The 72089-nt window shown below is 39.8% G+C and overlaps 3 protein-coding genes and 2 pseudogenes across 3 annotated transcripts; 4 read left to right on the top strand and 1 right to left on the bottom strand.

The window, feature by feature from the left end:
* Window positions 1–32321: 32321 nt before the first annotated feature.
* Window positions 32322–33055, bottom strand: LOC103941886 (egg cell-secreted protein 1.2-like). Its single transcript, XM_009352086.2, has one exon. The coding sequence runs from the start codon at window positions 32797–32799 to the stop codon at window positions 32347–32349; it is 453 nt and encodes a 150-aa protein (XP_009350361.2). The 5' UTR covers window positions 32800–33055; the 3' UTR covers window positions 32322–32346.
* Window positions 33056–34384: 1329 nt separating this feature from the next.
* Window positions 34385–37785, top strand: LOC125473973 (WD repeat domain-containing protein 83). The gene is made up of 6 exons (XM_048577399.1): window positions 34385–34645; window positions 34744–35064; window positions 35232–35339; window positions 35425–35470; window positions 35669–35800; window positions 37517–37785. Exons 1-6 carry the CDS (start codon window positions 34437–34439, stop codon window positions 37598–37600), a joined length of 900 nt encoding a protein of 299 aa, XP_048433356.1. The 5' UTR covers window positions 34385–34436; the 3' UTR covers window positions 37601–37785.
* A 5227-nt stretch (window positions 37786–43012) lies between these two features.
* LOC125473972 (extradiol ring-cleavage dioxygenase-like) lies at window positions 43013–44136 on the top strand. The gene has a single exon (XM_048577398.1). The coding sequence runs from the start codon at window positions 43166–43168 to the stop codon at window positions 43964–43966; it is 801 nt and encodes a 266-aa protein (XP_048433355.1). The 5' UTR covers window positions 43013–43165; the 3' UTR covers window positions 43967–44136.
* A 9998-nt stretch (window positions 44137–54134) lies between these two features.
* Window positions 54135–58095, top strand: LOC103938559 (annotated as a pseudogene).
* Window positions 58096–69150: 11055 nt separating this feature from the next.
* Window positions 69151–72089, top strand: part of LOC103938560 — a 14577-nt pseudogene continuing 11638 nt past the window's right edge.

The following is a 72089-nucleotide window of genomic DNA, read 5'->3' as shown; positions in this document are numbered from 1 at the left end:
CATTTCTTCTTGCCAACACATCTTTAGTTTGGATAAACAGCACTGTGAAGGCAACCGACAACATCTTCATTTTGGATAGACAGCACTAGAGCCGTAGAATCAGCCGATTGAGGAGCACCTTCAGTTTGGATAGACAACATAGCTTCGAGGTTGACTGGTTATTTATCCAAGTCTCGGTCGAGAAGGATTTTCGAATCCTTGTTGGCAAAGGTCATCTTATTAGCCTTCTCGGTGAAGTGATGTGTTATAGATTACTAGGCTTGGCACATTGAACGTCGAGTTGTTTTACGATTGGATACTTGCAAGTAAGTTTCAAAGTTCGGCATTCCGACAACCGAACCATATTTACCATCAAGACATACATCACTTTTGAGTATTTGTGTCCGTCTAGTCTAGTGCCAGTTCGACGTGCTTATACTTTCACGAATATAATCACCATGACCAAACCCTACGCTGACAATTTGTCAACTTCGCAGAACTAGCAGCCTTGTCTTCAGGCTTTAGAACCCAAAGGCCAACACGTGTTCCTTCCTCGGCCGCAATCACAAGACGTAGAAGTCAGCAGCGCACCCAACGCGACATCAACACATTTTACTCCCTGGCCAAGTGTGGCCGACGAGTTGGCATGCCTCGCACATAACTGAAGGATGTAGTTAGCTTATTAGTTACTCAGCCTATGCGCCACGTAGGCTTGGTAATTTTTAAGGTCAACAGTTTGGCATGCCCAGTGGGACATAATGCTAAAACTACGAAGTCCATGACCATTGAGACACAGTCGGTAAAGAAGAAAATAGTCATGGGAAAGTCAACAACTAGTCTTCCAGTCTAAAATCTAGGACAAGATGGCTCGTTACAGGCATATAATCCTCCTGCTGCTGTGACACCTGAAGCCATAAGTGCGACACGCCGAGAAAATGAAGTTAATCTCGGCGGCCAGCCCCGTGATGCAGAGATCGCTATCAAAACAACAAAGGGCTTTTTTGTTGAAAGATTAGTGGAAGATTGTGATGAAAACGACGGTGAGGCATTTGATCCACCATCTTGGTCGTTTCTTCGACGACGATTTGAAGAGCAATCTCGGCAATTCGAACAAATGTTTAGCCGAGAGATAAAAAGCATACTCGAAGAGACGCGCGATAATAATGCTATACATACCAAGTTGCTTAAACTACTGGTTAATAAAGCCCATGAAGGTGGACCCGTCGATTGTTCCTGATAGCCTACGTTTAAGAATAATCCATTGCCAGCAATACAAGCCGAGATAGGATCTGCTCAGGTCAAAATGATTAACTTGGAGAAAAATGGAGGATCAACCAGCAGATCGAACGAATTTGAGCAATGAACAGAAACGACATCTATTGATATGGTCAAGGTTCAGACAATGATTGATTCGGCCCTAAAAAAGGGGCCGAAGTTTCTGAAATTCATTCACCCATATCCAACATTCGTAGAAAAGTTCGAGTACCCCAAGGGATTCAAAATTCCAGACTTCAGCCTTTTCACTAGAGAGTTATCCCTATCGTCGTTAGAACACGTGGCTCGATTCACTGCCCAATGTGGGGATGTTAATAGTGATTTCCATAAGCTTCGACTGTTCAATTTCTCGTTAATCGGCTCAGCATTCGCGTGGTATATAAACCTTCCACCCAACTCTATCCAAAGTTGGGAGGAACTAGTCAAGAAATTTCATGAAGAATTCTATCAACCAGGGATGGACGTGTTAGTATCTTCTCTGGCCAGGATGGTTCAAGCTTCTGACGAGTCGCCGATGGAATACTTTATGAGGTTTAAGTGGCCAGAAATTGGTGCCGAGTACCTCTCCCAGAAGTCGAGTTTGTTAGGCTTGCCTTGAACGACCAGGATGTTGAATACTAAAAGAAATTCTTGGGGGAAAACTTTCGAGACATGTACGAATTGGCTCAACATGTCGAGCAATATGATTATTTGCTCCGAGGAGAAAAGATCTCAAAGTCCCCATCTCGAGGAACGATCTATAAGAACACCACAGTCAGTTATGCATCGACCGAAAACGAAGAATCCCAAATGCCAGTATTGACATTGCTAAGATAGTGATCAACAAACCATACATATGCAAAACATTGGCTCATCCTAACTCCAAGGATGCCAAAACCAGCTCGGCCTCTGAAGAAGCTACCATCAAAACATCGAAAGTTTATACTTTTGACATCTTCGAACAATTGTTGCTTGCGGAAATTGTCAAGCTTCGGCCAGGGCATAACATTCCTAAGGCTGATGATTTAAAAGGAAAGACATATTGCAAATACCACAATTCAAATAAGCATATGACAAATAATTGTGTCGTATTTTGTGATGCCATTGAAAGCTGGATTGACAAATAATTCGAAGAAGCAAATAGGCGTTAATACCAATCATTTCCCTACGGTAACAGTAAACATGGTAGATGCTCATCTACCTAGGGATAAAGGAAAAGGAAAGGCTGAGTTTGTTCCAATGCAATTCGTCCCAAAGTAGAACTTTTAGCCACGATTGAAGATTGATTTATTTTCAAACAAGCCACCCGAAGATTTGACGGGACTAGCTATTGTTGAATCAATGTCAGATTCAGTGCAGAGGAAACTAATGAGCTGATGGTTTTATATAGTTGATGCAAAGCAAGTGTCGCCTTAGCTCAGCCAAAGAAAAAGCCATGTCGGGTCGAAATACTTCACCCAGTGCCCATAGCTGCGGTAACATCCCAAAAGATGCTCGGTACAGGCCAACACCATAAAGTTTTTGATAGGCTTGGCCTTCAAGTACAAGATAACAAGCTATCTTCAGCCAGACGACGTCTTGATTTCGACGCATCGTTTTACAACGAAGATTATTATGTGCGCAACTTTGGCGATAATGCGCAAACCAGCGCACCTTCAAACCTCCTGAGCCATGTGATCAGCGTTAGAATACCTACAACTCCCCTACCGGTATATATACTGCATTGTCTAAATCACATAAACATCAGCGCCAAAGAATCGACTGAAATAAAAGCTCACCTCAAGCACTTCTAGAAGCAAGTTGAGAGCAAACTTCCCCTGTTACCTACACATGAACCATTGATCAAAGTTATATGGAATCTCCACCCACCACTCCTTAGTAAAGCTTTGGAATACATCCGAGAGTTTCACAAGAAGCATTCGACAAATGATTTAAACGGCTTGCTAAAAGCGTGCCAAGATACTCTTGATCTCATTCGAAGTTGCCCTGATGCAGAACATATCATCTAAAAGACCTCGGATCCAGGGATGAAAGCTAGGTTCCAGTATATACGAGAAGCTCGAGTTCTCGGCTTTGAGGTAGATCAATATACTAATATTGACACTGCTTAACTTCCCTTTTCTTTTGAGGACCTCCAATATTTACGATACCATTTTGAAGTCTTTTTAGCTATCTTTCTCTTCAGCCTTACGGTCGATGAAAAAGAACAAGTAACACGATTAGATGCTTACCTTGACATGATAGACGCTCGCATCACATATCATGAGCAAACTCGTATGTCATCACAAGACTAAAACCCAGTTCCAATGCCGAGCGAACCCGAGGTTGACATGTAGAACGAGAAGACTCTAGTAGACGTACCGCATGAACATACCCTGGCACCAGTTGAAGAAGATCGAGTAGATATTGCCCATTCACCAAATACATTGCCCGAAGGTCCAGAGGAAAAAGATCGCGACCCAATAGGTCATTCGATCATCTACAACATGGAAATCAGCATGGTCTATATATTACCCGTCGAGTTCCAACCAACCACATCCCAACCAAATTTCCTGGACGGCAACGTGGTTGCCAAGGAAGCCATACAAGTCGATTTTGTGGCCGCCAAAGAGGTTGAGCTGGCAATAAAAGAAGATAAACTCAAAGCAGCTCTTGATGAATTGTTTCCTCACTCTTCATCAATTAATCTCCATCATTTGAAGTCGTTATATGTTACGGCTCATATTGAAGGACATCCGGTTTTTAAAATTTTCGTCGAGTGTGGAACAAAGATCAGCATCATGCCCGTCGCTGTCATGAAGGCATTACATCATTCCAACAACGAACTTATTCCATCAGGGGTCACCATAAGCAATTTTGTCGATGACAAATCCCAGACCAAGGGAGTGCTTCCATTGGAGGTAAATATTACAGGTCGTAATCACATGACCACATTTTTCATAGTCGATTCAAAGATCGAGTATAATGCATTGCTGGTTATGATTGGATCCATTAAACGAGCTGCATCCCCTCGTTATTATATTAGGTCCTTATCTTCTGGGACGGCAAATCGATCGTGGTTCATCCGACCGACAATCAGCCGTTCAAAGCTAATATGATTCAGACTCGCTATTATGACGATCACCTTGACTACATCACCTTACAAGGTTTTAACGAGGAAGGACGGCCGACTCGGATCTCAGTTCAGAAAGCCATTGAGATAGGCACCTAGACTGTTCACCAGGATTCGGTGAGACTTCGGTTGGCTGACCTGATTGTTGATCCTGATGTCTGATACCAAACAAGACAGGTGCTGGGTTATGGTTTTATCCACCATGGAACGACTGTTGGTCTATTGGTATGCTATTTCCAAGCAACTGAATTTGGGCGTGAACTTGGTAAAGTTTCTTGCCAAAAGAGACATCGGTCCAGTTTTATCACTTAACAAGGTGCAACCTACCCAGACCGAGCTCAAAGACAGTTGGCCCCAAGTCAAGGACCCTTTAGAGGAAATAAATGTTAGAACGGCTGAAGACTCGCGACCTTTATTTATTAGTGCTTTGTTACCCCAGCTTGTGAAAACCGAGCTTTGTAATTTACTCAAGGAATTTAAGGATTGTTTTGCTTGGAGTCACCTGAAATGCCTGGTTTAGACCGAACGCTTGTTGAGCGCGAATTATGCATCAAACCTGGTGCTCTACGTATTTGTATCGATTTTTGAAATTTGAATTTGGCAACCCCTAAAGATGAATATACAATGCCAATTTCAGATTTGTTAATTAATGTAGCAACAAACCACGAGATGTTATCCTTCATGGATGGCTATGCCAGTTATAACTAGATTTTCATTGCTGAGACCGATGTCCACAAAACTGCTTTTCGTTGCCCATGGGCACTTGGGACTTACGAATGGGTCATCATGCCGTTCGGCCTTAAAAACGCCGATGCCACATACCAACGCGTTATGAATACTATTTTTCATGATTTAATTGGCACCATCATTGAGGTATGTATTAATGATGTTGTGGTCAAATCAAAACATTGTTGAACACACTTAGATGATATTTGGCAAGCTTTCCTTCGTATGCGCCAACATAACCTTAAAATGAACCCTGCTAAGTGCACATTTGGTGTGTCGATAGGCAACTTATTGGGTTTCCTTGTCAATCATCGTGGTATCGAGGTGGACACAAATAAAGCTCGAATGATCATTGATGCTCCACCCCCGACAACCAAGAAGCAATTACAATCATTACTCGGTAAAATCAATTTCCTCCGTCGTTTCATTTCTAATTCAGTAGGGAAAATGAAAGCTTTCTCCATGCACTTGAAACTTAAGGATTTTGACAAATTCAAATGGCATGAGGAGCACCAAGATGCCTTCACACAAATTAAGGTCTCCCTCACTACCCCACTTGTCCTTGTGCCACCTTTGCACGATAAACCATTCAAGTTGTATATATCGACCATCGAGGAATCAGTTGGTTGTCTTCTTGCACAAGACAATGACATGAGACAGAAGCCTGCCATTTTTTATCTTAGCCAGAATCTTAAGTCGACCAAGATAAATTATTCACCTATCGAGAAACTTTGTTTGGTTTTGTTCTTCGCTGCGTCCAAGCTACAACATTACATGCTCCATTATATTATGCAGGTCATTGCTCAGACAAACGTTACTTGCTATATGCTTACTCGGCCGATAGTGAAAGGCCGAATTGGAAAATAGACAATGGCACTGTCTGAGTTTTGTTTGCAATACATGCCCCATAAAGCTGTAAAAGGATAAGTGATGGCTGATTTCTTAGCCCAACATCCCTCCTCATACTGTTTTGGGGGCAACGACGTCAAAATTGGTATGGTGGAAACACATGATAATTATTAGACAATGTATTTTGACGGCTTTAGTACTTCGACCTCGGCTGATGTTGGGATTGTCATCCAATCTCTGGATTACTACCGATGGTATTTTGCTCTCAAACTGGATTTCGATTGTATGAATAATTAGGTTGAATACGAAGCCCTTATCATCGACCTTAGCGTCCTTCATGACTTGAGGGCAGCCTGCGTACACGTCCTTGGCAATTCAGAGCTTATGATTAACTAACCTAGTGGAACTTTTCGTTGCATGAGTTGTAGTCTGGCGCCCTATCACATGGTTGTCAGCTATTTGGCCGAATCGTTTGAAGGCATCACATTTAAGCACATATCATAAGTTTGAAACGTTGACGCAGACGAATTGGCTCAAATAACCTTCGGAGCACAACTCCTAAGGGGTAAGCTAGATCGGGTCATACCAGTAGTGCGACGACCACACCTGGCCTTGGTTAATCAACAAGTTCTTCAGCACGACCATGTGATCCGTACACGAGTTATGTCCCTACCTTTATTGTTGGAACGAGAAGATCCTGTAGATGTTTGCATGGTCGAGACATTACCTGACGACTGGAGAAGGTTACAAATTAAGTAATGTACAAGAATGAGTTGTACCAAAAGGGTGAAGACGGTCTGTTGTTATTATGTCTTGGCCCGGAAGAGGTAGCCCAAACAACATAGAGGTACATGAAGGAATATGTGTGGCGCGTCAATCTGGACGCAAAACGTGTTGGTTGCTCCACTGACATGAATATTTCTAGCCAAGTATGTTAAAAGATTGCATTGAATACGCGGAAAGGTGTGTACAATGTCAAATCCATGGGCCTATACAAATGGTCCCAGCCGAATTACTTCCGGTCACCAAACCATAGTCGTTTAGAGGATAGGGCATGGATGTAATCGGCAAGGTCACGCCGTCTTCCAGATCAGCAAAGCATGCATGGATACTCGTAGCAACTGACTACTTCACCAAGTAGGTCGAGGCGAAATTTTATGCTGAATTAACGTCTAAAGAAGTTTGTAAGTTTGTGGAAGAAAACATTGTAACCAGATTCAGTGTACGAGAAACGATTATAATAGACAACGACATGATTTTCACAGCCGATAGGTTTAGAGAATATGTGGCGAGTTTGACAACTCGGCTTGATCAGTCCACGCTATATTACCCACAGGCAAATGGACAGGCTAAAACAAGTAATAAAGTTTTAATTGGTATCCTCAAAAAAATAATAAAAGAAAAGCCTGGGATGTGGCATTTGAAGTTAAACGAGGCATTATAGGCAGATCGAACTTCACTTCGATCAGCAACAAGGACGACCCCATATGCACTGACTTATGGGCATCTTGATGCTACCAGTCGAGCTAAGCATAAACTCGTTACGAGATATCAAACAAAGTAGTTTGGTTAGTGCCGAGTACAGTTAGGCCATAAGGCAAGAGTTAGAGGACTTGGAGGAAGCTCAACTCGATGCCTATAATTTACTAGTGGCGCAGAAGAAGATCGCCGAGCGAGCTTATAATCGACGAGTTAGGCAAAAGACGTTCGGCGAAGGTGACTTAGTGTGGCAAACTGTGTAACCAGTAGGGATTAAAGATCACATATTCGGAAAATGGTCATCAAATTGAGAAGGACCTTTTTTTGTCCATAAAGTTCTTGGCAAAGGGGTATACCACCTCAGAGATCGAACGGGTTTGGTCCATAAATTACCTATCAATGGAAAATTCTTAAAGAAATATTATCCAATCATTTGGGAAATGCAGGAATAATGAATTTTTTTTATTGATTTTCAAAGTACGTACAAGCAAGATTACAAAAATCAACCAGCCTATAGCTAAAAAAAAGAAGTCCTAAGGGGTCGAAGGAATGAATGCTTCAAGAGCGGGTTTAAGTCCTAACCACCTTACTTCGCCTATCGTGACTTCGGCCTGCCTTGTCAATTTATCAAGTTGTGGTTACTATATCCGCTTCGCGCCAGTTCCACATTTTCCTAGTCAAGGCTTATTTGACTCGAAATCCTTTTCAAGCTCCAAAGCAACGACTAACCTTTGACGTTGGAGTTCAGCAATTTGACGATTGAGGTCGGCCAGTCATTCCTTCTTTGCCTTTATTGCCTCGAGCTCTAGTCGAATAGCTTCATGTGTGACCATTGCAGCCTTGAGTTCATCCTCTGCCAAGAGAGCCCTCTCAAAAATAGTAAAATATTGTTAGGTTCGCTCTAATACATCAAATAGGTGAACAACACTCTCGTTGCTCAGCAAGCCGCTGGTTGCAAGGTCATTTAGGCATTCCTCCATAGAGTCGAGGCATTTGCATTGGAGAATTTGTGAGGTTGAAAAGGACAAAAGCTCCTGCAGCTTGATGAAGGCATCACACTAGGTCGCAATCCCAGAAGGCTTGGTCATGGAGGTAGAAGAACTAGGCATCCAAAAAGTGCTGGAGAGGAGGGCGTCGAGCTTAACTTCCCATGAAGGCTATACATATATATAAAAATTTGTTAGAAAAGAGAAATTTAAAGAACGGCAGATAAGGAGGTTGTGTTAGACCTACCGAGAAAAGAATACGGCCATGTCTGCTGGTTCATTGCTTGAACCCAGAGAGCTTAATGGTTGAACCCAATGTTTAAGGTAGCCTTTTAATTCATACAGCGGATGAAGGTCATCTACATTTGATGGCCACTAGGGTGGCCAAGAAATACAAATAACGCCCTCCGGCGCATAAAATTTTCAGTGAAAGGAACGATTGGGCACCTAGCATTTAATGTTTTTCTTGGTTTAGAGTTCTTTTGAGGTTTGGAAATTGATATAAGAGAACAAGGACAAGACTTACAAAGGCCGAGGTGACCTCTTGAGAAGGGATGCTAAGATTTTGGTTTTGGGGATGAAAGATGTCGTTTCTGGCTCGATTGAAGGTGCTGTTTCTTGTCCCGGACTCGCTTCAGCCACAAGAAGGTCGACCTAGTCAGCCGCCTCAACTGTCGATTAGGGATTGGTAGTTAGAAGTTCGGCCGATCGAGGGCGCCTCACCAGCCAGGGTACTTCACTTTCGTCCTTCTGGTCATAAGAAAATTGTTCGCTAGTTTGGAGACCAAGTTAAAGAACATCACTTTTAAGAAAATAAGAAAGGGCCTACCTCTTCTTCCAAGATGATCATTGGATTCATTTTTGGATTTGAGGGAAGGGTTTTCTCGGTCTTGGTGGCCGCCTTCTCCAAGGTAATAGTTGCTAGGCCGACTTCCGGAGCAATGGCCGGCCTTGGAGTTGCAAGACCCTTGACCTATGGGGCAACAACTGGTTCAACCATGGCTTGCATGGTAGGACGAACTTCAGTCGTCTGGTCTGATAGAGGGTTTTGCGGTACTCCTTTCAAGGCTTGGATAATAGGAGAAGAGAGAGGGAAACTAGAAGTAATTGTTTCTGTGGTTCGACTTGAGATAACGTGAATTTCCCGTTCTCCCTTCTTTGCCTTTTTCTTGATGCGCTTCTGGGGTCGAGCAATGTTGCCAGTCATCTCGACCTATAGGCAAGGTCGTTTGCTCGGCATGGCTGGTGCAGCAGGGGTCATCATTGGAGTTAGTTCGGCTGAAGGAAGAGAGATGGTTGCAAACTGATAGGAGCATATTCATGCGACTTAATTAGCTTGTTCTCGTGCATTTATGTTGTGTTTACTTATCTATTTCAGTGTTTAAGGCCACTTTTGTGTATTTTCAGATTATAAGGCCAAAGTGTGCAAGAAGATGCAAAGTGGAGCTTTTTGGAGCGAAAGAGGAATGAATGAGTTGAAGACTTGAAGAAACGACGAATTCCTACTCCAACGATGAATTCTTACCAAAACGAGGAATCCTACTCAAACAAGGTTTCCTATTTTAGGAAAGTTAACCCTAAGTTTCCCGTTTTGGTAACCTTTCCTAAATCTTAAACGTCCGTATTTTCTAGCCACTTTGAAGTCCTTGTAGGCGCTTTAGGACACAAAACGAATGCCCTAGCCCAAATTCCAACCAATGCCGTGGGCTTTAGCCCAAGTTCCTTCCCTTGCCATGCAAGGGGGGGCATTTTAGGCCCAAATCCATGCATTAAGCCCTTCACCCTAATTGGCCCAAATCCATGCATTAAGCCCTTCACCCTAATTCTTCCTCCTAATTAGTGCATCCCACCATTCCATTCCATAATTTCCATTAGTGCATCCCACCATTCCATTCACACTTAAATGCCCATTATCCCATTTTTTTTAGCTTTTAATTCCACACCATCCCATTATCCTTTACATCCACTAAACCATGCATCCACATTCACCTAAATAAACCCTAAATTACATCCACTAAACCATCCATCCACCATAATTCCCACCATCCACACCTTTTCCCATCCACCAAATACCTTAAACAAACATCCATTAACACCCATTCTCTTCCTATAAATACCCATTCATTCCATTCACCAAATCATCTCATTTTCCATTGTAATACACAAACACTTCCCCTTCTCCATTTTCCATTGCATTTCCACTCCATTCCACACTTCCATCCCCCCAACCAACCTATCCTTAAACCTTGTGCTACAACAACGAGGAAGAGAAGAGTGCCTAAACGTTCATACAATTCAAGTTTGAGTTGTTGGAATGTTTAGGTGTTTCTTTGATTTCAAAGTTATGAGGAACTAAACCCCCTTTAGCTAGGGGGTGATTCGAAACTATGTTTATATTTGTAATATGATTTGATTACTTTTAATTACGTTTCATAAGTTATGAATTCAATTTGTTTAACTGTTTGATTGATAACCTATTTATGTATGTTTATTAAGAATGAACGCTTAATTTTCATGCATGAATTTGACGCTAGAATATAAGTGAGTTTCACGTAATAGTTATGAACTTATATTCACAAGTAGTGGAGGTTGCTTATAAACAATCGCGTTAAACATATTCTTGGCATAAGTTTCATGCAATCATAGTAACGAATGCCTCGTCAACACTTATAGTTTTCATGATGCTTAATGATTCTTGCTTGTATCTCTATTATGCAATTCATGTAGGGAACTTGTGAGGAATGCTTTGGATTGTCGTATGCAATCATCCAATTCATTAACTTAAGGAAAACTTGACGGTTAATTTAAGCGGACCTAATTAACCCGGGGCGTTGAGAATTCATGGTTTATTGAAATGCAATTAGAAATCGGTTTGTATGCAAGTATAACATGTGTGGAGATGAACCCCTTAGCTAGCTTTCCCATCCATTCATTTCCGTCAATTTCGTATTTACAATTTGTTTTCTTTGCAATCTATCCACTTTAGTTTAATCTCGTCCAAACCTAAATCCCCCCCATATTTTGTTTTAAGTTTTAGTCTTAATCTTTCTTTCATGGTTTATTTTGTTTTAAGTTTTAGTATAGTGTTTTAAACTTGTTTTTACGTTTTTGAAGTCAAATCCAAGTGGTTAACAATCCCTCCTAATCCCCGGTCCAGAACGATCCCTACTTATACTTATACTACAATTGACAAAAAGAGGGTTTAATTTGTATGCGTATAATTCTCGCATCAAATTTTGGCGCCGTTGCCGGGGATTAGCAACTTTGCTAATCCCTTGGTTCTTTTATTTTTGTTTAGTTTGTTTTCGTTTTAGTTTCTAACTTAGTTTTATTTTCTTTGTTTGATGTTACTTTTGATATTTGCTTTAGTTCTTTTTCTTTGATTTTAGGTGCTTGAGAAGTAAGACATGGATTTTGCTAGCATTCAAGCTCAATTGGCAAATCTTACTTCTCAATTGTCGCAGATTGCTGAAAGGACCACAATACAAAATGTCCCTACATTTAGTGCATCTTATAGGCAAGGATACCAAGCCAATCAATATCCACAAAGCGATTGGAGTGATCATTCAAACTCTATGTGGTGGGAAGCTCAACAAGTTCAACATGAAGCATATTGGCAGCCATATGAGGAGTTCTGTTCAAGACCTATGCAGCCGCCACAACCTTATATGCAATATGCTCAATCAAACTCAGGTTCGTCAATAGATTATAATCAAATTCTTAATGAATTAAACTCTTTGGTGCAGGGTTCACAAAATCAAGCTAAGGAGACTCACCAAGAAACATATTGGCAACCATATGAGGATTCATATGCACCACCACAGCCTTCCCCTCAATCTTCACATCCAAATTCAGGTATATCAAATTGTTATAAGGAAGTTATTCAACAACTGAATTCTGTGGAGCAGGGCAGGGAAGCTCAACCATTTCAACAAGACGCATTTTGGCGACCAATTGAGGATTTCTATCAAGCAAAAGAGTTGGCTGAGTGGAACAGTCAATTTAGGCAGAATGCAGAATGCATGGAACAAATTCAAGAACAAATGGTTGAAGATGAGCCCATGGATGAATTGCTACTGCTCGAAGAGGAGGAGGATGCACAAGGCACGGCAAGGGAAGAACAACCCTTGCCGCAACCTCCCAATATTCCTACACCACCCCATTCAAGTAAGGTTGTTCCAAATTTAATTATTTCTAACTTTGTTCCCCCAAATGCACCCTTCCCTGGCAGGTTCATGCAATCCATGAAAGATGAGGGGAAGAAAGACATCTTGGACACCTTTCCAACAATTCACGAGGAAAAAGTGGTTGAGGAGCATCTTGAATTCATCAAGGAGGAAATTGGAGTGGATCACACAGCCACAACCTTCAAAATGTCCAATCTGAATGAAAACATCCCTTGTGCATTTGTTGAATGTGCTGCGACTTTAGAGCCAATATTGCAGCCCATAGGTAAGCCGCCTCCCCGAATTTCAATTTTCTTTTATACTAATATGTGGTTAATGATCCAGGCACCCACTTTAGAATTTGAACCATTACCGGATCATCTCAAGTATCACCCCCCATTCAAAGATAAATTCCATGCTGGGGGTCCTAAGTGAGAAAAGAAGTTCTTCGTCCGGCTGCAAGACGTAAAAGAAAGCGCTACTTGGGAGGCAACCCAATACAGTAAATAAAACTTTTGCTTGATCATTGATTTTTTTCGATAAATTACAATTGTATCTAAACATGGCAGAAAGATGGAGCCTTTACAAAGGTTGTGTACGTGAGGCCCCACTACGTGGCAACACTCTCGGAGCAAGAGGTATCGGAGCAGGAGGCATCGGAACAGGAGGTCTCGGAGCAATAGGTATTGGAGCAGGAGGCATCGGAACAGGAGGTCTCGGAGCAAGAGGTATTGGAGCAAGAGGCATCGGAGCGGAAGGCATAGGAGCGGGAGGCACCGAAGATAGATCATTCAAGGCCCCAAACCTTGGTGGAACGCTGGATGATCCAGGAAAGAGGTGCCTCTGGAAGAAAGCTGCAAGCCTTTGACGGTCATCAAGCTCATCAAGCTTCCTTTTCATGCCTGACGAATAATTGTTGGCAAGAGCGTGCAAACTTCGGTTCTCGTACTTAAGCTGTTTGATCTCCTGCTTAAGACTCTCCATCTCCGCCATCAACGATTCAACCTGACGGGAGCGAGCAAGAAGGCGTTGGCCCATGTTGGACACAGAGCCAGCGCACTGAACACTCAGAGCCAGGGATTCTTGAACGGCCAACTCATCGGACCGTCCTGAAAGCAGCTGACTGTCTTTGGGAGTGAGGAGGTTCCGAGCCACTATCGTAGCCGTTGTGGGATCCGTCATCACAGAGTCCTCATCTGTAAGAGGGCCATGGGAAGATAAGAAAGACGGGCACCATACCTTACCCTGACGAGGCGCGACCGGGTCACTGCTTAGACTCAAATCTAAGCAAATGTTCGATGGGTTGGATGAGCTAGCCATTGTTCAAGAAGTTAAAAGAAAAGGGTTGGATGGAGGAAAATCTCGACGGGCCGAAGATGATTTTTGGGAAGTCTTCAAAGTGTGCAGATAGAGGTGATCGATCACCTCTATTAAAGGAGAGGCGTTCACCGATTCAGAAATGAAGAGACACCACTCTTCAAAAACCGGATTTCCCGGCGTAAAGATGGCCAGCTCTTCAGACGCAATCCAGGCTTTTTAGAAAGCGTGTGCAAATTTGTCAAAAGCTCCCAGCTTTTCAGAAGACGCGTGGAAGGCGAGAAATCAGCTGCACACTTTAGCCGACAAATGTGGGTGACAAAGCCGAAAGCTCCCGGCTTTCCATAAAGCGAGTGCAAATTTGTCAAAAGCTCCCGGCTTTTTCAGAACGCGCGTGCCACTTTGTCGAAAGCTCCCGGCTTTTCAGAAGACGCGTGGAGGAGATTGCCGCATCCGCACTGCCATTTGCCATTACAATTCCTATATACATCAACCTTCATGGCAAGGCATACACCCACAAATGCATAATTTTCCTTCTCGGCCGAAAAATGTAAGCTGCAACCAACCCTCTCAAACATGCTCAGATTTCTCCTTCTCTTGAGAACACACTTTCAAACATGGATGTATCCCCCAAAGAAGATACCACATGCCTGCAGTACGAATGAGGAAGAAGGAAACAGTGGATCGAAACATGTGGATTCATTCGCTGCCTCTTCGAAAGCAAAGGTATCTCATATCATCAAGGGCGAAAGCAAAGGTATCTCATATCATGCTCTTTCCCTGTCTTTTCCTTTGTCCTTGATAGTACTTGCATGGCAAAGTGAAAGAAACAATCAGCCGGCACTTGGAGTCTATCTGGACTCTATTCCCTGGTTGCTTACCTAGCTTTGCTGAGCTATCCTCTAACCCTCTTCAATACGAATTGGAGAGATTGAACAAAGAAACAGATAAGAGGAGGAAGCTCAGACCTTCGGGGGAGACCAAAGGAAGCCTGCGGCCCAAGAGTAGCACAAAGGAAAATCAACGATGGGAGCAGCGCATTTCAAGAGTAAGCCTGTGGAATCACTCAAGATGAAGCCTCACTGCAATCACCAAGGAGAAGATGGAATTTACACTCCATAACCAGATTTGCATCTCTAAAACTCTTCTCTTTGTTAGATACATTATGCCATGTTTAGTATGTTTAGTTGCTGTTTTATTTGTTTTCTTTTGTTTGGTGTGTTTTAAGCTTAAAACATTGAGGACAATGTTTGATTTAAGTGTGGGGGGGTAACTAAGTATGTTGATGCAAATTTGTTGGATTTTATCACCCATAACTTCAAGTGTTGTTCCTTGCTGTTTTAAAATGTTTTTAAACTGTTTTAGTGTGTGTTGACTTAAAAATCCGAAAATACCATAAAAATTTGAAAAATTGTTTTGAAAAACCCAAAAAGAGTTGTTTTTGTGTGTTTGTGTCGTAGGTCACCTTCCAACACAATGATGAGGATTTGGTTTTTAATTGCATGATGGTTAAAGAAAGTTACAAACATGGATGGACGTTTGATATACTCTTTGGTTTATGCTTGGTTGTCGTTATAGTTTACGAATTCACATGTAATCACAAATGATAAAAATTAGTTTTTGTAACATGCTTGAAGGAAGGAACTTAAACAAACGATACATCCCTGTGAGACTTGAGCCTAAACGTTATTTGGAGAGTAATAATCTGTGCGTCATTGTTTTCTAAAGTCGTTGCATGATCTCATTATTCTTTGCTTGGTTACTACTTAGAAGGCGTTTCATCACTTAGTTCCAAATGCTAGAACTCATGCCCATTTCATTCAAAGCATGTCATTGATTTGCATACCACATATTCAAGATGAAGTTGTGTAGTGACTACTATCAAAGCCAAACAGCCATGTGCCCTTCACTCATTTTGTGTTTAAGTTTAACCCCATTGAGCCGTGTTAGCCCATATTCTTTGTTAACCCGCATTATCCTCACCTAGCCTAGATTAGGACCATCCTTACCCTTGTTCTTGAAGCATAGTAAGCAAGGAATTCCTTTTGATTAATGTGTTGCAGAAAATAAGTGTGGGGGAAGGATTATGGATGTGAGTTTATGTGCCATAGGCACGGTTGAAAAAAAAAAAAAAAAAAAAAAAAAAAAAAAAATTGAAAGAAAAAATTGAAAAGTATTGGTTGTTGAAGTAAGGACCCAAAACAATGAATTAGGCCCTAAGAGTTGTTTGTGTTTCCCCTATTTGTCTAAAAGTTGATTTTTGCATTCTAAGGGAATTCTAGGTCTTAATTTCATTGCTTTACTTGCTATTGCTTAAAGAACTTTTGTTTATCCCTACCTTTCGTTGTTAGCCAATACCCCAGGCCCCGTTACAACCCTTGACTTCTATCTTGAGTGTTGTGCATTTCAATTGTGGAGTTTGAATTTGGTATGAGCATATGGTGTCACTGGTTCTCGCATCTAAGTAGTAGCATTCCATTCATGAGATCATATCTAAACACGTTTAATTACTCCAGAAATGGTGGTTCTTTGTTATAACATATGTGAGTACTAGTCTTTCATGTTTACATCAATCTTCTCACATATAACTAGTGTAGGGTGTGTAGTCAGAAAATTTGAGTGAAAATTGAGTGCATAACGAGTGAGGAATTGAGGGAATTCTCTAAGGCATGTTACTACATTCAAAATATGTTTTTAAATGCGAACTAGTGAATGGTGACTATGAGTAAGTACGTGCTTGAGGGGAAAGAAGACTAAAAGCTATGTGTGTAATGATCTTAGACATGTCATGTTTCATTGGAAATCCCTGAGGCAAACGTTGGAAGGTTTAGGTTATGTTTTGTTTGTTTTGTTGCGTTTTGTTTACTGTAGTTGTTTTGTTTTGCTCGAGGACTAGCAAAAGTTAAGTGTGGGGGAATTTGATAGGAGCATATTCATGCGACTTAATTAGCTTGTTCTCGTGCATTTATGTTGTGTTTACTTATCTATTTCAGTGTTTAAGGCCACTTTTGTGTATTTTCAGATTATAAGGCCAAAGTGTGCAAGAAGATGCAAAGTGGAGCTTTTTGGAGCGAAAGAGGAATGAATGAGTTGAAGACTTGAAGAAACGACGAATTCCTACTCCAACGATGAATTCTTACCAAAACGAGGAATCCTACTCAAACAAGGTTTCCTATTTTAGGAAAGTTAACCCTAAGTTTCCCGTTTTGGTAACCTTTCCTAAATCTTAAACGTCCGTATTTTCTAGCCACTTTGAAGTCCTTGTAGGCGCTTTAGGACACAAAACGAATGCCCTAGCCCAAATTCCAACCAATGCCGTGGGCTTTAGCCCAAGTTCCTTCCCTTGCCATGCAAGGGGGGGCATTTTAGGCCCAAATCCATGCATTAAGCCCTTCACCCTAATTCTTCCTCCTAATTAGTGCATCCCACCATTCCATTCCATAATTTCCATTAGTGCATCCCACCATTCCATTCACACTTAAATGCCCATTATCCCATTTTTTTTAGCTTTTAATTCCACACCATCCCATTATCCTTTACATCCACTAAACCATGCATCCACATTCACCTAAATAAACCCTAAATTACATCCACTAAACCATCCATCCACCATAATTCCCACCATCCACACCTTTTCCCATCCACCAAATACCTTAAACAAACATCCATTAACACCCATTCTCTTCCTATAAATACCCATTCATTCCATTCACCAAATCATCTCATTTTCCATTGTAATACACAAACACTTCCCCTTCTCCATTTTCCATTGCATTTCCACTCCATTCCACACTTCCATCCCCCCAACCAACCTATCCTTAAACCTTGTGCTACAACAACGAGGAAGAGAAGAGTGCCTAAACGTTCATACAATTCAAGTTTGAGTTGTTGGAATGTTTAGGTGTTTCTTTGATTTCAAAGTTATGAGGAACTAAACCCCCTTTAGCTAGGGGGTGATTCGAAACTATGTTTATATTTGTAATATGATTTGATTACTTTTAATTACGTTTCATAAGTTATGAATTCAATTTGTTTAACTGTTTGATTGATAACCTATTTATGTATGTTTATTAAGAATGAACGCTTAATTTTCATGCATGAATTTGACGCTAGAATATAAGTGAGTTTCACGTAATAGTTATGAACTTATATTCACAAGTAGTGGAGGTTGCTTATAAACAATCGCGTTAAACATATTCTTGGCATAAGTTTCATGCAATCATAGTAACGAATGCCTCGTCAACACTTATAGTTTTCATGATGCTTAATGATTCTTGCTTGTATCTCTATTATGCAATTCATGTAGGGAACTTGTGAGGAATGCTTTGGATTGTCGTATGCAATCATCCAATTCATTAACTTAAGGAAAACTTGACGGTTAATTTAAGCGGACCTAATTAACCCGGGGCGTTGAGAATTCATGGTTTATTGAAATGCAATTAGAAATCGGTTTGTATGCAAGTATAACATGTGTGGAGATGAACCCCTTAGCTAGCTTTCCCATCCATTCATTTCCGTCAATTTCGTATTTACAATTTGTTTTCTTTGCAATCTATCCACTTTAGTTTAATCTCGTCCAAACCTAAATCCCCCCCATATTTTGTTTTAAGTTTTAGTCTTAATCTTTCTTTCATGGTTTATTTTGTTTTAAGTTTTAGTATAGTGTTTTAAACTTGTTTTTACGTTTTTGAAGTCAAATCCAAGTGGTTAACAATCCCTCCTAATCCCCGGTCCAGAACGATCCCTACTTATACTTATACTACAATTGACAAAAAGAGGGTTTAATTTGTATGCGTATAATTCTCGCATCAAATTTTGGCGCCGTTGCCGGGGATTAGCAACTTTGCTAATCCCTTGGTTCTTTTATTTTTGTTTAGTTTGTTTTCGTTTTAGTTTCTAACTTAGTTTTATTTTCTTTGTTTGATGTTACTTTTGATATTTGCTTTAGTTCTTTTTCTTTGATTTTAGGTGCTTGAGAAGTAAGACATGGATTTTGCTAGCATTCAAGCTCAATTGGCAAATCTTACTTCTCAATTGTCGCAGATTGCTGAAAGGACCACAATACAAAATGTCCCTACATTTAGTGCATCTTATAGGCAAGGATACCAAGCCAATCAATATCCACAAAGCGATTGGAGTGATCATTCAAACTCTATGTGGTGGGAAGCTCAACAAGTTCAACATGAAGCATATTGGCAGCCATATGAGGAGTTCTGTTCAAGACCTATGCAGCCGCCACAACCTTATATGCAATATGCTCAATCAAACTCAGGTTCGTCAATAGATTATAATCAAATTCTTAATGAATTAAACTCTTTGGTGCAGGGTTCACAAAATCAAGCTAAGGAGACTCACCAAGAAACATATTGGCAACCATATGAGGATTCATATGCACCACCACAGCCTTCCCCTCAATCTTCACATCCAAATTCAGGTATATCAAATTGTTATAAGGAAGTTATTCAACAACTGAATTCTGTGGAGCAGGGCAGGGAAGCTCAACCATTTCAACAAGACGCATTTTGGCGACCAATTGAGGATTTCTATCAAGCAAAAGAGTTGGCTGAGTGGAACAGTCAATTTAGGCAGAATGCAGAATGCATGGAACAAATTCAAGAACAAATGGTTGAAGATGAGCCCATGGATGAATTGCTACTGCTCGAAGAGGAGGAGGATGCACAAGGCACGGCAAGGGAAGAACAACCCTTGCCGCAACCTCCCAATATTCCTACACCACCCCATTCAAGTAAGGTTGTTCCAAATTTAATTATTTCTAACTTTGTTCCCCCAAATGCACCCTTCCCTGGCAGGTTCATGCAATCCATGAAAGATGAGGGGAAGAAAGACATCTTGGACACCTTTCCAACAATTCACGAGGAAAAAGTGGTTGAGGAGCATCTTGAATTCATCAAGGAGGAAATTGGAGTGGATCACACAGCCACAACCTTCAAAATGTCCAATCTGAATGAAAACATCCCTTGTGCATTTGTTGAATGTGCTGCGACTTTAGAGCCAATATTGCAGCCCATAGGTAAGCCGCCTCCCCGAATTTCAATTTTCTTTTATACTAATATGTGGTTAATGATCCAGGCACCCACTTTAGAATTTGAACCATTACCGGATCATCTCAAGTATCACCCCCCATTCAAAGATAAATTCCATGCTGGGGGTCCTAAGTGAGAAAAGAAGTTCTTCGTCCGGCTGCAAGACGTAAAAGAAAGCGCTACTTGGGAGGCAACCCAATACAGTAAATAAAACTTTTGCTTGATCATTGATTTTTTTCGATAAATTACAATTGTATCTAAACATGGCAGAAAGATGGAGCCTTTACAAAGGTTGTGTACGTGAGGCCCCACTACGTGGCAACACTCTCGGAGCAAGAGGTATCGGAGCAGGAGGCATCGGAACAGGAGGTCTCGGAGCAATAGGTATTGGAGCAGGAGGCATCGGAACAGGAGGTCTCGGAGCAAGAGGTATTGGAGCAAGAGGCATCGGAGCGGAAGGCATAGGAGCGGGAGGCACCGAAGATAGATCATTCAAGGCCCCAAACCTTGGTGGAACGCTGGATGATCCAGGAAAGAGGTGCCTCTGGAAGAAAGCTGCAAGCCTTTGACGGTCATCAAGCTCATCAAGCTTCCTTTTCATGCCTGACGAATAATTGTTGGCAAGAGCGTGCAAACTTCGGTTCTCGTACTTAAGCTGTTTGATCTCCTGCTTAAGACTCTCCATCTCCGCCATCAACGATTCAACCTGACGGGAGCGAGCAAGAAGGCGTTGGCCCATGTTGGACACAGAGCCAGCGCACTGAACACTCAGAGCCAGGGATTCTTGAACGGCCAACTCATCGGACCGTCCTGAAAGCAGCTGACTGTCTTTGGGAGTGAGGAGGTTCCGAGCCACTATCGTAGCCGTTGTGGGATCCGTCATCACAGAGTCCTCATCTGTAAGAGGGCCATGGGAAGATAAGAAAGACGGGCACCATACCTTACCCTGACGAGGCGCGACCGGGTCACTGCTTAGACTCAAATCTAAGCAAATGTTCGATGGGTTGGATGAGCTAGCCATTGTTCAAGAAGTTAAAAGAAAAGGGTTGGATGGAGGAAAATCTCGACGGGCCGAAGATGATTTTTGGGAAGTCTTCAAAGTGTGCAGATAGAGGTGATCGATCACCTCTATTAAAGGAGAGGCGTTCACCGATTCAGAAATGAAGAGACACCACTCTTCAAAAACCGGATTTCCCGGCGTAAAGATGGCCAGCTCTTCAGACGCAATCCAGGCTTTTTAGAAAGCGTGTGCAAATTTGTCAAAAGCTCCCAGCTTTTCAGAAGACGCGTGGAAGGCGAGAAATCAGCTGCACACTTTAGCCGACAAATGTGGGTGACAAAGCCGAAAGCTCCCGGCTTTCCATAAAGCGAGTGCAAATTTGTCAAAAGCTCCCGGCTTTTTCAGAACGCGCGTGCCACTTTGTCGAAAGCTCCCGGCTTTTCAGAAGACGCGTGGAGGAGATTGCCGCATCCGCACTGCCATTTGCCATTACAATTCCTATATACATCAACCTTCATGGCAAGGCATACACCCACAAATGCATAATTTTCCTTCTCGGCCGAAAAATGTAAGCTGCAACCAACCCTCTCAAACATGCTCAGATTTCTCCTTCTCTTGAGAACACACTTTCAAACATGGATGTATCCCCCAAAGAAGATACCACATGCCTGCAGTACGAATGAGGAAGAAGGAAACAGTGGATCGAAACATGTGGATTCATTCGCTGCCTCTTCGAAAGCAAAGGTATCTCATATCATCAAGGGCGAAAGCAAAGGTATCTCATATCATGCTCTTTCCCTGTCTTTTCCTTTGTCCTTGATAGTACTTGCATGGCAAAGTGAAAGAAACAATCAGCCGGCACTTGGAGTCTATCTGGACTCTATTCCCTGGTTGCTTACCTAGCTTTGCTGAGCTATCCTCTAACCCTCTTCAATACGAATTGGAGAGATTGAACAAAGAAACAGATAAGAGGAGGAAGCTCAGACCTTCGGGGGAGACCAAAGGAAGCCTGCGGCCCAAGAGTAGCACAAAGGAAAATCAACGATGGGAGCAGCGCATTTCAAGAGTAAGCCTGTGGAATCACTCAAGATGAAGCCTCACTGCAATCACCAAGGAGAAGATGGAATTTACACTCCATAACCAGATTTGCATCTCTAAAACTCTTCTCTTTGTTAGATACATTATGCCATGTTTAGTATGTTTAGTTGCTGTTTTATTTGTTTTCTTTTGTTTGGTGTGTTTTAAGCTTAAAACATTGAGGACAATGTTTGATTTAAGTGTGGGGGGGTAACTAAGTATGTTGATGCAAATTTGTTGGATTTTATCACCCATAACTTCAAGTGTTGTTCCTTGCTGTTTTAAAATGTTTTTAAACTGTTTTAGTGTGTGTTGACTTAAAAATCCGAAAATACCATAAAAATTTGAAAAATTGTTTTGAAAAACCCAAAAAGAGTTGTTTTTGTGTGTTTGTGTCGTAGGTCACCTTCCAACACAATGATGAGGATTTGGTTTTTAATTGCATGATGGTTAAAGAAAGTTACAAACATGGATGGACGTTTGATATACTCTTTGGTTTATGCTTGGTTGTCGTTATAGTTTACGAATTCACATGTAATCACAAATGATAAAAATTAGTTTTTGTAACATGCTTGAAGGAAGGAACTTAAACAAACGATACATCCCTGTGAGACTTGAGCCTAAACGTTATTTGGAGAGTAATAATCTGTGCGTCATTGTTTTCTAAAGTCGTTGCATGATCTCATTATTCTTTGCTTGGTTACTACTTAGAAGGCGTTTCATCACTTAGTTCCAAATGCTAGAACTCATGCCCATTTCATTCAAAGCATGTCATTGATTTGCATACCACATATTCAAGATGAAGTTGTGTAGTGACTACTATCAAAGCCAAACAGCCATGTGCCCTTCACTCATTTTGTGTTTAAGTTTAACCCCATTGAGCCGTGTTAGCCCATATTCTTTGTTAACCCGCATTATCCTCACCTAGCCTAGATTAGGACCATCCTTACCCTTGTTCTTGAAGCATAGTAAGCAAGGAATTCCTTTTGATTAATGTGTTGCAGAAAATAAGTGTGGGGGAAGGATTATGGATGTGAGTTTATGTGCCATAGGCACGGTTGAAAAAAAAAAAAAAAAAAAAAAAAAAAAAAAAATTGAAAGAAAAAATTGAAAAGTATTGGTTGTTGAAGTAAGGACCCAAAACAATGAATTAGGCCCTAAGAGTTGTTTGTGTTTCCCCTATTTGTCTAAAAGTTGATTTTTGCATTCTAAGGGAATTCTAGGTCTTAATTTCATTGCTTTACTTGCTATTGCTTAAAGAACTTTTGTTTATCCCTACCTTTCGTTGTTAGCCAATACCCCAGGCCCCGTTACAACCCTTGACTTCTATCTTGAGTGTTGTGCATTTCAATTGTGGAGTTTGAATTTGGTATGAGCATATGGTGTCACTGGTTCTCGCATCTAAGTAGTAGCATTCCATTCATGAGATCATATCTAAACACGTTTAATTACTCCAGAATGGTGGTTCTTTGTTATAACATATGTGAGTACTAGTCTTTCATGTTTACATCAATCTTCTCACATATAACTAGTGTAGGGTGTGTAGTCAGAAAATTTGAGTGAAAATTGAGTGCATAACGAGTGAGGAATTGAGGGAATTCTCTAAGGCATGTTACTACATTCAAAATATGTTTTTAAATGCGAACTAGTGAATGGTGACTATGAGTAAGTACGTGCTTGAGGGGAAAGAAGACTAAAAGCTATGTGTGTAATGATCTTAGACATGTCATGTTTCATTGGAAATCCCTGAGGCAAACGTTGGAAGGTTTAGGTTATGTTTTGTTTGTTTTGTTGCGTTTTGTTTACTGTAGTTGTTTTGTTTTGCTCGAGGACTAGCAAAAGTTAAGTGTGGGGGAATTTGATAGGAGCATATTCATGCGACTTAATTAGCTTGTTCTCGTGCATTTATGTTGTGTTTACTTATCTATTTCAGTGTTTAAGGCCACTTTTGTGTATTTTCAGATTATAAGGCCAAAGTGTGCAAGAAGATGCAAAGTGGAGCTTTTTGGAGCGAAAGAGGAATGAATGAGTTGAAGACTTGAAGAAACGACGAATTCCTACTCCAACGATGAATTCTTACCAAAACGAGGAATCCTACTCAAACAAGGTTTCCTATTTTAGGAAAGTTAACCCTAAGTTTCCCGTTTTGGTAACCTTTCCTAAATCTTAAACGTCCGTATTTTCTAGCCACTTTGAAGTCCTTGTAGGCGCTTTAGGACACAAAACGAATGCCCTAGCCCAAATTCCAACCAATGCCGTGGGCTTTAGCCCAAGTTCCTTCCCTTGCCATGCAAGGGGGGGCATTTTAGGCCCAAATCCATGCATTAAGCCCTTCACCCTAATTCTTCCTCCTAATTAGTGCATCCCACCATTCCATTCCATAATTTCCATTAGTGCATCCCACCATTCCATTCACACTTAAATGCCCATTATCCCATTTTTTTTAGCTTTTAATTCCACACCATCCCATTATCCTTTACATCCACTAAACCATGCATCCACATTCACCTAAATAAACCCTAAATTACATCCACTAAACCATCCATCCACCATAATTCCCACCATCCACACCTTTTCCCATCCACCAAATACCTTAAACAAACATCCATTAACACCCATTCTCTTCCTATAAATACCCATTCATTCCATTCACCAAATCATCTCATTTTCCATTGTAATACACAAACACTTCCCCTTCTCCATTTTCCATTGCATTTCCACTCCATTCCACACTTCCATCCCCCCAACCAACCTATCCTTAAACCTTGTGCTACAACAACGAGGAAGAGAAGAGTGCCTAAACGTTCATACAATTCAAGTTTGAGTTGTTGGAATGTTTAGGTGTTTCTTTGATTTCAAAGTTATGAGGAACTAAACCCCCTTTAGCTAGGGGGTGATTCGAAACTATGTTTATATTTGTAATATGATTTGATTACTTTTAATTACGTTTCATAAGTTATGAATTCAATTTGTTTAACTGTTTGATTGATAACCTATTTATGTATGTTTATTAAGAATGAACGCTTAATTTTCATGCATGAATTTGACGCTAGAATATAAGTGAGTTTCACGTAATAGTTATGAACTTATATTCACAAGTAGTGGAGGTTGCTTATAAACAATCGCGTTAAACATATTCTTGGCATAAGTTTCATGCAATCATAGTAACGAATGCCTCGTCAACACTTATAGTTTTCATGATGCTTAATGATTCTTGCTTGTATCTCTATTATGCAATTCATGTAGGGAACTTGTGAGGAATGCTTTGGATTGTCGTATGCAATCATCCAATTCATTAACTTAAGGAAAACTTGACGGTTAATTTAAGCGGACCTAATTAACCCGGGGCGTTGAGAATTCATGGTTTATTGAAATGCAATTAGAAATCGGTTTGTATGCAAGTATAACATGTGTGGAGATGAACCCCTTAGCTAGCTTTCCCATCCATTCATTTCCGTCAATTTCGTATTTACAATTTGTTTTCTTTGCAATCTATCCACTTTAGTTTAATCTCGTCCAAACCTAAATCCCCCCCATATTTTGTTTTAAGTTTTAGTCTTAATCTTTCTTTCATGGTTTATTTTGTTTTAAGTTTTAGTATAGTGTTTTAAACTTGTTTTTACGTTTTTGAAGTCAAATCCAAGTGGTTAACAATCCCTCCTAATCCCCGGTCCAGAACGATCCCTACTTATACTTATACTACAATTGACAAAAAGAGGGTTTAATTTGTATGCGTATAATTCTCGCATCACAAACCTCTTTAGGGGATAAGCGAGTTTCATTTTTGCCGCGACCATCACGACCACTTCAGCCTTTTTTATTGAACAGCCACTTGGAAAAACTGAGTTTGAGTCAGAACGAAGTTTGAATTAAGTAGATATAACAAAGAGAAGGACAAGGTATAAACCTTATGTTGTTTCTTTGGATTTTGGGTTGAGAGTTTTCCTCGGCTGATCGCCAAAGTCTCTTCGAAACTTCCTCGACCGAGATACCAAAGAAATCCTTGATGTACACATCCCACCAGTCGACGAAGGTGCTGGTATTGTCGTTCTTTGGGGTATATGGCCAAAGGCAGAATTTGGCGCATCGATCTTGGAACTTCTTCTCGACCTCATCACATTCCCTTTTCGAGGAACCGGAGAGGCACTCTCGACTCAGAAGCAAGTAAGAAGTAAGTAATGGCAGATAATAGCCTTGAAGGTAGCCTAGTTTACAAGCCATGAAATAAGGATGGTAGACTTCCCAATTGGCTCGTCGAGCATCGCAACCGAAGGGAAGGTCACGAGCCAAGACGAACAACCCCCAAGACTGTTGAGATCTACGTCTTCTGCTTCTCCCCACACTGATGTAGGGAGCCTAATGGAAGATGGATATTTCTGGAGGCGGCAAACCAGAAATTCCTCTTCAGAAAAATTTTCAAAGCTGAAGAAATATTTGAATATGTCTTCGGCCAAGTGAGAAGAAAACGGGTACGAGGCTAGTTGAAGACCCATCGCTTCATTAGAGTTGAAGCTAGGTATCTCCAACTTCAGTGTGCAGAAATAGACCTACATCCAGAGTAGGAAGACCTAGAGCGAGCCATTCTGGTGTGGGTCAACTTTCCCATCAGACACCTCAACCAAGCACTGAGTAAGATTGGCAAAGATGGCTTAGCTGAGAGCCAAGACATAACTGCTAGCCAAGGCTTTGACCACTGACATGTTCTCGGGCAAGCATTTGTTTGACTTGGTACAAAAGATGAACTTATTGAGCCAATAGAACAAGAAGGCTTCATGTTCTCCCATCTTGAGGCTTTCCCTTTCCAAGCCAATGAAATGGTTGATCAAGGTGCTGTAGTTGAAGAAATTTTTGTGCAATTTTTGCACGTTTTCTTTTGACAGCCCTTGGTTTTTCTTCATCAAGACTTCGACGACACGATCATCAAAGACTACGTTCAGGTCAAGGTTGAATTCGTACCGTGAAAAAGCAGCATCGACTGGGAGACCGGAGGATGAGGTGCCAAGTATAGCCGTAACATCTAGCACAGTTGGGACGATAGGGCCAAGGGGGAGGACCATTGTGTTGGTGGCCGAGCACCAGAAACTTAGGGCAACCATCAGGAGTTCTCGATCCATAATAATTTCATGGGTCGAAAGCTTGATGGCGTCGAAAATACTAAGGGTTTTCTACTTAATGCCGAAGTGTGGCTCCATGCGAATGACCCAAGCGACCCACGTTGCGATGGTCGAAAGCCAAGCTCATTGGGGTCTGGCTGATTCCTACTTCGACCAATAGTACACTTGGAAAAGGGGGTTAACGCAGTGGGCCTTCAACATGTTGGTAATTGACTCTGGGACATTATCCATGAAAACTGGTCCCAAATTTTGGTGGGAGGCACTCGAATCACCCTCGGATCAGATGGACTTAATGGAGTTTCAGTCGATAAATTCCCTGCACTTATTGCATTCCTCGCCAAGCTTATTGATAAAGGTGTTGGCAGCCATTGATGAAGGTTTGAAGGTTTCTGGGTTTTGAAGTATGGTTTCTTTTTTGGGTTAAGAGTAAATACCAAGAGTTTTTTGGAGGTTTTGAGAGCGTAAAAATCCAAATGAAGATGACATGAGTATTTATAAGCATTTAAAAGAATGAGGGGTAAAATCAATCGAAGAGTTTTGTAATCCGGATGGATATTCAAAGAATCTAGGTGAAGAGACCAAAAAACTCATGGATTGAGAATGCACATTTATGTATGACAGCGAGGTTTATGGCGAAGGGATGTTTTAGGTACTCGCACGCTTTAAATGTTATTATTAGAGACGGACAGGTGGGCTGAGGAACTGCCACGTGGAAATGAATCTGACATCTTTAAGGGATTATGCAATCGTGCTCAATAAATGCTCCTGGGTGGTTGGAGCATTTGAGGTCTTTGGTATTCTTTGGTATATTAGGAATATGCTAAGGGATTATTTCGCTTCTTCAAGGTCGAGGCTCGGTCAGAACTTGCAGGCCGAAGGCTTAGAAGCGAGGGGGCAATGTTTAGGCCCAAAATATTATTTTAGGCCGAGCTTAGAGCCGCTCTCGGCCCAGTAATCTTCTAAAATTATCATGGGTTGTGCAGTGAGGATCGACCGAATCCCATCATGAGGGTGATTGATTTAGATAAAAGTGGGGTAGTTGAAACCTAGTGTAACAATGAGTCTTTAAGGCTAAGATCTAGGAGATGAATCTAGTTTGTTAAAGAGCTTGGTTCAAAGTCCTATTGGAGTTAGGATTGGCCGAGACCTAATCAGATTAGGATGAGGAGTTCTAATCCGAGTACAATTCTAGCTCAGCTATGAAAGGGTTTGCTATTATAAATGGAGAAAAGAGTGCATTAGTTAAGGCCCATCCAATTCAACATACAAATTGCCATGTGCAAAGCTTCTCAACAACCCTTGAGATTTTAGCCTTCTCCCCTTTCTTCCTGCCAACACATCTTCAGTTTGGATAAACAGCACTGAGTAAGCAACCGGCAACATCTTCAGTTTGGATACACAACACTGGACCTGTAAAATCAGCCAACCGAGGAGCACCTTCAGGTTGAATAAACAACATTGCTTCAAGGCCGACTGGTTATTTATCCAAGTCTCGGTCAAGAAGGATTTTTGAATCCTTGTTGGCAGAGGTCATCTCATTAGCCTTCTCAGCGAAGTGAGGTGTTACAAATTACTAAGCTCGGCACATTGAAGGCTGAGTTGTTTTATGATTGGATACTCGCAAGTAAGTTTCAGAGTCAGCATTCCGACGGCCGAACCCCATTTACCATCAAGACATACATCTCTTTTGAGTATTTGTGTCCATATAGTTTAGTGCCAGTTTGATGTGCTTATACTCTCACGAATATAATCACCGTGACTGAACCTGGCGCCTACGATTTGTGAACTTCGCAAAACTAGCAACCTTGTCTTCATGCTCTAAAACCCAAAGGTCGAGATGTGTTCCTTCCTCGGTCGCAATCGCAAGACGCAGAAGTCAGCAGCACACCCAACGTGACATCAACACATTTTACTCCCCGGCCGAGCTCGGCCGATGAGTTGGCACGCCCTGCACATAACTGAAAGATGTAGTTAGCTTATTAGTTACTTGGCCTGCACGCCACGTAGGCTTGGTAGTTTTTAGGGTCAATAATATCATAAGCAAATTAAAAGGAAACTACATATTCTTGCTAAGGCTTGTGGCCTCGCCCTAGCAAACAAACTAGTTACTAACAATCATAAAACCAAATATTATTCAAAACATGGGTAGAAAACACCTTGAAAATAAACTTGAATCTTCCAAAGTAGTGCGTGCGTTCTCCCCTCCTTAACCCTAATGGCTAAAAAGCCTTATTTATACTACTACAAAATAAAATCCTTACTAGAAAAGGTCTTCTAAAAATTAAAAACATAAAAACTTAGAAAAACTAGGAAATAAAAAGTTTCCTATTTGAAATAAAATTTGGACTTCTCAGAAAATCAGACTTTTGACCAATCAAATCAACTCTGATTTAGTCCCAAAATGTCTCTTTTGAAAGCTGAAGACGTCCCTAACAAATCCTCAGAAGGAATCTTCTTCAAAATATGCTTTCTTGACCTCCAAAATACCCAAAACGTCCAAAAATGTCAATCTGGGAAAGCTGCGCGCTGGGTCTTAATTTCATCACGGTTAAACGGCTTGGTAGAAAAATCAGAAATTTTGATACAATCATCTTGAAAGACTCACGAACATCCTCCAATTAGAATCACTTCAAAATTCAACCGTTTGATCACTTTTTTCTCAAAAGGAAGTCGAATGTCCTACATTGAAAATACATAACAAAGTATCAAAATTATACCAAAATAACCAATAAACTATAACTAAGAATGGGGTAAAATATATGGCATAATATGGACTCATCATTGATCTTGCAAAAAGACTTATTTTCCCGCTCTTGAAGGAAAGGATTGCATAAATTTGAGATGAAGAGCGTGTAAGCATTCTCACTAAGAAGTTCTTGCACAATAAAAAGGTTCTTCTCGTACTTGATGATGTGGATGAATTAAAGCTACTCTAAGTATTGGCTAGAAACCAAGGTTGGGTTGGTATGGGGAGTAGAATTATCGTTACAACTAGGGATAGTAGTAGCATCACGTCCTTTCTATTGAACCAACTGGAAAAGTTTCAAACCAAATTCGCCTAATTTTCTAAAACGTTGTGTGGAAGTGCAGTGAGTTTCAAATGTTGGGCTAGAGATGACAAGCACTACACAACTTCGACTGGGTTTCGAATGAGAAGGAAGTTTTCAAACGAAAAGAAAGTCGACTGCAAATGTTTTGAAACCGTTCGCGGGAAAGGGAGAGTTTTGGGCGAAGGAGATGACAACTGTTGTTGAGGAGAGGGAGAATTTAAGTTGATAAAAAATAACTATTGTCACCCTTAACTACTTTTCCCACACCTCTTCATATTTTTAAATACTTAATTGGTATCCTATTATTTAATCTTTCATATATAACCTTCCTACTTTTTATAGTAATTTATGAATGATTAATGAAAGATTAAATAAGGGCCGTCAAAAAAAGACGGGCAAAAACTGCACAAAAATTTCTTCAATTAAAATAAAAATTTCAAAAGGATTTTTATCATAAATTATTTCTAAAATTGATGCATTCCATCAAGATGGTTTCGAAAATGAAAATCGATCAGTAGTTCATGAAAATAGATGTAGAAAATAAATTTGGTATTTTCATCAAAATTTTGTAAGAAATCTGTTATGAGCTGACGTGGCACGTACTCGAGTCCCACAATTATAATTAAATATTATCATGTAGCTAAAATACATAATAAAAAAAATAATAATAAAGAAGAAGAAGATGATGATTTGGGAACTCTACAGACAGAGCTGGGCTGCCTCGACAACAAATGCGAAAACAACAGAACCTCTCCTCTCCCCAAAACAAACCCTAGAAATGTCCAAATTAAAAGAGCAAGCATCAGACTTGGATCCCAAAAAGCGATGCGTCAAATGAAACCACCGCTCCCGCGCGCCGCTTCTATTACGAGAAATCAAGTCCCTGTCAACTGAAATCGGTTCCAATCCCTTTCAATTTCTTTGTCATTTCCAAGAAATCCTCATCGGCTTCGATAGAAATCCTCTGTTAGAACTATAAATCTTCCATCCTCAAACGAATGACCACATTGACCTCCCAAACCCCTCAATGCGGCGCCTATAGCCCTATCTAAACCAGCTCCATAGTCCTAGACTCCAGTAAACGCGGCGCCCTTGGGGCCGTTGAATCTGGTGGTGGATGAGGTTCTGGAGCCTGTATTTGGAATGAAGGGTTGTATGGTATGGTGGTGGTGAATCAGAACATGGAGGGGGGATGGGGGCTCTCATTTCCGTTTCGAAGTGGAGGAATCGAAAATTGTTTTTCCGTTTGGAAGGGGAAGTGGAAGTGGTGTTGGAATTTGGATCATCGATTTTTTTTATTTTTTAAGTTTTTAATTTTATTTTGCCCTCTCAAGTTGTAATTTTAAGTTTTGTTTTATTTTTTAACTAATTTTTTAATATTTAATTATTTTTATTTGCCACGTCAGCAAAAATATATGAGCTTTATATTTGATACGTCATCATTTAACGGTCAAATTAACAGTTTGACTAACGCATATATAAAATTGCAATGAAATATTAAGTCAGGTATGAGATTGAAATATTTTAAAGATGTTGTATGAAGTTACCATTGCATCAAAACCTGTGGCGTAAAATGTAATTTATCTTTTTTATTATTTAAATAGAGCGCATAATTGACAGAATTGTGATGAAATTGCCACGTTGATTTTCGATAACTATTTTCAATGAATACATTGATTGATTTTCAATTCTAAATGTAATCTTGATAGAATGTGCCAATTTGAGAGACCATTTGTGATAAAAAATTATTCGAAATAGAGCAGATCCTGGACAAAATCAGGGGTTCCTACTTCCTAGAACCAAATCATTCCATCCACCACATAGAAGCCAAAATTGGCTAAATGATGCACCACACTATACTATTAGCTTGCCTACGTACATATATCAGAGACGTTCGACGCACTGAAAGTATTCAACAACATCCTGGAATTTTCTATAAGCATGCCCGCCCATCTCTTAGTTATCAGGTTCCTACTTCCTAGACTTCAATAACAAATAGAGGGAACATGGAATTAAATTCGACCGATGCGAAACATATAAGAAATGGCCAATTAAAATTACCATTCATTCAACAAATTAAGGAGTAGGTAGTACTACTTGAGAATGGAGATACATATTTTTATTCTCTAATTAAAGGGCCAAATATTAAACCAACACGGTCGCATTAATTGGCAGGAGGTGACAAGCGTGGCATTAGTGGGCGGGAGGAACAGGCGTGGTGGCGGTGGCAGCAAGAGGTGGCGAAGCAGGGGCGGAGGAATTAGTACTAGTAGCAGATGCAGCGGCATCACAGTAGCGTCGCAAAATGGTACCCTCCTCAGCCGTGAAACCAATAGAAGTGAGCATTGCAGGCCAGCAGTGGTGTGTAATGGTGGCAATGGCTTTGCAACAGTCGGGCCCTATATCAGCCTGCCCATTCAGGAAAAACAGAACCACCTCATTGGAGCATGATTTCAGCTCCACAAGGGCATTCCAGCAATCCGCTAATCCACCATCCCCTTCGTTTCCAGTTTTGATCCTTGCGGTGATTGGGATGTTGTAGCCTGGCTGCATGGGATTAATCACGTTTCTTGCTGCAAGTGCGTGGTCTGCAGCCAAGAATATTAGGCATACTGCCACCGGGAAAGCCACGTTTAGGGAAGCCATTGTACTTTACTGCTACTACTACCGATGGAATATGTGTATGAATTTGTCTTTGGTGAAAATCTGAGGGCTGACTGAGTGAAGAAAATGCGAGGATTTGGGAAATAATTTATAGTGGAGATGAGTCCGGTGAGAAACCTAAGAGGGCTGCTAATTATTGATTAAGGTGTTTATTAGTTTCATGATCATGGGGATTGATAATTTAATTTTGGTGTCTGTTTAATATTCCACCAAACGGTAACATTGGAAACAAGGTAATGAGCTGAATGTTGATGCCTGGTGGGTTTTCAGGAGGCGTTACACCGTTCACTCCGGAACTGCAATTTCATCGTTTCCATTATATATATATATATATAGTTTTGGAGCCACTTAGTGTTTAGTATATTGAAAGACCCTTTGGATATTAGGGTTTTTCGGTATAGCTGTTTCTTAGGGTTTAAGTCAACTCTAGGAGATGTGTTTTACCTAGTTAATAGCTGTTTCTTATTTTCTTGTGTTTAGCAATTGTAAGAGGTCTTTTCCTTGTTGTCATCTCCTTAATTCAAGGTGATTAGTTAGGCTCCCTAGGTCAGCCTGTGTGGTGTAATTAAGGAGCTAGTTGAGTGCTCATATGATCACTCAATCCCCTATATGTATTCTTGTAATCCTTACGATTTTCATAATTCAAAAAAGACCATATTGTGGAGCCAAAAATAATCAAGAAAAATATGAAGGCGACACGTGGACTTTTGGGTAAAAAAGATAAAATTACCCTTCAATCACACTGGGACTCCCACGCGCATGCAACAGACAATAACGGCTCAATCGAGGTCAAAGGTCATCGAAATGGTATTCTTTTAAATCCTCTTATCACTCCTCGTCAAATCCATACCCGTAAGGTAACTCCCAATTATTCTTTTCAAATTGGGATTAATTACCAAAATTAATTGATTAATTCCTTAATTAATTGACTAATTTCTTAATTAATTGCAAGATATTACTTGGTATAATATCTTGCAATTAGAGCAAAAAAAAACCACCATAAGTGGCCGGTCCCCATTTCTCCATATAGGGACAGCCACATCCCTATATATAGCCTCTCATTTCTCCAAAATCCTAAGTCCAATTCTCTTAGCATTTCTAGGACAAATTATTGTTTAAAAAACCACCAAAATCTTAATCAAGTATAGTAATCTTCTACATGCTAGATTTAAACTTAGATACAATAAAAGTACATTGTTTTAGCCAACTTAACCGGACACATGTTTGCAACAGGCACAAAGATTAGTTTGGGGAGTTGAGATCCTCTCCATATCCCATTATCCAAAGCCCCAAGACCTTAAAATTTGGACGGTTCAAAGAGAGAGATAAGGACACTTGTTTTTGTGTGAGATGGTGGCCAACGGAATGGATTCATGAGAGCTGGAGAATTCAATCGAAGTGGTCCAGATTTCTTGGTTCTTGAGCTCCTAACAATGAGATCTGGGGACGATCTAAACTCAATTTGGGATGCAAATAGAAATCTTTTAAAGTTCAATCGTTTTCTAAAATGTGAGCCCAGAAACAAACGTGACTTTAGGCCCAACTCAAATAGTCCAGACGCAAACCCAGAAATAGCTGCAGCGAAGAGGTAGCAGAGAAGGAGGGAGTCGAAGTGGGAGATGAGCGAATCGGAATTGCCAACGAAAGAGGCAATCGTGCTGAGAGGGCACGAGGGCGCTGTATTAGCCGCCAGGTTCAACAGCGACGGAAACTACTGCCTGAGCGCCGGCAAAGACCGAACCATCCGACTATGGAACCCTCACCGCGGCATCCACATCAAGACCTACAAATCCCACGGCCGTGAAGTCCGCGACGTTCATGTGACCTCGTAAGTCTCTAACTTTAATGTTGTCCTTCTGTCTTTCGAGCTTTTTGATTGAACCCAAATTTCCAAATTCCGATGAAACCATGTAAATTGTTGTTTAGGGACAATTCCAAATTGTGTTCCTGCGGAGGTGATAGACAAATATTTTACTGGGATGTGGCCACGGGTCGAGTGATTCGAAAGTTTCGGGGACACGAAGGGGAGGTGAATGCTGTCAAGTTCAATGAGTATTCGTCGGTTGTTGTCTCCGCTGGTTTCGATCAGTCGTTGCGTGCTTGGGACTGCAGATCTCACAGCATTGAACCAATTCAGATAATTGACACATTTACAGATAGTGTAATGTCTGTTTGTTTGACAAAGACCGAGATTATTGGTGCAAGTGTTGATGGAACTGTTCGAACATTTGACATGCGTATTGGGAGGTAATGTTGTTACATTGCCCTGAAAATTCAGAGACGAAAAACCCCATGTTTTTAGTTCAGCTGTACTGCTTTGTGACTTTGTGAAAATGCTAATATGTAGACACACCGAAGTTTAATTAGAAATTTCGTGAGCTTATTGTGACGATATTTAATGTTGTATTACATAGAGAACTATCCGATGACTTGGGGCAGCCTGTAAACTGCATCTCAATGTCAAATGATGGTAACTGCATACTGGCTGGCTGCTTAGATTCAACTTTACGCCTTATTGACAGGTATACATTTGAGTTTACTTATTGTAGACGTGTATCTTGCTTAATTTGCACGCACGCTCCATTCAATAACTGTTTCTTATGATAGAACTTCTGGTGAATTGCTTCAAGAATACAAAGGACACACTTGTAAGGTTAGTATGCAGCTGTGTAGTGCGACTCCTTGTGATTTTTATTACTATACCATCCCCTTCATGTGTGTTCTCGGCTCTTTTCATCACTTTTTCTCTGTATCCAGTGGTGACTATGCAATATTTGACACAGGGTATTACGTAAGTTTTACTCTCTTGTTCATGACTTCTTATCATTTTAATTGGTTGTTTCTGTACCAGTCTTACAAATTGGACTGCTGCCTTACCAATACTGATGCCCATGTAACTGGTGGGTCGGAGGATGGTTACATTTTCTTCTGGGATCTGGTAGATGCATCTGTGGCAACAAGTTTCAGAGCGCATTCATCAGTGGTAAAGCTTATTTTTCTTTTCCAATCATTGTGTTTTTACTTTTAAAATAATGTTGATGTTGAATGCTCATAGCACCTCTTCCTGTTTCTTGTGTATAAAGTTGTACGTGTGACTAATCCAGCCTAATTGAATAAGATTGTCAACAAATTTAAGAATCCAGCCTAATTGAATAAGATTGTCAACAAATTTAAGAATAATACGCTGTCTTTCATCATATTGTTACAGTTCTGATATTTTTCATCTTTTTAAGGTGTATTTCTTTGTGATTCCTTGTTAATTGTTCTGTTATAATTTTGATTTTCCTCTGGATCTTGCTCTTTGATGTATCCTGCAATAGACTACACTTAGAAAATTAGAGAATAACTAGAAACACACAAGATTTATACTGGTACGGGCCGTACGGCAGAACTTTTGCCTACGTCCAGTTGTGATTTCCTTGGGTAGAGAAACCATGGCTTCTTTGATTAATAATAGAGTTACAGTACTTTTGCAAAATCCTAGAACTAATCCCTCTTTGTCCCTCTCAGCTATCTCTGGCTTTTTCTCCCTAATTTCTAGCCTTCCCGCACCCTATTTATAAGTATAGGTTGTGGTTTACATGCCTATTTTCTGATTAAGTTTTCTATTTATGGAAATAGAAAGTAGACTTTCTTACCTATTCCAATTAGACTTCTAGGATTCCTAATCTAATTGTACAAGGAAACTATGATTCTTTCCTAGTCGAGGAGAAGAATTGGTGCACCGTTTCCCTAATACAATCCTAAACAAAATAGGACACTAACTTTTATGAGCCAAAATCCTAACATGTTCTTCTTTTTTAATTTTCTCTATATTTTTTTGCTATTCAATTGTGGTAGCTTTTGGTAAAGCTTTTTCTTTCTGTATATTGTGAACTGGTACATACTAATATGTCGTCCTTTTTGTTCCGATTTATTGTCATAGAGTAGACAAAACATCATGGAGGTTAGTCCTCCCTCTTATGAAATGCTCCCCTCAGATAGAATTAATCAGACTGTCCTTGTAGAACTTGGGGAGCTTCCACAGGCATATATGACTGCTATCTGTGGGAAGTTGGAAACCTCACCCACAATTATTGCTCTCTCCCCGGAGCAAACTCCACAATAACTTGAGACTGAGTCTTAAGGGCTTGCTGCTTGCTGGGTACTTCAATAATGTATTAGTTTTAAAGTGAAATGCTAAAGAAAATGCAAAACGAGTTAAACTTCGATGGTGAGTATGGAAAACACAAACTGAAAAGACCAAATTGTGAACTAGTCGAAGTTTACCTGTCACAAAATTATTCTATGATCTCAAAACAAACTTCGTCAAGAAATTGTGTCGCAACATTCATCGTGATTGAAGGGGTTTAAAAGTAGTGTATTGGTTGCAACATTTTATCATTGCTGTGCTTCTTTCTCAAGCAAACTAGTTTAAAGAATCAAAAATTTTACATGTACATTTGATTTTGACCTCGACCATATATGTTTCCTGTTCCTCCGTGCGTATTGTTGTGTGGCCCAGGATCTGTTCCGGGTGAAGAACCATACCGTTGTTGAAATATGGATGTTGATTGTTGAATGAAGCGATCATCCGTCATCCCCTGAGGACAATAACACTAGACATCTTAGTTTGTGAAAATGTTCAAGTTTTGTTTTCTATGTAATGAATGGTTTGGAATACAATGTCAAACAAAAGTGGTTGAATTTTCTTTTATAGGTCACAAGTGTCAGTTATCACCCAAAGGACAACTGCATGATAAGTTCGTCTGTTGATGGCACCATTAGGGTGTGGAAGACTTGAAGAAGCAATTAAGCAACTGGACCTCGAGGCGTTGCTGTTTTGTACCAACTATCTTGCCCTGCACGGAGATTTTCCAATGACTATTCTACTGTTCAATGGACAAGTACGTTCGAGCACCTTGTATTGATGATAGAAATTTGTTATATATACCTTGATTGGTTAAATATTTCGAAACTTTCCATCAATTTGCACAATGTTTTTGCATGGACATAGAGCAGGTGAATCTCCAATCATGTCCAAGCCAAGCGCCATTTCGAATAATAATCGAAATCCTGTGAAAGAGTGAGAATCCGCGAAGAGGAGATAATTGCTCGCACGCTTAATTCATGGTGGGGTGAATGAAGAACGAGATGAGAGGGCATGAGAGAGCTCAAAGTTGAAGCCTCAAGTGGTTTAGGAGAATATCAAGAGGGTGCCTTTTACTTTTACCCCAGTACTAGAGCATTCGGCCCATTATGCCTACCAAATAATTGATCGTGCCCGAGCTGACGTCTCTACCTGCGTTCACTAGAGTTGGTCCCCGACGGATCGTTCGAAAACTAACATTGTAGAATTCCTAAACGAAAACAAAAATCTTTGCAAAAACAAACCAATTAAAAGCAGGAGAAAGCACATACATGGGAAACTAAGTTGAGGTAACAGAGGAAGACGCGGTACGAAAAATGGCACGATTCTAGCTGAAGCGACTATAAAAATTTGAATTTACTCCGAAGAAAGTCTATATGGACATGACCAGACGATCCCAGCTATTCATAAAAGAGGTGCCAAACGATTGGATCATGACACGTGGCGACTCGGTAGCTTTGCTTTTCAAATGGAAGGGGCCTGAAAGGACTTCGCAGCCTACAAGGCCATGCATATCTGCGGCATTTAATGTGAAGACGCCTCGATTCAGCCACCAACTCGCAGCGGACTCAAATTGAGCAAGCACCCACTTCTAACAACACTAGGTCCCCATTCAAAATTTGGTGACTAATGGAATTCTTAGCCAAGCGCTCACAAAACAAGGAGCCAACCGCCAAAGGCCCACCATTCCGGGTATGTGACGCAATGCCTAACAGCCACCCCCGAATCCGACCGACTCATGCAACTCCCTACCTAAGAAGGACCCTTGGACAAGGAGTTAGGAGACTTGTTAATGCAGGGAAGGACCCTTGGACAAGGAGTTAGGAGACTTGTTAATGCAGGGTTCATTCCGATTCCGATAGGCCCAAAGGAATATGGGCAAATGAACACTGCCCCAAAGAAAGCAAAAGTCCAATGAGCATGGAAAAATGAAACCAAGCACTTTAAGGAGCCCATGGCCTCCCAATGTCTAATTAGCAATCGGGCCGAACACTTCTCTATCAAACACCTTCTGAGCACCAGAGGGCAAGTTGGCAACTAACAACTTTTGGGCACAAGGCTCTAGGAACATAAAGGGTAGCCTAGTCAAGCGTCTACTTCATGCCACATGGCAGCCATACAAGGGAATATAGGCCTACGAAGGGACATAATGGTTGACAAGAGAAGTGCTCAGTTACGAATCCCCACCAACTTCGAGGGCCGAGCAAGGCGCTTGGTCACTTCATCCCAAGAAAGGACACAAGTGGACCTACGCAACACTACTACAAAAGTACCCAGTAGTTTCATTTTAGAAAGTGACAAGAAAAACTCATTCATGTCTGATATTAAGGAAAAATCCAACAAAAACTCATGTAATGGCGGATAGAAGAACCGACAGCATTGCTAGCGTCACGAAAAGGCTTTTGATGTCGATTAGTTCCCTTAATCCGCCAAGAAAAAGGAAAGCGCTTACAAATAAAAAAAATGACAATAGTGTCAGAGAAAAGTGACATTGAAACTCCCAAATAAAAAAGCAGATTTGTGTTGCTCATAACCGACACCACTAACCATTAAAGGCATATGAGTCCTCAGGTGAATCGCATCTCAATGCCAATGCCAGTCCTTTAGCCTAAGATGCTGACTTATGGCCAAATGTGACCTCAAGAGTGGTTTTATCATCACGCACAAAATCCTTGGCGATGTATACCGTATCGGGATAATTGAACTTTTCCTTCATCATGTGACCAATAAGCCATGTGTTGACTTGCAGGTAACAATCCTTCAACAAAGCCAAATCACACTGATGGGAGACTTCATCTTTGGCAATCCTAAACTCCCTATTATCTATCTGGTATGCGGAAATCCGTCATGGACACCATGCATCCTTACAATTGACAATGAGACGCCCCTTCGAAGATGTATCGACCTTGTACTGAAAATTCCCTTTAATCGCTTTCAACTGAAGCCTTCTTGATAGATCTTGCTTGTCGACAAAAATGTCACCCCTTTTCAAATACGGCTGCCAATTCGCGTTTCCCTCAACATCATAGCTTAGGCTTTTCACGTAAGCATAAAAATTGCCGGCAGATTTATTCGTGTGTGCCGCAACCATACTTCTCTTGCGTTTTCGGTTTTTGACATGTACGCCTCCATTTGGTTGTACCTCATTACTATCACCCATGGACATCACATTTTGAGTTGTAAAAGTGGTCACAGCAGTTAAATCAAAGCCGTACTGCCACAATTCAAAGTCCACCATGGTAACCCAATCTATGTCATCGCCATCTTCAAAAGGCACCTCCATAGTACCAAAACCCTTTGTTTGCCAGCTAAAATACTTGTTGCTTCAAATGTTGCATCTGACCATAGTGGGACCTTAGTGGGAGGTGGGTTCATACTGCTCGAGATGTGGAGCATGGATACATATATAGGTGTCACCATCATACCAATAATTGCCAAGGTATAATCCAAAAAATACCGCATGTCACTATCGTCCCTAATGAACACAAGTTAAAAATATTAATATACCCTTAAAATAGAAATTGACAGATAAGGAGAGTGTTTGAATATAGATCCAAAAAAACTCAAACACAAGGATTTTCTCAGTTTGATTTGTGCGTGATAAACAAAACTTGTTATCTGGTTAAGATGGTGGGGAGGGTTAATTTGTTTATCAAGACATCTTGCTCTCGTTTTCAAGGCAGAATGTCCTGAACGAAGGATTGAACATCATGGGTATCCTTGTTTTCTGGACATGGTTTCCTTTCCTCGTTTCGTGTTTGCCCAGTGAGAGGGTTATGTTTGTGCTAGTAGCATTTTCATTGACATCACTCAAGCACATCCAGTTCATATCGAGTCATTCCTCCGGTAGCACCTATCGAACATCATTTGTTTCCACGAATGCCTCATGGACAACTGAGGAAGATTGCTCCAACTGTGTGTTAGAACCAATCAAATGTTAAGTATATATTATACAACAATTGCACAGTTTATTTCGAATAGAAATTTCACAAGGATACAATATATATATATATATATATATATCTAACAATATAAACAATTAATAAACCACAAAACACTGACTTGGTTAGGAAGATAGAGGCTTGCAGTAGCAATCTCCTAAGACAGAAATACGCCCCTACACCAGTGCAGTAGTTCAAATGGACGTCTATCTTGCAGGATACAATTATCTAATCCAAGTTCTTGCACACGAACTTGGATTCTTGGTGAATTGATTGAGCGTTTCTCTGTGAAATATGGAGGAAGGAAAATGAAATTGATGATACAGTTTCTGATTTTATTGCCATATATATAATGGCATAATTTGAACAAATACAACCGTTCATGCTTATCAGTTTTTAAAAAACCGAATGTAACTGAACGTAACTATTCAATCAGTTTTATTCTTTCAGAAAAAACTGAATCCAAAAATCAAAAACGTAACTTGTGTTTTTCGTCCATCCGAGCCCAAGAGCCCTAAGGCCCAAGGCCCATCTTTGACATTTAATATATACACCCAAACCCTCCAAGTCTAAGGCCCAAGGTCCATGGCTTTGGCCCAATTCATTTCAAACTATAATTGAGTTCACTCACTTATAAAGGTGATGTTCACTAAAGGTTTGGGCGATGTGGGACTCCAAGTCCCACATAAAACACAAGTTCCAACAATACCCCCACATTTTCTATTCAAACTTTAGCAATACCCCACATTTGAATTGAAATAAGATACTAGCTAAATTAGTAATGTCTTTCCAGAGAACTTAGATATGATACGCATCGGAATAGGTGTCTTTTGGACTTGAACCTTCTCTAGTGAGTACTTATCGATTTTACCTAATGAAGCAGTGAATTTACTATATTGAAATGATCATTCTTAGTAGTAAAATCGAAACAATAAGTATCACACATATCACATCTTAACACACGTCAATTCATACGATTGTGTTCATTTTGGTCCTGAACATATCCTGATTTCATGAGACCTTTAGAGAATTGTAGCCATACCAATTCTCAAAGATGCGACCCCATATCAATCTCATATAGGTAATGCTAATAAAGAATATCCTGTTCTATTCATCTTAATCATAAGATATTAGCATTATTAAGAATAGTTATTCACCCTTTTCGTCTTACAGGCAACACATTGTTTTCCATCATAAGAATGAGTAAAGATATTGTGTTGTTTACTTTGCGTTTTCCTCAACTAGTTTGCCTATTGAACCTAGACCATGGGATCTCCATTTAGCTAGGTTAGGTTTCCGTCAAGTTATAACTCATTGAGTTGGCTTTAAACCCATTCCCCTCGATGTAAATGCCACTTGATCCTTGGATAGGCCTTTTGTCAAAGGATCGGCAATATTCTCCTTAGATTTAATATAATCAATGGAAATAGTTCCATTCTTGAGTAGTTGTCTAATGGTTTGACATTTAATATATACACCCAAACCCTCCAAGTCTAAGGCCCAAGGTCCATAGTTTTGGTCCAATTCATTTCAAACTATAAGTGAGTTCACTCACTTATAAAAAGTGATGTTCACTAAAGGTTTGGGCGATGTGGGACTCCAAGTCCCACATAAAAACACAAGTTCCAACACTGTGAACACTCTTGTCTGGTACCTCTTGAAGAGCATGTCCATATAGATTTACTGCGGCACAACCCCACCACGCACATTGATTCGTTTACATTTCGCAATTTTTTCTTTTTTTAACAAGTTTGGGGCATCTAACTAGCATAAAAAAGAAGATGATTCTCTATAAGCTGGGTTTTGTCAATTTCAAATTTAGTATCATTTTGTATTTGGCAATTTTCTTCTGCATTATATGATTTTGGTATGTTTTGTCTTTGAACTTGCAGTGGAAATGGATTTCAATATTCATTTTCTGAGTTTTTATTTTGATACAATTATCATGTAAAGATATATTATTACTTTCATATCAACTTTTGTTATAATTATAATAAATCTCAAAACATAGATATAATACTATTGAAGTTCAAATTTTGGTTATTTTTTCAAATTTTCACTTTTTCTTTTTCTTATACTGCGATTATCTCTAATTTTACAGAGACCCGAATGGTTAGGTGGGATCCTGAGGAAAGGGGACTCTATACCTAATCCTCATCCTAAATCAAATTCACAAATTCCCAAATCCCTAATATTTCCAAATCGAAGAAATTTTCTTGCTGTTGGGTTTTCGTTTTTGTGGTCATTGAATTCTCAAAGAAGAAGGAAAAAGATTCTTATGGCAGTGAAGGACACGTTCTACCTATCGCACGGATCCCCCACGCTGAGCATCGACGAGTCGATTCCGGCCAGAAAATTCCTCCAGTCTTGGAAGGACACGGTCTATCCTCACAAACCCACCTCCATTCTCATCATCTCGGGACACTGGGAGACCGCCGTCCCCACCGTCAACTCCATTTCCGGCCGCCACGACACCATCTACGACTTCTACGGCTTCCCCAAATCCATGTACCAGCTCAAGTACCCTGCCCCCGGCTCCCCCCACCTCGCCAACTGCGTCAAGCAGCTGCTTACGTCCTCCGGCTTCGGCCCTGTGGACGTAGACAGCAAGCGGGGGCTCGACCATGGCGCATGGGTCCCGCTCATGTTGATGTACCCGGAGGGAGACATCCCGGTTTGCCAGTTGTCGATTCAGACAGAGAGGGACGCCACTTACCATTACAACATGGGGAGGGCGCTGGCTCCACTCAAGGAGGAGGGCGTCCTTATAGTGGGGTCCGGTAGCGCCACTCACAACTTAAGGGCGTTGAAGAAGACAAAGGGCAATGGTGTTGTCCCTTGGGCTCTCGAGTTTGACACATGGTTCAAGGACGCTCTTCTCGAAGGAAGGTACGAGGATGTGAACAAGTACGTGGAGAAGGCACCGCATGCGAAAATGGCGCATCCTTGGCCGGATCACCTTTACCCGCTGCATGTAGCGGTGGGGGCTGCTGGTCCGGATGCGAAGGCTAAGCAAATCCACGACAGCTGGGAGCTCGGTGCTCTTTCGTATGCCTCCTATCAGTTTACATCACCTTGAACTCAGAACTACTTGCAGCTTCCAGTTGAAGATTGTAATAGGGTGTGCCGCGGCGGTGGCGGCTGCGGCCATCAATCATGTCAATAAAGTTGCCATGAATGAATGATTGTGTATTACTGAATGCTAATTTGTCAGTTACCCCATTATCCAATTTCACTTTGTTTGCCTTCTTTTTCTGCTTCTTTTACTGCGATTATCTAAATATATTGGGTTTCTAATCCTTGTTTACCAGAATTAATCTACCTGCTAATATTGCACAGCCTAATACCTGCGTACAAATATGACAATAAGATGACACATCAAAGTAACTCAGAGTTCGGGTTGGCTTTGGCGAATCATTTAGGATGGAAGTTGAGCCTCTGCTTGAGAAAGCAAGGGGTTGTAGCTTTGTTTTTGATAAAATCTTGTTTGTTTCTGTAAACTAATGTTTGGCAATTGGCACTGATATTATGCTTTGACAGGCTACGGCTGAGTATGTAGCAAGAGTTTCCTCTGGAACTGCCCCTGATTGCTTCCATTCTACTTGTATATACTACAATGTTGTTCCTTTGTTTTTTGGTATAAGGTAATTTATAGGGTCATTTTATTGTCTTTATTGTTAAATAATTTTGAATTATGTGCAGGATGGTGGACACTAGTGTTCTGGTTACAGCGAAGACACAATTGAGGGAGACGTGGAGGAAGGTCGTATTACTCAGGGGGGTCACTTTTTTCATGATCCCAGTGACCTCTTTTGGTAACACCGTCTATACTACGCTTTTCATAATACTTGGAAGGGTTTCAGGTTTAATTTTTTTAGTTGTTGGAACTTGGAAGAGACTTTTGTTCACACCTCGTTTACATTTTATTTCCTCAAATAGGAGCCGGCGAGCACAAAGGATAACAAGATGCAGTTAGTTATGTAATGGGCTGAATGTACCCATTGGCTCTTTGCTAGTTTTGCGTAGAATGAAAGTATTGACTTTGTGAATGTTGTCTTTTAGATTATAAACTCCATGAATCCTTAGAGAACTCTTAACAGCATAACTCTGAATCTGCAGGTCACTGATAGGCTCCATTGGTACGTAAAGGATGGAGATACGGTAAAGAATTGTATGCTTATATCTGAGATAGTTTTAGTAGATTGGCATGCAAGTGCACTACATTGTAAGATGAAATGTATTTTGGATGTTTCTTTGAGTTATGTAGTTAATTTTCTGATCGATTGTACTAATCCAAATTAAAGTGCATACAATTTTATTTGCATGGCAGATTATTTGCTCAGGTGTCTATTCGTCTTCTTAGATGCTTCGTAGAACCTGAAGCTGTATTTGACTGTTCACCTAGAGGCTAGAGGCTAGAGGCCTGCTGATGTATAGATCATCGTACTATTATTTGGCATTCTTTGCACTGATTACAACTTACAACAGTTACAACGGTAAGAAAACTATTTCAGGCTGGCAGCTTCATATTTATCATTTATCAACCATAAAAGTCTTTCCATTTTTTGTTCAGAAACTATTTCAGGCTGGCTGCTTCTTCTAGGGCCTTATCATATTTATGATAGCAGAAGCCTCGATGTTTATTGTTCAAGAGGAAAGGTTCTTGGGGATGAATGCTTTACACTGGACTCTTTTTTCATTAGTAATCTAGGACAATATTACTTCGATTCCAAAATGATGACAAACCCTAATCGCCACAGTCGTGCGGCATTTCTTTGTGAGAGACAACTGTTTTGGGTGGAAGAGAAAGCTTGGGGTGATCTCTGAGGACTATTCCTGGCTTGATTCAATTTCTGTTTTTGTATGAACGAAACTTTATTCTGAGACAAAGACATCTGGTATTTGAAATGCGATTTTTTTTTTTTTTTTTTGAATTTACACAATCGATCTTGCAATGAACATATTCATCTCGTAAGCTAGTGTTTCCTGGAATGATAGCCCTTGTGTTGTATTAAATGAAAATACGATTTTGCTTTTAGAATTTACAATCGACCAAGCCATAAACATATTCATCTCGTAAGTTAGATTTTCGTGGGATGATTGCTGTGCTGTATTACATGAACAGGAAAGAGGACTTGTGGTGTTGTGATTCCTTGTTCAATGTTAATGTTGGATCATGAGAACTGCTGTACTTGTGTCTACTTACTATATAGGTATGAGAATCATTTCACTTCTAAACTTTTCTACGCGTCTTTGCTGCGCCGGTTGTGCTGCTAAAGGCAGTGGCGGAGCCACATAGATACTAGGGTAGTCTAAGGCCATCTCGGAATTTAAACTTATATTAATTGTCTACTGATTTTTGCAAGAATGAGAATGTGGTATTGGTTGATCAGATTTTGGACCTATCCTGGGGTCGACACCTATGGATGGAAAACTACCTTTTGGTTTTTTAAACGCCCACCAAAAATAAAATTTACCATGTATAAGTACTCTTCTGCCAACATTCTGATTTCTTTTAAACCAATTCTTTTTTTTTAGTTTATATAAAACAAGGTATATACATTCGAGATGAAGATCAATAATATTAAAAGAAAAATCTCATCATAATAGTTTGAGCTAGTTATAACGTTATTATCAATGTTGCTTAACATGTCAACACAGGTTGTATTTACTATGACTTCTCTCAATACTAATTTTTTTTCATACAAATTTTAAAGCTCCATCACTCTTGTTTGATTAAAATTTTTCATGATATTACTAAATTTTTTTTCTAATTTCTTTCATTAGCTTAAAGGGTCCTCCTGGTATGAATTTCTGGCTCCACCACTAACTGAAGGTCATAAGGACTGGAAGCCCTTGTAGTAAGCATAAAATTAAAGTAGCCCAAGCTTATTAATAAGTTTAAGATAGTCAAGATGGGTGGAGTAGGGGGCTACTCATGGTCCACACAGTAATAAATGCTTTAACTATATATTTGTATTTGTATTTAAGCTTAACCCTCGTTATTGGAATTGACGCTTTTTCTTTGCATAAAAAAAAAAAATGGAAAATAGAGCTATTGCCTGCTGTCATAAACTTAGTGTCTTGACCAATTTGAAAGATCACCTAATGTAATTGAAATAACGGAATTTTGGGTTGTTCAATCAAGTAAAGGAAATTTAATAATGGAATTGATAACCGGCTCAATCTTGTTTTACATCCATTCTGTTTTATTTTCAAGTAAACAGGAATGCTTGGCTTGACTGGTAATGTTTGTTTAATGAACCAATGAGATACGTAAGTCACTTAGCACTACGGTTTAGTGGTATTTCTCTTCACTTGTAAATGAGAGGTTTTAGATTCAATTCTTGTCAATGGTGAATTTGAACCACATTTTATTAGTTCATTATGAGCCTTAGCGCACTCTCTCACCCTCTTAGTATAAATAATACTGTTTGTCCAAAAATAATAATGAGAGAACGTGAATTAGACAACCCTGTTATTTCCTTGATGACTTTGATTGTTAAGTGACCAAAAAGACTATGATAGTTATTGGACCAAAAGGATTGAGATAGTAAACCAGATTAGAACAAAGCAAACTAGACCAAACCAAATCAAAACTGACCAGATCATATCATATCATATCCACTGGATAAAATTGAAACCCCACATATTGTTGAATACACCCCATATACTTAATACAGCCCCACATTTGCTTTTTTAATTAAAACTTATCTTAATACACCTCATTTACTTTCCTATAATATCCTCACACCCCACACTCTCACCATATACCCTACATTTTCTACGTACACCCCACACTCTTCAAATCTTAGGTGCAAATACATAAGGTCATCCAAAAGTACCTTTGGTGTAAAGCTGAAGCTGGTGTGATTTCGAAATTTTTTTTTAATTTTTCCATTGGAGTGGTGCCAGCAATTGTTTGATTATTTGCATGTTTATTCCCTCATGTTTCCCTATCGGGTCATTTTGGTTCCGGTCCTTAATCAACCTAATTGTTAGACTAAAACCTTATTTGTTTAAATATTTTGATCAAGGTCCTTAGCCTCATTTAAAAGATTTAACTAATGCATTTATGCATTTAATGTCCCACAAATTATGAAATTTAAACAAATTCAAATAATATTTTTAAATATAATAAGTACTTAAAAATCAATTTTAGAGTAATATTGTTCTTCACAAAAATTATAGCAAAAAAATAATGATACACCCTGACCCGGAATGTCCACTAGGATCCTGAATCGAGTCGTGCTAGCCGACACCTGGAAGGTGACGAAGCCATAAAGTGTGATAATGTAAAAATGTGAATAAATTAAAATCTAATTTGCCTAAGTACACGAGTGCGCGGTGAGCGGGTCTGGAATCATTTCATGCATGATACAGAGCATAGGTATAATACAGTAAGGTAAGATAAGGATTATACCATTATAAGAAGACATATGTACTGAAAAGTGTCACGAATCCTCGTCGATACGGAACTCTGCTGCTAGAACCTGGAGGGGTGCAAAAATAGAAAATATGAGTGAGTGAAACAAAACTTTTCAAATCAATTTCAATTACCAAAGGTAGTAGCCCCTCGTCGTAATACTTGTATAATTTCCCAAAAAATAGAATACATATGTATATAGAAATCATGCTCAACAGCAATGAAAGCCAAGTATATGCCATGTTAAGAATCTCAACAGGAATAAGAAACCCAGGTGAAATAAATCAATATGAAATGGTATGTCAGTCGGATCCACTTATTGTGGCATGTACAGCTAAACCAATAGCTCATCAACATGTTAGCCAGAGTCACCTCACTTGACTTGTACGACCTATCCATATCACATCAATCAATGCTAGCACATAAGTCGGAAGTCACCTATAGTGAAATGTACGACATAATCTATAACTTATCAAACATGCCTGCACACGAGTCGGAACCACCTCTAGTGGTTGGTACGACAGGACTCGATGTAAATAAGTACGCTCAAGTGCTACACTCACGTGAAGACTATGCGAATAATCGCGGGTCACCTACAAGTTGGAACCACCTATAGTGGTCTGTATGACAGGCCTGTGCACCTACCTTGAGTTCAAGGTGAGCGTAAGGTGCGGGAGGTGAACATCACGTGAAGGATTGTTCGACTATTTAAAAAAAATTTACCAAAATTTACAGAAATGAAGATCTCAATGAGTATATCAAGTTTTATACCTGTGGCCAAGTCCAATTTGGCCAGAAAATCCCCAAATTCACTTAAACCCGCCGGAAACCCTAAGATGGGTGTTCTTCAATTCGACTTCCTCGATGTTCCAACGCCCCTACAACTGATTAGGTCTTGTTCATAGGTCCAAGGGGAGTTGATTAAGAGTGGTGGTGGGTGGTGAAACTCGCTGGACTGGAGGAATCACCGTCGAGCACCTCCGGTGCTCCGGTGAGGTCTTTCACGATTTTGGTCCTTAAACCCTTCGATCTTGGGTGGAAATGGAAAAGGGAAAGTCACTGAGTGTTTTGCAAGTGTTAGATGGTAGTGGTTCAACGGAAAAAATGGCGAAAATCGCCGGAGTTTGATTCGTTTGGGTGTGCGGTTGCACTACCCGACGGGAAGGTTTCTTTATTTTTTTATTTTTTATTTTTTTTCTTTCCTCCTCCCTTCCTGATTGGTTCTCCCTTTCCTCCCTCTAAAAATTTGATTGGTCCCCTTTATTTTAACTAATTTAACCTTTAACCCACATGTGGAAATTAAATAATTCCCACAATCTACAGTTTTACAAATTCAAACGACCGTAACTATACCGATATAATCAAAACTCGCAAGCAGCTTTCGCCTATGCGTTCGTACCAATGAGTACTACACAAATGCGCTAAGTGCATAAGTCAAACGTTTCTCTACGCGTTGGTCAAAGAAAGTCAAAACCTTCACCTCTAGGGCATTGGGCATAAATTCATTGTTTTAAAATTTATAAAATCATAGAACTAGGGACGGGTTGTCACAAATAATGTACCCACATAATTATTAACATATTTTAAAAAATAACTATTGATATGTTTTAGAACATAAAATAAATATACATAATTTGACACACCCCGACCGAAATCAAGGTGTGTTGGCCGTCATGTGAGGGTGAAGTAGCCATGTGCAGAGTGCGGAAGCAAAAGATAATAATAAAAGTACAAATAAATAAAATCCAAACTACTAAATAAACTAGTTAAAGTAACACACTAGTGTGAGACTAAGTGAGATAAACATAATTAGAGCACAGAAAGCCTAAGTGCAGTCCAGAAGAACGAATACTAATTACACAACACCCAAAGGTGATCCTGCATTTGTGATGTTCTGTCAGAACCACCGTCAAGTCCTCGTGAACCACCAAAGCTGCTTCTAACTAGAACCTAGAGAGGCGCAAAACAAAAAATGTGAGTGGGCAAAAACAAAGCTTTTCAAAATCATTTCATTATCAAAAGTTCTAACCCCTTGCCGTAAAACCTGTATAGTTTCCCAGAAAATAGAATATACACAATATCGAAAACAAGTTCAAAAATATGCCATGTCGAATACCTCTACATAAAATGTAAGTAACCCAGGTAATGTCAATCAATGCAAGTAACATGTCAGCTGGAGTCACCTAACGTGACCTGTATGGCTGAATCTAGAGCTCAAATCCCCAACTCACTAACTATACCTGCACACGAGTCGGAACCATCTAAAGTGGTCTGTACAACAGGACTGGGTGTAAATAAATACGCTCAAGTGCTACAATCACGTGAAGACTGGGCGAATAATCCCGGGTCACCTACGAGTCGGAACCACCTATAGTGGTCTGTACGATATGACTGTGCACCTAACTTGGATCCAAGATGAGCGTGTGGTGCAGGAGATGAACATCACTTGAAGGATTGTACCCTACTCTGGGCGGGAGCACTAACACCGGGGGTGCAGGTTATGAGCTCTCTATGCATCTCACATAACCACTAATTCACAATCATAAACCATAAACTTACCTGGCACTTACCTGTGCGTCCGCAGCACTAAACATACATATATGCAACTACTAATGCATAAATAAATAGGCAAACGCTATGCATGGCATTTAAAACATATAAACATTCCATTTCATTTTTTGGGAAAAACCACAAGTATATAGGTATATATGGAAAACCAAAAGCCCCCTTACTGATATGTGGAAGGGTCGTAACCCCCTTGCCTCAAGTGACTGCGCTCATCCTCAGGATGGGTCTCACCTATATGCGAAACAACTATAAAATCGTCAATTTAAAGCACATAACCAAAACTAGGTAATAACTTCTCATACAATGCTCAAATGGGATGTTTGGATATACCAACGTGATCCACTCAACCTCAAGAACATCTCCATATTTTTAAAATAATTTTCTAAGACCCCACGCACCAGCAAATGCACGGACCTACGCGCCCCCACGCGCGGCCACGTGCCAGTCACACTGACGGCGTCAGTTAATGCCGTCAGGAATATTCTGTTAAATCATAACGGATTCCGTTAAATTTGACTGACTGCATCAGAATATTCCGTCCAAACTGACGGAATATTCTGTCATCTTCTTCGGTGAGTCGCTGGTCACCGGAAACTTGGAAAAACTTCAAACCCTTCGTTCTCACTCGTTTCTTCACCAATTTCTATGAAATTTGCACCAATGGAAAGCTGGGGATGAGTAGAACAACGTTATAACTGTTCGAAACCTCAAAGATCACAGGATCTCGTCGGAAAAATCAAGAAAAACCGCCCAACTTCAAAACTAGCTTTCCCGACGTCCAATTCCACTCAACGCACCACCCCGAGCTTCCGAAGGACCTCACTAAGCTTCCTATAAGCTTCAAATTCCCTGAAAAACAATATTTCATGTGTGCATGAACAGTGACCAATTCGGAGATTCCTGGTTCGACGTGAAATCGAAGGATTCCTTACGTGAAATTGGTATGGTTGAACTCGTATGATCCTCACGAACACAAGGGCACCATTTTTCACTTCAATTTGCAACGTTTGCAAGGGTTTTGAGCCCCGTCCATACAAGTGAGAATGAGACAAAGAGAGAGTTCGAGACAGAAAGATACACAGGGGAAAGAGATGATGTGGATGTGGGTGAGTGTGTGGTCCAGATGCAACCAACAAAACCACAAAACAATCACCCCAAAATGACAAATACCCGCCAAGGGCAAAATCGTCATTTCACACCTACGGTACGAATAATTCAGGATGGGCTGTCACATAATTAGCATGGGTACATTTAGTAAAATTAAAAATGGGTACAAATAAATTGAAAACTATGGGTAAAAATGCAAATAAAAGTTTAAAAAATATGGGCACAAAAAGGAATTAATATATGGGTACAAATTGAAACTGAAAAGAAAATTGGTACAAGTTTTAAAAAAAAGGTTGCAAATTAAAAATGGATACAAACTAAAAATAAAAATATATGATAAAAAATTTAGCCATGAATATAAATATAAAAAATTTAATGTTTCTAACACTATATGAATATATTTAGAAATAAAAAATATTTTATTATTGAAATAATTAAGTGAATTTTAACGAAAAGCTTACGGTACTGTTCATTTTAACGAAAAACCACATTTTTACACTAAAAAGTCAATCCTGGTACTATTCACTTTACCCTTTATTTTGTCTTTATCGTTAAAACTCAAAGTTTTCAAGCCCTTTTCATTAGTTTTCCTAATAATTAATGACATTTATTAAAATCTAAGGATCTTGATAAAAAATTGAAAATGAATAAGGTTTTAATCAATGGAGTAGGAAAAATAGGGATGGGAACCTAATTTTTCCTTCTCTATCCTTTCCATGGAAAGAGGTGGAAGGCTGTGGGTATTCTGTACTAGTAGATGAGGAAGATGATTTTCGCAACCGTGGATGAGGAAGATAAAAATCCAAAAAAAAATATGGTAGCTATAGAAGTGTAGAGCTTTATATAGAGTAGGAATAGGAGCAATAGCGCTAGGTAATGGGGATTAAATAAGGAAATTCTTATTAGCACTTCAAAATTTTCATTCTACACTCCTCATAAGTGTATTTTTCTTTCTAATTATAAAAAGTTTGGAGTGCAAAATGAGATTTTTAAAGTGTTAGTAACAATTCCCTTAAATAAATATTAGGGTTGATGATGATGATTCCTCTTCTTTTCCTTTGATCGAATCATGGGAATGGATTTAGTTATTTAATCATTGAATTGGAGGAAGAGATTAGGTTGTTACGATGCTTTTAAAATCAAGGGATCTTTGTGATCTAATGTGGCTAAGGTTTATTAAGTGTGTGATTCTCATCATCAATCATATTTATTTTTAATGGATATCATTCATAACGCAGCTATATGCATGTCGATATCATTGAAATCACTAAAACAATGAAAATACGGAGTCTTACCTCATGTAAAGCTTCTGAAACGTTGATGAGCGTGGTTTTGAGAGTTGAAGAAGATAAATAAACTTGGGATATACATGTGAAAAGTAATTTGGATTTTTATTTTTTTTTAAACCTTATAAGGTCGAAATTGACATTACATATTAGGTATGTAAGTCATTTAATATTAAATTTTAATGAGGGGTGTATTCAACATATTGTGGGGTGCTAATAAAAAAAAACCTATCTATATTGAAAAATGACCGAAGCAGATACGAATGCAAACTTAGCAAAACATCCTATCCTTCTATTTTTGATCTTGTGGCTAGAAATAAATTTAAAAGGTGAAATTTTCACGCAAAACAAGACAAGATGAAAATGAAAGGTTGTGATATTTTGCTCAGGTTGCTAAGCAGGGGATCTAGAGGTGATCGTAGTCCCATTCACCAAACCTGGTTTACGACCTATCACTATAATAATATTCAATAAGGAAAAGGGTTTCTATACCTATTCCTTATCCCAGATTTGGATCCTCACCAAATCCCCTCCCTAGGGATCCTAGGGATCAACACATGGACCGTTGATCAAAAATCGTGCTACCACAATTAAATGCTTTTTATATTTTTAAAGTAAAGCAGCCTCGTTTTGCATGAAAAATATAAAAAAGAAAAAAATTGTGGCTGAACGATTTTTGATCAACAATCCACGTGCATTGATCCCTAGGATCCTTAGGGAGGGGATCTGGCGAGGATCCAAATCCCCTTATCCTAAATCAAATTCCCAAATTCCAAATTCCCAAATCGAAGAAATTTCTTGCTGTTGGGTTTTCGTTTTTGTGGTAATTCAATTCTCAACAAAAAAGGAAAAAGATTCTTATGGCGGTGAATGACACATTCTACCTATCGCACGGATTGCCCATGCTGAGCATTGACGAGTCGCTTCCAGCCAAAAAATTCCTCCAGCCTTGGACGGAAACGGTTTATCCTCACAAACACACCTCCATTCTCATCATCTTTGGACACTGGGAAACCGGCGTCCCCATCGTCAACTCCATTTCCGGCCGCCATGACAATCTACGACTTCTATGGCTTCCCCAAATCCATGTACCAGATCAAGTACCTTGCCCCCAGCTCCCCCTACCTCGCCAACCGCGTCAAGCAGCTGTTTATGTCGTCCGGCTTTGGCCCCGCGGATGTGGACGGTAAGTGGGGGCTCGACCATGACACATGGGTCCCGTTTATGTTGATGTACCCGGAGGAAGACGTCCTGGTTTTCCAGTTGTCGGTTTAGATAGAGAGGGACACCACCTACCACTACAACATGCAGGCCCAGTCCAAAGATTTTTTAGGCCCGAAGCGACGTCAAAAAATGTGCCCTCATTTCATATAAAAAAATATTTATTTTCACACGTAAAACATCAATAAAATTATATTTAGAAAAACACTTCAAATTCAATAATTTAGAAATACGGAATAATTAATTTATTTTGTATCAAGAGAAGGAAACTAAAAAACTTCAGGCTTTCAAGTAGATAGAATATGAGTTTTGTTTTCCATCTGAACTTTTAAAGTGTTTTTGTATAAATCATGAGTTGTTTTTTCTTATTTACTAACCTCGTCAATATATGACTAAAAAAATATTAATGTTTTTGAATCTTTAAGGATATGTATAAGTAATGAGTGAACACTAAATTAAACCTTTTGATGACACGTAATATTATTTGTAAATTTGGTCTAAAAATTTAGTCTACGCATTATTTTTTGCTAAAGATTAGACTTGAATTGGAACATATATTTAAAAATAGCAACCCACATAGCTACTAGCTAGTAAATAAATTAACAACCAAACAAAGATTTGTAAAAATTGAAAAAAATAAACATGCACATAGCATTTCGAACTTAGGACCTGACACACCCCGACCAAAATCAAGGCGTGTTGGCCGTCATGTGAGAGTGACGTAGCCATGTGCACAGTGCGGAAGTAAAAATAATAATAGAAAAGCGAATAAATAAAAACCAAACTACTAGATAAACTAGTTAAAGTAATACGCTAGTGTAAGACTAAGTGTGATAAACAATATCAAAGCACAAAAAGCCTAAGTGCAATCCAGTAGGACGAATACTAATTACACAACACCCAAGGGTGATCCTACATTTGTGATGTTCTGTCAGAAACATCGTCAAGTCCTTGTGAGCCAGCAAAGTATTTCTACCTAAAACCTGGAGGGGCGCAAAACAGAAAGTGTGAGTGGGCAAAAACAAAGCTTTTCAAAACCATTTCAATTATCAAAGCTAGTAACCCCTCACCATAAAACCTGTATAATTTCCCAGAAAATAGAACATATTTGTATCTCAAAACCATGCTCAACAAGCTTTAATCATGAATATGCCATGCCAAATATCTCAATATGAAATATGTAATCCAGGTGATATACATCAATGCAAATGATATGTCAGCCAGAGTCACCTAACGTGACCTGTAAGGCTGAATCTAGAGCTCAAATCCACATTCAGCAACTATATATATCTATCTCATCAACAATATGCCTGCACACGAGTCAGAACCACCTAAAATGGTTTATACGACAAGCTGGGTGTAAATAAATACACTCTAGTGCTACAATCACGTGAAGGCTATGCGAGTATCACAAGTCACCTACAAGTCGGAACCACCTAAAGTGGTCTGTACGACAGGCTGGCACCTGCCTTGGATCCACGTTGAGCGTGTGTGGTGCGAGAGGTGAACGATCACGTGAAGCCTAGGCCCTCAACTCTGGCGGAGCACTAACACCAGGGTGTAGGTTAATGAGCTCTCTAAACATCTCACATAATCCTCAATTTTTACATAAACACTAGTTACAACCATAAACTATAACTTACTTGGCACTTACCTGTGCATCCGCAGCACCAACATACATAAGTGCAATTACTAATGCATAATTAAATAGGCAAAGACTATGCCTGGCATTTAAAACATATAAACATTCAATGTCATTTTCTGAGAAAATTCTCAAGTATATAGGTATATACGGAAAACCAAAAGTCCACTCACTGGTATGTGGAAGGGTCGTAACCCCTGAGCCTTGAGTGACTGTGCTCGTCCTCAGGATAGGTCTCACCTATATGTGAAACAACTATATAAAAGTCAATTTAATGCACATAACCAAAACTAGGTAATAACTTCTCATACAATGCTCAAATAGGGTGTTTAAATATACCAACGTGATCTACTTAACCTCACGAACATCCTCATACTTTTAAAATAATTTTCTGAGGTCTCACGCGTCCCCACACACTGGCCACGCGCAGGCACGTGCTTGGAACACGGACGGAATCCCTAACGGTGTTAGGGAATATTTCGTCCAAAAGCAAGCACATTCCGTTAAAACTAACCTGACACCGTTAACTCCCGTTATGAATATTCCGTTAATCTTAACGGAATATTCCCCTTTCTTCTTTGGCTAGTCGCCACACTCCGTCGTCGTCGTCGGAAATTGGGAAAAACTTTAAACCTTTAAATCTCAGTCGTTTTTCATCCAAATTTCATGAAATCAGTACCAAATTAAAGCTCATAACTTGTAGAACATTCCCTTACCTGTTTAAAGCCCCAAAAACGATGGAATATCACCAGAAAAATTGCAATATTCCAGTCACCTCTGCAATTCACTATTCTCGAGTTTCATGATGTCCAATTTCTTCCAAAATGCTTCTCCGAGCTTCGTGAGAGTGTCTTAAAGCTCACAATAACCTTAGAATCCTCTAAAACCTTCGTATTTACGTATGCATGAACAGTGCATGAAAACTGGGTTCAAGGGTTTTCGAGGGTTTCAAGTTCTAAAAATAGTATGGATGTACTCAGGAGCTTGCAAGGAGTTCAAATCTTACCTTCTAGAAGTCAATCCGTGCGTGAAAGGTTGGTTTTGAAGTTCGTCCGTACACTTGCAAGGGAAATGGAAGGAAATCCGAGAGAAAGACGAAAGAGAGAGTCACAGGGAAAAAGGGATGGGTGTGTGTGATTGTGTGTGTGGTCCAAATGGCAGCCCACCAACCAAAATAAATCAAACGCCCTACAACGCTAATTAACGTCCAAGGGCAAAATTGTCTTTTCACACTAACGTTACAAATAATTCGGGACGAGCTGTCATAGGACCTCTCGTTTGCTTCTAATTAAACTTCTTGATCATTTAACCAAATTTTATAAATTTATACTGTTATGAAAAGAAATTTGTAAAAATTGGAATGTAAATAAGCACACATGGTGTTTTGAACCTAAGACCTCTTTATTCATTTTAAACAACAAAACCGCCAATTCTAGTTAAATTTCTTTGTCACTAAACCAAATTTTATAAATTTATATTCTTATAAAAACATATATAAATATATCACCCTAATAATTTTGGTACTCCCAATTTTTTTGGGCCCCGGACGATCACCCTACTTACACTGGGCCTGGACCGGGCTTGACAACATGGGGAGGGCGCTGGCTCCCCTTAAGGAGGAAGGCGTCCTTATAGTGGGGTCAGGCAGCGCCACTCACAACTTAAGGGCGTTGAAGAGGGAGACAAAGAGCAATGCATGTGCCGTCCCTTGGGCTCTCGAGTTTGGCACGTGGATCAAGGAAGCTCTTTTGGAAGGAAGGTACGAGGATGTGAACGAGTATGTGGAGAACGCGCCGCATGCGAAAATGGCGCACCCTTGGCCGGATCACTTCTACCCGTTGCATGTAACGGTAGGGGCTGCTGGTCCGGATGCAAAGGTTGAGCAAATCCACGACAGCTGAGGGCTCAGTGCTCTTTCGTATGCCTCCTATCAGTTTACATCGCGCGCCTTGAACTAAGAACTTGCAGCACTGCCAGTTGAAGATTGTAATAGTGCATGTGTCTGCCGATGCTGCTCCTGCAGGTCAAGCATGTCAATAAAACTGTTGTGGATGAATGATTGTGTATTAGTGAATATTATGTAAAGTGTGCAAGTGAGATGTGCTTCTCCTTAAATTGTGGCTGAATCTTAATATCACTCAATGGCCCTTAGGATTTCTGCTTAATTTTATTGAGAAGAAACCAAAACTTTTGCTCCCTTTCAAAGAACATGAACACAGTATTCACCCAACAAATATCGTATCCTCAGCGATTCTGTATTACGACTTGCTATAGAATCACCCAACAGACTCTGTATTCACACAATGTTGTGGATGTTGTTTATTTATGCAATGGATTCAACCAACCCTATTAACTTTAAATTTATCTGGTCTGCACAAATTGCCTTTGTTAAACCTGAGGTGTTGAACGTTGAATCCTTATCCTTGAAGAATTCTGAAAGCATAATTCTGAATATGCAGCTTCCTGATAAGCTCCACTGGTACGTAAAGAATGGAGATACGGTAAGGATGTATTTGCCCCAGATTTTGATCAAGTACTCAACTGTTTTGGAAATAAAGATTATTAACTTTGTTTCGGGAAGTAAACTGGCTAATAATATCCTAGGAGATATGCAAGTGCATAAATCTTGCCTACAATGATGAATGCATATGGAATTTCTGGGTTGGGTTTTATAAGGTTTGTAGTTACAGTGGAATGCAATTTCGACAACTTGCACTTACAACTTACGAAGTATTCATGGATCTTGGTTACCATTCATCATCATTTTTGCTTCAAAAAGTTTTGTTATTAATTTTATCTCGCGATTCCTTCCATATGCCACATTCTAATGTTCGATTTTAGGCTGTTGTGTGCGTGCATTTTATAGGATTTAAGACGAACTTGGAAACTAAATTTTGTTTTGTGATCTTTCATTTGGCATAACATTTCAATTTTGAGAGGAGAGATTGGATGACTGTTGCACCAAAAGAGTTACCGACAGTGTCACAATTGATAAGAAATTGGGGCATTTTTTTACTTGACAGACGTTTGTGTTCCTGAAGCCTTGTGTCAATTGTTTCTGCCTCTCAAACTCTGTTTATTATGCAGATAACGGGGTTAAACCCTCTTTTCGGGGTTAAAGCAGGCGTGACAAACAAGTTTATCTATAAGGCTCTTGAGCTCATGCCAAACATCATTGTTCTAATTCTTCCAACAGAAACTCAAGGGTAGCAGCTTGCCGTTGTTCATCTCTATGTGTCTCTGCGTCTCTGCGATGGACACGCATATACACCCTTTGAGACATAAATGAGCCTGGGCATGAAATACAGGTTTGGGTCATAATTCTCGACCCAGTAATTATTCTTCACGCCAATGGCCTTTAACTTAAAAGGAACGCATGAGATTTTGAAGTGCTAATAAATGTAATTTTTCTTAATATATTATTTTATGAACTCGTTCATTTTTTTGTTTTTTAGGGTCTGCCTCTGAATCAAAGGAAAAAGCAGTAAACTGCGTTAATGCGAAGAGTATCAAAGATGTAAATACGCATCATCTACTCATAATACACTGTATACACACCACATGCCCATAAATGTACAGTACATGCACATGATATGCACAGAATGAGGGAAACTTTAACGACAACTATTGATATAGGGGATACAATTAAAACATAATTGTTACGTATATAAGGTTACAGTGACGGTCTTGTTATGTATATTAGCCACCGCTTAATCGTGCATGTGGAAAACATGATACTCGTTGTCATTATTTCACAGACACGCATGACCCTTAACATCCTCTAAGTTTTTCTTAATTTTGTATTTCACTGAGGCCAACTAGGTTGTGGTCATACTCGCTAAATTCTGGGGCACAACATATGTGCATTATAACTAGTGAACATTCCCACTTTTCATATTAAGATGTAGCCATAATGCACACCATATGCACACCACATGCACATTACGGAAATTTTCACAAATTTCTGCAATTGAACACTTGACCAGAAATTGTTCCATCCCATTCTTGTAGCATATCAAAACTTGAAATTTATTCCACAACCCATCGCCCCAACATGAAACACAAACCCTAATTTAATTTCTAAGTATTAATTCATCTTACAAACAACCAATTTATTCCATAAATCATTGATGAAAAAACTTGGAACTAAACACCCTACCTTACTATACTTGCCGAAGCTTTAGTCGCCAAAAAAAATGGAACTTTTCAGCCAAAACATAAAATATGATACAAAACCGAGCCCACTCTTCTCACCTCTCTCTCGCAGCCTTTTGTTCGAAATTAGAGGTATGAGGTGAACCCAAAGCCCGGCTCAATCTTCTCGCCTCTCTTTAGACTTCCATCGCTTCAAAATCAGAGCTCAAAGATCTGAGGAAAGGAGAGAAAGTGAGAGGAGAGAGAGGAAGGAAGAGAAAGAAATAAGAAAATGAGAGGAATAACCCATTTATATGTGGGTATTTTAATAATTTTGATTTTATACATAATGTGCATGGTCGATTTGTCCTATTTCTGTGTGAAAATTAAAAAATCTTCTCATTTTAAAATATTTCTCAAAAAAAAAAAAAAAAAACAATACCTTGGCTCTCTCTGGCTCTCGCCATCTTTAAAAGTCATAGTATATGAGACATCATATGACTTGGTGCGTTTGGTTTTGAAAGGTACCGTTTGGTACGTGGGACGGGACAAAACGGAGTGGGATGAGGCGTTCCGTCTCACGTTTGGTGCTTCCAAAACGGGTGGAACGCGCTGTCCTGCGAGACGAATTTTGGGTGAATTTTGGTTCCGCCTCCCCCTGGAACGACTCGTTCCACATCCGTGGAACACAAAACTATAACATTTTAAGACAAAAATACCCCTTATCTTTTTCAATATTTACACCATCCAAAAAACAAACCCTAAAATTCTATCTTTTTTGTTCCATCTTCTCTGCCTGTTGCTGCCTTTTCCCGTAGCCTTCCTCCTCATCTTCTCCCGTAGCAGCTACATCTCCAGGTTTGATCTTGATCTTTTCCCACAACCGTTGCATCGCCAGGTTCGATCTCGATCTTCTCCCATAGCCGCTGCATCTCCAGGTTCGTTTTCTTGATTTTTCCATGGAAATTTTCAATTTTCTGGGAAAATAGGATGATTATGAGAAAATAAGTTAGTTTTCTTGGTTTCTTTGGTTTAACTTGTGCTTAGGAACAAAGTCTGATTTTTAAGGTTTATTACGATTCTGGTTTGTAAAGATTAGATCTGGTTCCGATCTGTGCGATTTAGTGGGTTCGGTTGTGAGCTTGGCTTTGTATGATGGAAAAAGCTGGTTTTTTCTGCATTTGGTCAGTTGAAATGTTAATCAATTTGATGCATTTTAATGGTTATTTTACTGATTATTGGTCAGTGTGTATAATTAAGCCCATTGTTTACAATTGGAGGAGGGTTAGTAACGCTCGTCGTACATTTCCTAAATAGCCATTAGATTATCTTTAAGATCCAATGTTTATGCGGAGGAGGGTTAGTAACGCTCGTCGTACATTAGATTATCTTTAAGATCCAATGTTGTCCTAAATAGCCATTTATTAGATAAATACTCAAGAAACATGAAGTCATTGCTTCAGGCCACGGGTTTGTTGACTGATATGTACACATCAGTATGGCTATACAGACACATCAGCATGAAGGTTACACATCAGTAAGGCACACATCAGCAAAGCAGTTAGTTTGTTGAGATTGTAGGAAGGCTATTAGTCTATTGGGATTTGTAGGGATATGAAGTTAGTTGGTTAGCAGTTATGAGTGAAGCAAAAAATACTTTTATAAATAAAAAACACCTCTCTCTGTAATTCATTCATTGTTCAAGGAATACAATCTTTAGTCATTCACTTACTCTCTCTAAATTCTTTGCCATTGTTTTTCATTTTGCTTCTTCTGCCATGTCTTCAGTCAAGAAATGGCATAACATATATCATGGCATAACACATCTTCAGCCATGTACTACTGTAAAAAATATATCATAGATAAGCATATATGTGTTCAAATATGAACAAGTTAAAAAAAAAAAAAATTATCCCGTCCCGTTTCACACATAAACATTGTACCAAACAACAGACAGAACATGGGTAAGTTAGTCATTCAATCTTTTGGTTCCCTTCCATCTAGCACATACCAAACGCAAAACGGAACAACTGTCCCGTTCCATCTTGCGCGTACCAAACGTAACACGGAATCTGAGTTCTGTCTCGTCCTGTCCCGTCCGCGTACCAAATACCAAAGGATACGAATGGGACCCACAAGCTGCTGTCCCCACAAGGATTAGAAATTTTTAGAACTTGCTCAATTGTCTCTGGATCCTACCAATTTCACAAGGCTCACGTGGCATGCTACTATTTGACATTGTCATCAAGTCAATTCCAATATAAAAACAAAAAAAATCAAAAAGACACACTTTGAAGATGAACCGAACAAAGTTTGGTAACCCACAAATCAGAGATGGGACTCTTGAATTAAAAACAAAAAAGAAAAGAGGGGACATGTTGAAAAGTCTGATGGCAATGAATGCTCACACAGTATGTTAGCAAAAGTCTTCAGCATGGGCAGAAGTTTTCAATGCCCATGCAAAGTGAAAGTTGAATACATAGAGATTGTATAGTCAGACGAAATGTCGTAAAATTTCAAAATGCATTAACTGCATCAGTTTGGAGTTGCTCTATAAATAGAGCACTCCGCATGTTTTTAAGTTACAAGAAAAGAGAAGAAGAAGTGAACGAGAGACAAATATCAGTAACATCATCTATTTCTCTGCTTTTATTTGTTATCTGCCTGTGCTATAGTTTTAGTGTGGCATTTTACATCTACCTTGCACCTACCATTAAAAAGGTTATTCCTCTAACTTTGACCTTTTTATAACACGTTATCAGCACGAGTCTCTAAATTTAATTATTCTCTCATCTCTCTTCGCCGAACGAACGAAAGAAAGAAAAAATGTTTCCTTTAAGGTTTTTACTGTTCATCTTCTTCCTCTGCCTCAACTGCGCAGTATACCCTCGCGACGAACTGTTTGCTCCATGCCTGCTCTTAGTTCTCCAACTAACGGTTACATACATCTTTGATTACTTGTTTGGTGTAGAGATTGATTACTAACCCAGTATTTATTTATGTTAATTTCACTGCAATCCAAGATGGTGCGGTACAATCGCCCATCTTGAACTGCAAATTTATTCTTACTGCGATCCAAGACGGTGCGGTATCATCGCCTATCTTGGACTGCAGATTTAATTTTACTGCAAATTTTAGGTGGAGCGGTATAATCGCCCACCCTACCCTGCTTATAAATTTACCTGCTGTTTAATTTTATTGCAATTTTAGGTGGTGCGGTATAATCGCCCACACTACTCTGCATATTTAATTTTCCTGTTACTTGAGTGGTGCGGAATAATCGCCCATTCTATATTACATTATTTCAATGAGAATGGTACGGTACAATTGCCCTTCTCATTCACCCTGAAAATCTCGAGCCAGAAGTTTCGAGTGCTTATCATTTTTGGCCTGAATCAAAATGAAAAATTTGTAAGAACCAGAAGTTCTAACATCATATTCCTCCAGGAATATATATTATTGCAAGTTCTTACACATCTCATTTTCTTTCAGAAAAGAAAATGGCGAACTTGGCGAAGCTTGAATTTGCTGCCCTGGATATTACGGGAAGAATTACCTGACCTGGGTACTGGATACCAAGATCCATCTGGAAGCAGGGAATCTTGGAGATACCATCAGGGAAGAGAGTAACTCATCCTCTCAAGATCGGGCAAAGGCTATGATTTTCATTCGCCGCCATCTTGATGAGGCGCTAAAGAGCGATTACTTAACGGTTGAAGATCCGTTAGCTCTCTGGAATACCTTGAGAAACAGATACAATCACCAGACAACGGTGATTCTTCCAAGGGCTCGCTATGAGTGGACTCATCTGAGGATCCAAGACTTCAAGTCAGTGGTAGAGTACAATTCTGCATTGTTCAGAATTATCTCTCAGATGAAGCTCTGTAGGGATATTATTACTGAGGAGCATATGCTGGAAAAGACTCTCAGCACATTTCATGCCTCCAACGTGCTCCTGCAGCAACAGTATAGAGCGCGAGGCTACACTGAGTACAACCAGCTGATATCTGTGCTCTTAGTAGCTGAACAGAACAATGAGCTCCTGATGAAAAACCATCATTCCCGACCTACTGGATCTGCACCATTCCCAGAAGTGAATGCTGCTTCCCTCGAAGTGAACGCCACATCCTCTGGTGGTGATAATCATAAACGAGGACGTGGCCACAAGCGAGGTCGATGGAGTAGGAAAGGCAAGAACCATGGAGTTCAGTTTCACAACCAGGTTCCGAGGCATAATTCAGGCCCGAGCTTCAAAAATGCGAATCGCCACAAAGGCAAAGCTCATATGAACAATGCTCCTAGAAACTCTGAAGGAGCCTGCCATAGGTGTGGTGGCAATGGGCATTGGGCGTGTACTTGTCGTACCCCAAAACATCTAGCGGATCTGTATCAAGCCTCCCTCAAGGAGAAGGGTGTCGAGACCAACTTTCTCGACTAGGCTAGACCAATGGATATACCTGATCTAGTGTTTGACTTATCAGGGCAGTTGAACACAACTCATCTAGATGTTCCAGACTTTATTGTGGAAAGGGGAAATGAAGTATACCGGTCCAATTGAATCATTAATGTACTTTTATTATGCTGAACTTGTAGTATTTCAAATTCAATAAAAGTGGCATGTAAATTTTCTTGTTATAACTTGCTTTTAATTCTGATTCTCTTACTCAGAGAGCATGGATAAAAACTGTGGTTATTCTCAGAACATGAGAAATGGCGGAGATATTTGTCTTGCAGACAGTGCAACCACACATACAATACTTCGTGATCGAAAGTATTTCTCAAGCTTAATACCTACAAGAGTAGGGGTAACAACAATATCAGGACCTTCAGATGTAATTGAAGGTTCAGGGCAAGCCTAGATTATGTTACCAAATGGAACAATATTGTCCATACAGAATGCATTGTATGCTACTCGATATACTCGAAATTTGTTGAGTTTCAAAGACATACGTCTAAATGGATACCACATTGAAACAAAAAGTGCGGAAAATGTGGAGTATCTATGCATTACCTCCAATGATACCCAGAAGCGTATATTGGAGAAGTTGCGTGGTATGTCGAGTGGATTGTATTATACATGCATAAGGACAATTGAATCACATATTGTCATGAACCAGAAGTTCATTGATTCAAAGGTTTACATGCTTTGGCATGACCGTCTGGGTCATCCAGGATATACTATGATGCGTAGGATCATTACCAACTCTAATGGACATCCATTAGTGAGCAGACACATTGCTGCCTCAAATGATAACCCTTGCAAAGCTTGTTCTCAAGGGAAGTTGGTAATTAGACCATCTCAACTAAAGGTTGATGCTGAATCCCCATCATTTCGGCAAAGAATTCAAGGGGATATTTGTGGGCCTATTCAACCATCATGTGGACCATTTCGATATTTTATGGTTTTGGTTGATGCATCTACCCGATGGTCACATGTTTGTCTCTTGTCTACTCGGAATGTAGCCTTTGCGAGACTTCTTGCTCAGATAATTAAGTTACGAGCACAGTTCCCAGATTATCCCATTAAGTCAATCCGACTTGATAATGCTGGTGAATTTATGTCTCAAACCTTTGATGATTTTTGCATGACATTAGGCATTGATGTTGAACACCCTGTTCCTCATGTCCATACTCAAAATGGTTTAGCAGAAGCATTGATCAAGTGGCTTCAGTTAATAGCTCACACTCTGCTCATGAAAACCAAATTACCAGTCTCTGCATGGGGACATGCCATCTTACATGCTGCATCATTGGTTCGATTGAGACCTATAGCCAACCATCAATACTCTTCAGTACAACTCGTGTTTGGACATCAGCCAAACATTTCCCATTTACGAGTTTTTGGTTGTGCTGTTTATGTGCTTATTGCACCGCTGCAACGCACTAAAATGGGACCTCAGCGTAGACTGGGAATTTACGTGGGTTTTGATTCACCATCTATCATTAGATATTTGGAACCCTTGACAGGTGATATGTTTACAGCTCGTTTTGCTGATTGTCACTTTGATGAGACAATTTTCCCGTCGTTAGGGGGAGAAAAGACCGTTCCAGAAGAACGGAAAGAGCTGACATGGGTTGTTCCCACCTTGTCTCATTTTGATCCTCGCATCATTCAATGTGAAAATGAAGTGAGAAGGATCGTTCATCTTCAAAGCATTGCCAATCAAATGCCAGATGCATTTAATGATGCTATGAAAGTGACAAAATCACATATACCAGCTACAAATGCAGCTGCAAGAATTGTTGTCCCTGTTGGACAAAATAAAGTGGCAGCGAATGATTCATCTGGTGCCGCCTGAAGCGTGGTAGACCCCAAGGTTCAAAAGATTCAGCCCCTTGAAAGAGAAAGTCGAGGGCACAACTGAATCCAAATGAAGTCATTCAAGAAGAGAAAATGAATGATACATCCACAATTCATAATTCTGGACTTCCAGAAAAAGAAAATGTCCTTGATGAGACATATGTCCCTGAAGAGACAGAAGTACATGAAAGTAAAGAAATCTCCATAAACTATGCATGTACAAATGAATTGTGGGATCGGAATGAAATAATCATCGATGATTGTTTGCATTCGCAGTAGCCACTGAAATCATCTTAAGTGATGATATTGAGCCCCGCTCTGTTGATGAATGCAAACAGAGACAGGATTGGCCTAAGTGGAAAGATGCAATCCAGGCAGAATTAAATTCCTTGGAAAGGCGGAATGTTTTTGGACCAGTAGTCCAAACCCCACCTAGTGTAAACCCCGTGGGTTACAAATGGGTATTCACAAGGAAACGAAATGAGAAAAACGAGATCACAAGATACAAAGCTCGACTCGTTGCACAAGGTTTTTCTCAAAGACCTGGAATTGATTATGAGGAGACATACTCTCCTGTAATGGACGCAATTACGTTTCATTACTTAATAAGTTTAGTGGTTTCAGAAAGACTTGACATGCGACTTATGGATGTCATCACTGCGTATCTATATGGAGAATTAGATACTGACATCTATATGAAAGTCCCAGAAGGACTTAAGTTGCCTGAAACAAGTAATAAACCACGAGGTATGCTCTCGATCAAATTAAGGCGATCATTGTATGGTCTGAAACAATCTGGACGAATGTGGTATAATCGTCTCAGTGAGTATTTGATTAAAGAAGGGTATATCAACAATGTTATTTGCCCTTGTGTGTTCATTAAGAAATCCAATTCTGGATTCGCTATAGTGGCAGTATATGTTGATGATATGAATCTAGTTGGGACTCTTGAATAGCTTAATAAAACTGCTGAATATCTGAAAAGCGAATTTGAAATGAAAGACCTTGGAAAAACAAAATATTGTCTAGGCCTGCAGATCGAGCATTGTGCTAGTGGAATTTTGGTCCACCAATCAGCTTACATTGAAAAAATTCTGAAGCGATTTGGTATGGATAAGGCTTATCCACTAAGCATGCCAATGGTCGTTCGTTCTTTGGACATTAAGAAAGATCCATTCCGTCCAAAAGAAGATGATGAACTGGTCCTTGGTCCAGAAGTACCATATCTGAGTGCAGTAGGTGCTTTGTTGTATTTAGCACAATGTACTAGACCAGATATAGCTTTTTCAGTTAACTTGTTAGCAAGGTATAGCTCTGCTCCAACAATTCGCCATTAGAAGGGTATCAAAGATGTATTGCGATACCTTCGTGGGACAACAGACATGGGTCTCTTCTACTCAAAGAACTCCACAGATGACCAGGTCCTTGTTGGATATGCAGATGCTGGCTTCCTCTCTGATCCGCATAAAGCCCGCTCACAAACTGGATATGTGTTTAAGAATGGAGATACAACAATCTCATGGCGCTCAACCAAGCAAATATTAGTTGCTACATCTTCAAATCATTCAGAAATACTTGCTTTACATGAAGCAAGTCGTGAATGTTCTTGGTTAAGATCAATGATCCATCATATCCGGAATTCATGTGGTCTAACTTCGAAGACAGACAATCTAACTGTCATCCATGAAGATAATGCAACATGTGTTGCCCAAATGAAGGAAGGATTCATCAAGGGCGATAAGACTAAACACATATCTCCAAAGTTTTTCAGTACTCATGAGCTTCAGCAGGCTAAAGTTATTGAAGTCAGACAAATCCGTTCAAATGAAAATCTGGCAGACTTGTTCACCAAATCTCTACCAAAGTGCACATTTCAGAAGTTAGTGCAAGGCATTGGATTACGTCGACTTACCAAACAGCTAAATTTGGAGAATGCGGAATTAGGGGGAGATACATATCAGGGGGAGTATCCATGATACATGCTTGTTGTACTCTTTTTCCTTCGATTAGGATTTTTCCCACTGGGTTTTTCCTATCAAGGTTTTAACGAGGCAACATAAGCATACTTGACACTATATCAACGATCCAGGAAAGTTGTACTCTTTTTCCTTCGCTATGGTTTTTTCCCACTGGGTTTTTCCAAGCAAGGTTTTAACGAGGCAACTCATGTTGATATGTGGGCATCCAAGGGGGAGTGTTGAAAAGTCTGATGGCAATGAATGCCCACACAGTATGTTAGCAAAAATCTTCAGCATGGGCAGAAGTTTTCAATGCCCATGCAAAGTGAAAGTTGAATACATAGAGATTGTATAGTCAGACGAAATGTCGTAAAATTTCAAAATGCATTAACTGCATCAGTTTGGAGTTGCTCTATAAATAGAGCACTCCGCATGTTTTTAAGTTACAAGAAAAGAGAAGAAGAAGTGAACGAGAGAAAAATATCAGTAACATCATCTATTTCTCTGCTTTTATTTGTTATCTGCCTGTGCTATAGTTTTAGTGTGGCATTTTACATCTACCTTGCACCTACTATTAAAAAAGTTATTCCTCTAACTTTGACCTTTTTATAACAGGACATAGGTTTTTATAATTTTTACTTTACAAAATAGTTTTTTTTTCCCTTAAAATTTCAGTTCTTGCCAACTCCGGTGGGGCCACAACTCAGCGCCACCACCACTCACCTCAGTCCTCCTCACTATCATCTTCTCAATCAATCCTCACAATTGCTGGTCTGCATTTTCCATTTCCTCTCTCTTCTTCCTTCCTACGCTTCCTGAATTTCCACATACGCTCACTCTCTCCCTCTCCCTCTCCCTCTCTCTGCGTGTATCTGGATAAGAAGAGAAAGAGGAGGCAGGCAGGCGAAAGCTGGAATGAATTGACAGAGACAGTCCGGCTGGCAATATTTTTTAAATGCGGGGTTGGGGTTGGGGTTTGTGCTTGGGTTTTGTTGGGGTGTGAATAGCAAAAGTGGGTTGTTGTGGGGGCCGGCAGACTGGGTGAAAGATCAGAGCTTTGAGCTAATGAGCCATGGACACAAGAGGAAAACTTGTTCCTGGTTCTCATAACAGGAACGAGTTTGTGCTCATCAATGCAGATGAAAGTTCACGGGTATGCCCATTTCCTCCTTTTTTTTGTTTTCTTGATTTTGGCAATAAAAACAAACTTGGGACCTAGTCAGTTAGGGTTTATTTATTTATTTTTATGGTAGTCCTCCAATTGGAATACTGATTTGGATTGGGGTTTTTTGGTGGGCAGTTTTATCTTCACTACTTAACAACTTTTAGTCTGTCAGCATTCTGTAATCTCCAATTATTATTTTTTGATTAATTATTTTGAAGGACTTGTTTAGCACTGCGAATGTAATTTGCTCCAAGGAATTTCAAGAATTTTTGAAATTGTGAGCATTCATCTCTCTTTCTCTCACACTAACCAATTGACAAAGGATGGAACAAAGTATGAGATTGTCACACAGTCAAGGAACATGGAGTTAGGAAAGAAAAAGTGAGCTAGAAAAATAATCTTACTTATTTCTTTGTTTTGGAACAAGTTTGTGAGAGACAGTAGCTGATCGAACTAGTGTTTCAGTTGGATGAACCGGTGCAAATTTGAAACGAAATGTAGGAATGCTGGCATTGTTGAACTTTGTGGAATCATTTTGAAAACTCTTAAATTTTTACCAGTGGTGCACTACTTGTGTGATTTGTTATTAATTTACTTTGGTTTGACAAGTAGCAAGTTGATCATCCACCGCAACGATAGATGTACACTTTAGTGGGCTATAAAGGGGGTTTGAAAGGTTCTGGAAGCTATTACTGAAAAATTATAGTAATGATGATAAGATTTCTCGGCTGTGTATTCGGCTTATCATTTGTATTATGTGTTTAATGGATGTTCAGAGAGGTTATGTTACATCTTAAGTCATCGCATTTACTAATGTCTTTTTAGGTTGTTACAGATAAAGTCTGTGCAAGAATTGAGTGTACAAATATGTCAAATTTGTGGAGACGAGATTGAAATTACAGTTGATGGAGACCCCTTTGTTGCCTGCAACGAAGGTGCTTTCCCTGTGTGCAAACCTTGTTATGAGTACGAGAGAAGAGAAGGAAATCAGGCTTGCCCTCAGTGTAAAACCAGATACAAGCGAATCAAAGGTGAGTCTGTTCTGCATTTTTCTAAGTACAGTTCAATTTCCCACTAAAGTTTCAAACTTTTTCTTAACAACCGAAACAACTTGCAGGTAGTCCGAGGGTTGAAGGTGATGAAGAAGAAGATGGCGTTGATGATTTGGACCATGAGTTCAATTATGGTAATCTTGATGCTTTAGGCCCTCATCAAGTTGCAGAGTCTGTGCTGTCTGCATGCCTTAACCTTGTACGTGGTTCCGACTACAATTGCAGAATTCCTGCACATTCAGAGCATGAGTCCTCTCCCTTGGGTTCTGAAATCCCACTTTTGACCTGTGGTGAAGAGGTAAATATGTCAGAAATTGTAATTTGTCCTGTCTATTATGGTTACATGCTTTTTTTCTGTATGCCCCTATGATTTGATTAGTGCCTTACTGTGATGATTTTTCTTGTTTTAGGACTGAAATTTCTTCTGATCGACATGCTCTTATTGTACCTCCGTATATGGGTCATGGAAACAGAGTCCATCCTTTGCCTTTTTCTGATCCATCTTCTTGTAAGTTATTTTTGTTTTAAATTACTTATTTGTGTTCTAGCATGCTTGTAATTGTTTTTATCCCTCTAGTAGTAATCTTAGTACTTTGAATGTCGTAGTGCAACCTAGACCAATGGTCCCTAAGAAAGACATTGCAGCATATGGGTATGGGAGTGTGGCGTGGAAGGACTGAATGGAAGAGTGGAAGAAAAAGCAGAATGAAAAACTTCAGGTTGTAAAGCATGAAGGAGTTAGCGAGGGAGGGAACTTTGGTGGGAATGATGAGCTGGATGATCCTGATTTACCCATGTAAGTGACTAATGGCTATTAAAATTAAAGAATGCAAATAAATTTATCAAAGTTCATTTTGAGAGAATTACATGACTATTAAGCAATATGACGATTATACAACCACACGCATACACACAGACAGAACATTGTGTTCCGCAGAACTCCAAAGCCCTCATTGTTCGTAATTGGCAGTTCACCAATGATGTTAGTTGATTGTTTATTCTTTATCTTGATTCTATTAAGTAACCGTCATCTGCTCATTACTTTTTTCTTGTATATTTACAAGATTGACTTGATATGCTTTATCAGGATGGATGAAGGCAGGCAGCCACTTTCAAGAAAGTTACCTAAGCAAGATAAACCCATACAGAATGATAATAATACTCCGCCTTGTAATACTTGGCTTATTCTTTCATTATAGAATCCTCCATCCAGTTAATGATGCATATGGCTTGTGGTTGACATCAGTCATATGTGAAATATGGTTTGCTATATCATGGATTCTGGATCAGTTCCCCAAATGGCATCCAATAGAGCGAGAAACATACCTAGATCGACTATCGC

Source organism: the organism of the source record quoted next, unplaced genomic scaffold (assembly GCF_019419815.1).
Source record: "Pyrus x bretschneideri cultivar Hongxiangsu unplaced genomic scaffold, Pyrus_bretschneideri_v1 Contig111, whole genome shotgun sequence".
In the NCBI taxonomy this organism is placed as follows: domain Eukaryota; kingdom Viridiplantae; phylum Streptophyta; class Magnoliopsida; order Rosales; family Rosaceae; genus Pyrus; species Pyrus x bretschneideri.
Note: the sequence above shows the minus strand (reverse complement) of the source record. Positions and strands in the feature narration are given on the sequence as shown.

Bases quoted from the DNA above. Each gene is read 5' to 3' on its own strand.
- LOC125473973 (XM_048577399.1), top strand. From the start codon at position 34,437: ATGAGCGAATCGGAATTGCCAACGAAAGAGGCAATCGTGCTGAGAGGG. The intron at 35,065-35,231 runs GTAATGTTGTTA...TGTATTACATAG, and splicing joins TTTGACATGCGTATTGGGAG to AGAACTATCCGATGACTTGG. The intron at 35,801-37,516 runs GTAAAGCTTATT...TTTCTTTTATAG, and splicing joins TCAGAGCGCATTCATCAGTG to GTCACAAGTGTCAGTTATCA.
- LOC103941886 (XM_009352086.2), bottom strand. From the start codon at position 32,799: ATGGCTTCCCTAAACGTGGCTTTCCCGGTGGCAGTATGCCTAATATTC.
- LOC125473972 (XM_048577398.1), top strand. From the start codon at position 43,166: ATGGCAGTGAAGGACACGTTCTACCTATCGCACGGATCCCCCACGCTG.